Consider the following 72,089-nt stretch of genomic DNA (forward strand, 5'->3'; position numbering starts at 1 on the left):
AACAGTACTGGTTTGATTTGCAGGAATTACAAAAATAAAAAATAAAAACATGAAGGGCTATGAACACCCACAAGTCCTACACAGGCCAATATCGGCACTCAGTATCCTTGGGCACCTACTGCAACCCCACCGGGGCTCGCTCAACATTAGCTGATGTTTTGAGAGTTAACTTTATTGTGTACTATTATTCAAATAGACAATTGAATATTACTTTATTTGATATTATTTCTTCCATTTTAAAGTTATGTTTTATTATTACTTCCTGTATTGGACCAGATTATTTATAAGGTGTGTGTTCTTTGTTGTATATTTTGTTGCTGTAAACCACCTTGTGCATAGTAATATAGAAAGGCGGTATACAAATTAAAAGTGAAATGAAATGAAACGAAATACTGCTTACAAGCTTGTTCCTTGAAACACATTTATTTCCATTTCTTTTAAATGCATGGCAGGTATACCTTTGAGTTTCTCAAACACCAGACAAACCTTGCAAGTGGCTTCAATTTTAGAGGGCAACAAAAATCTTTTTTTTGGGATATTTACAGATTAGGTATGAGAAATGGAATTGCTTAGTATCAACTTCTACAAATCTTTTTCGGGGAGGGCAGATTACATGTCCTCCACTACTCTTGCTCACCCACCATAGCAACAGGTAAAAAAAATTGCCTCTACCATATACCTCCATATTGGATGTATGTGTAATATAGCATTTTATATAATACAACAAACATAAAGGATGTTGATTTCCCTGTGAATAAACTTTTGATTCTGTGACATTAAGAATCCTTCAAAAGAAAGAGAAACTGAAAGAGTCCATATTTTCAAGACACTGCATGATTTCATAAGCAAAGGAGTTATTTGTATATCCTTCCTCTTTCAAACAATGATTAACTTTGATAGTTTCCCTTTCCAGACTTTTAAACTGAAACTCTGACAATCCTTACAAAACATTATAAACTTGCTGAAAAAGTCACTTCACCTATCTATATTAGATTAAAAATAGCCTTTTGATTAATATTAATGAAATACTGAAATATTTTTTTGAGTACAAACGTGAAAGGAATTTGCCCTGTAAACGCCATTGAAAGTCTATACAGCTGAGATATACACACTCCTGCTGACATCACTGATGATGCTGGATGAGGAAGAGGGAGGGGCATTAATTACAGAGGAAGACAAAACACTTGTAATGTATCAAGCATGAGGGAAAACTGAGTAAGAAAACTTGAATGTGTTGCCTTCAAATTAAGGGGGGGGGGAATAAAGGGGAAATCTGTTATTTTTTCCACTATGAAAACATAACAGAAAAGTTTCAAGTCATTAGAATATGTACTAGCCAAAATAAGTATCAAACAGAAGTCTCACTTATCGACAGCAGAATCCTATACATTTCTACTCAGAAGTAAGCCGAACCACATTCAACTTACAAGTAAGTGTGCATGTGGGATTGCAGCCTGATTTACGTGATAAATCTGCATTTTCTGATTTTCTGATATTTATAAGCACACATAAACAAATGACTCTAATGGCACTTCCTTGATATAGTTACTCTGAAATCAAGATAGCAACTTCTTTGTAAATCTCTTGGCCTAAGCTACCTCACAAGGTTGTTGTGGGCTTTAAATGAGAAGGTGGAGAACCATGTTAATCACCACCTTGGAGAAAAAGGTGAGATATCATGCAATAAAAATATATATGGTGTCAAAAGGATCTTATTACCTGACTACTGTTCTATGGTTAAAAAAATGACTTCGTGTCATGTACTTTTGGTTATGGGTGGTGGGGAGCAGGAATGGAAATCTATTTCATGAAGCCATTCAGCCATATTTAGGGCTGAACCTAAAATAAGATCTCCTGTAACACAGGGGACAACTAACAGCACTCCTCCAGATGATCTCAGTGATCTTTCAGGTATCCTAGACCCAAGTTGTTCAGGGCACTGTATGTAAGCACAAGAACTCTGAACCAGGCCTGAAACATATTAGCAACCAGTACAGATGTTTCAACAGAGGTGTGACATCCTGTTAAATCATCTGTTCCCATCAGCAGTTTAACATCTGCATTCTGCACCAGCTGGAGCTTCTGAACTAGGCTCAAGGACAGCCCCTCAAAGAGCACATTGCAGTAATCCAGTCACGAGGTTACTAATGTATGGACTGCAGTGGCCAAGTTATGCTGCTCCAGATATGGCCAAAGTTGGCAAACCAGAGAAAGCTAGTAAAAAGGTACTCCTTGCTACAGAGGTCACTGGGCCTCTAATGACAATGATATATCCAAGAGTACCCTCAAGCTGCGTACCTTCTCCTCTGAAGGGAGTGCAACAACCTCCAGAACAGGCAACTGGCCAGTCTTCCAAAGATGGGAACCACCTACCAACAGAAACTCCACCTTCCCAGGATTGAAATTTAGTTTACTGGCCCTCATCCAGTCCACCACTGCATGAAGACAGAGCTTGCACAGCCTCTCCTTATTCGGATGTCATTGAGAAGCTGAGCTTATGTTTAGTCATCCATAAAGAAAGACAATGATTAAACTGAATATTCCTCCTCTCTAGAAGAGTGAAACTTTCCTCACAGAGTATAATATGATGAGACACTAAACAAGCTTGTGTCATTCTAGGACAGTAAGTTCCTCAGGATGATACCCAAACCTAATTTCTGAAACACACTTGACAGTGGAGATATTGCAGCATGACACACCTTGTTATGCTCTAAGAGAACAATAAAGGAGCGCTTCATAAATAGCACTAAAATAATTACAGGGTTTACCTTATTTTTTGTTTTTGTTTTTTAAAAATGTTAAAGCAGGCACAGAAGATCCTAATTGCTGTAGGTACAATTCATGAAGGATTGCTGCTGTGTGAGAGCTCCTCTGATTTCACAAGGCTTGCATGAAGCAACTGAGAATGTACAACTGTAATTCTCACTACGGCAACAATGGAAACTAAAATTCTCATTGTTACAGCCTATTAATTTAAGTAAACTTTTAGCTCTCCTGGTTGGGGACCAAAATGAGACCATAATATTTATGTGAAACATTTCTTAGGCATCATATGCAGAGGCTCCTGCAGCCTCTCAGCCTAGGCTAACCTGCCTAGTTATCAAACTAAAAAGACAGAGACACTATGTGGTAGAGCAGCTATCCTTTGAACTTTCTTCCTCTGCAGTCACCTGACAGTTGTCTCAAGATCAACCATCCAGTATTGTGACTAAGACCCCATGTATAATCAACCCTCCTTTCCCTGCAAGGTAATATTTGGGTCCCACTTAGTGGCAAGGGACAAGGGAGGGAGAAGCAGAATCAGTTGAACATACTTAATGGAGGTCTGATAGGGGACTACAGATAAAAAGAGGAAATTTGCCAAGCAAAACAAATCATTTTCAAACAAATTATCAGAGGTTGAACACAGGCAGTGGCAAATTCCATTTCAAGTAAAGGTTGCCCCTGAGACATAAAACAGTTAGGGAAAAACCTAGCAGCATGATGACGCTTCTCCTACCAGCTACTGCAAGTTAGTATGTCCATCTTCAGGATGAGGATCTGTGTTCTTCCCTTATAACTTACAAATGAGCATTCTGAAAAGTATGAACAGTTGCTCAGGAAGAACAACATTTAACAATTTAACAAAGCAATCTGAAGCATGTCTGCTCAGAAACATCTATGAGTTCAACGAGTTTTATTCTCAGGTTAAGTACTGGTATATATAAAAGTGCAGCTTACTACCAAGGAATCTTTAAACAGAAAAATTACAGGGACAGATGACAGACTGAATATTTCTATGTAGGGTTTTCTATTAAGATATAACATTCTAGTTGAGGTTATCATTTTGCTTTTGCTTAGTTATTTCCCTTTACATCTATTATTTTAATCTCTGCTTCTCCAGTTACAAGGATATCAGGGAACGGGGCTGGGGAAGACCTCCATCTATGACTCTGGGGAGTGAGTACTAGCTTGATTGTACAGGTACAGACATCAATGGTGTGACTCAGATTAATGCAACTTCATTATGTTCCACAGTGGGAACTAGAACTTAAGCCTGCTCAGAAGTCACACACAAAGATTGGGAAGGCCTAACACAGGGTCTGCAACCTTTAAGACAAAAAGAGCCACTTGGACCCGTTTCTGAAGGAAAAAAAAGAAACTGGGAGCCGCAAAACCACTGCGACATTTAAAACAAATATAACACTGCATTTTTTTTAAAAAATCCGATTTAAATTTTAAAAATCCGATTTAAATAAAAAAATCCGATTTAAATAAAAAAATCCATTTTTTTAATTTTATTTTTTAAATCATTCATTTTTATCCAACCTGGGGACCACTACCAGGTCACAGCCTGATCCAAGGTGGGTTGCAACAGCATACAATATTTGATTTGTTGTTGTTTTTTAAAAAAATGAGTCCTCAACTGCACACTTGTGTTAAATGTTTGTCCCATGGCTAATTGAAGACTGCTGGCTTTTACAATAATCTTAGTGTCTTTTACCCTTAATATTCCAGACCAGAGGCTATGCTCACCTCTTCCAACCTCCTCTCTTGCTAAATAAAGCACAGAATTGCACCAGAGAAGCCTGTGATGTTTGTGCTGACTTGCATACAGGTGGCTGTAGTAGTTCATAGTGTTCAAACTTTTAAGGGGAGTTCCCTGCCCCCTTAATGACAATGGCGATAGATTTAGCACATGAACACAGATCCAAGTTAGGACTCCTCTCTTCCACGCCAACAAGTGCTTTGTCAAGGCTCCCCTAACACACACTCAGGACAGAGGAAAAACTGCAACCTTTTGGGGCGTCATTCTCCTACCCATGTCTCTGTGAGAACCAGCCCTTTATTCTGCCTCCCGTAGTACATCCTCCCCCTTCAAGAAATCATTTCCTTTGGACTTTCGGCCCATCTCCACCCCTATTGCTCCTTGCCCTCGCGAAGGAAGCATTTTCACAAGTTTTCTTTTTGGTGGGCTGTCCGTGCTTCCAAACACCTGGAAGTCACGACAGGGGCTTCTCCCCCACCTAGTAAATTCTGCCTCTGCATAAGTTACTCAGGTTTGGTTTTCTTTACCAGCCCACCCACCCACCCCGGTCGAAGCAGAGCAATAAGTCATTTACCTCAGCAGGGGACAAGCTCAGCTCCAATAATGAAACCCTTCCAAGGAGTGGGGGGGGGGTCAAAACTTGTGACAAGCAGGTAGGTGGTTGGAGAGCAGCATCGGAGGGGGAGGGGGGAAGGAAATGAGAGGGGAGGGGGGAAGGAAGCGAGAGAAAGCTTTCCCAGTTTTTAAGCCGGAGCCTGAAAAGTTGCCAGAGCGTGTGCGGCAAGGAGACTAAAGAAGTGCTATTGTGGGTCGAGTGACCTAGAACTGGGAGAAAAGAAAGCGCCGGAGAACAAGCCCCTCTTTCAGCCACCGAGGAGGAATCCCCCGGATCTCCTCCAGCCACAGGCTGCCCAACCAAACCGGGCAAAGCCAAGGCGCCGCTCTTTGTGCCGCACATTTGGAGAGGCCACAGCCGGAGGGCGCGGCGCAGACGGCCAACTTGCGCTCCCCGCTCCCGCCCGCAGCCTAAGCAACACACCTGAGGAAGCAGCGGCAGAGGACTCCCCCTCCCCTCCCAGTCCCCCACCCCAAGGGACTCGTTGGGGGGTTGCAAAGCCCCCCGCCCACGGCAGGCAGAGAGCTTGACGGTGGTTTCTGCCCAGCCAGCCCAGCTTTGAGCCCTGGAAGGCGGGGGTGACGTGACTAACCTTGCCTGGTGAGGTCCGGCGGCGGCTCCGCTCGACGCTGCTGCGGAAGAACGCACAACTACCTTTTCCTCCATGCAGCCTTTTTAAGCAGCCACGTCCCTGCTGTGCGTGCTCGGGCTCCTAGGAGCCTCCAAGCCCCCTCGCGACACATGCACCCATTGGCTCCTGAGACGCGGGTCCCGGCAAGGGTGAGTCCCGGCCTTGCTACGGGGCGGAGAGAGACGCGCCCGCGAGAGCGCGGTCTGAGGCTGCGAGCAGAAACCAGGAGTGAAGGAGGCAGCGGCAGGGAAACAGGCGCAGCTTCCTCGACCATTTTTAAAAGGAGGGCTTCCCCCCTCGCCCACCACCCGCCGCCCCTGGCCCAGCCCACTGCCTACCTCGTCGCCTCGATCCAGCAGCAGCAGCCACACCTCTGGAGGGAAACTGCTGCTGTCTGCTGCTGCGCCTGCGCTGGCAGAAACGAGGCACGACGCATGAGCAAGCAGCACAGCAGCAGCACCCTCAGCCTCCGAGGGCGGGCCGCTGGCCAGCTGGAGAAGTGGACAGGCGTATCCGCCCCGGAGCCACGGCAAAGGTGTAAAAGAGCCGCATGCGCTCCGGAGCCGCAGGTTGCAGACCCCCGGCCTAACACACTAATATGTTGGGAATAATGTAGTTACCATGTACTGAAATATGTGTCGTTCTTACATCACATGTTCCTGGAACTAAAAACGGTTTCCATTGTTTAAACTAGGGTGATCCCTGGCTCAAAATGAACACTTTATACCTGACTATCATTAGCAGTTAATCTCTAATTACCTCATTTGAGGTGATATGATCATGTCCTATCAAGAGAGGGTCGTTTAGGCAGTTACATCTCAATGCTGGAATTCTGCCCCCTTATTTACTCTCTTGGCATCAAATCAGATTTATATTAAATGACAGGTAAAAACTTTTGGTTGATGATGTTCCCCCAAGCTTTTAGGGGTTTTGAGATTGGTTTTGGCTCCTGCTCAGTATTTGCCACTGTTAACAATGTTTTAATGATACTATTCTTATTTGCTATTATATTTTTGATATTTTAATTATTCTATTTTGTTGGGATTTTAAAGGCAGTTATTACAAAAAGCAGTGGGTGTTATAAATAAAAATCAACCAACTCACACTGTAATGGGAACATATTAAAAGAATGATTACAGAAATGAAATCCAAAATACATACTTATTTTCTTGCCTGCCTAACCACATACATGTATCAGTGTTAATCATTTGTTAATCACTTACAAGAAGGATAAATGTTTGTGGACTTTCCCAGCTTAAAGACTGTTCATTACTTGCCACAGTCAACTAGCGATTTACAAGCATGAATGACTACATCAAGTATTGGCAGGTAATACACCAGAAATATGATTACTCACTTAGGGGCTGTCCCCTTCTCCAAATGTGGCCCCATCTATACTGCATCTCTGTGATTAACACTGGCTAAGAATGGCACTGAAAGTAGGCAGAATTCACAGTTAAGACAAAGGAACTCCTCAATTGCTTTGCAATTATATCTCCCCTTCTGCATTAGTATTTTTCCTGCAATCATTTACGCAGAATGTGCATTTCCTTTAGTGCTTCTATTAGGCCTTCCCACTTTTTTCTGCGCTGATGCAGAAAAACAAAACAAAATTCAAAAGCATGGAAATGCACCTCACCTGTGGAATTTTTTGCCTATTATACAACAACACTGTCATGGGTAGAGTGGAAGTCTTACAATCTAAGCCAGTACCATCCTGAATCACATAATGCTCAACCTACAGTATCTAATTCAGACATGGAAAGAACTAGAGCCAGTATCTTCTATCCAAAATATATTAAGTAGCCCACATCATGCCAATAATGCACTACACAATTGGAGTGTTCAAGGTACACCACACCAGAGGTGTCTATAAGGGAAAAGAATGAGCTTAATAAAACCAATACAGCTCACTTAAGGAAACCAGTTGTTCCACATTGTCACAGGAAGAAGAAAATATTCAGTGTTACCAGCTAAGAGTCAATGCAATCCTTAAGTCTCTTGCAACAAAAAACAACACAGATATACTCTTCCGGAAATTGTTACAATCAGGATGGCTAGGCTTCCAGGAAAGATAAGGTTGCATTTTGCTATGCTCCCAGTTCGTAGTCAAGATGAAATGGCAATTCCTGTATCAAGCAGGAGTTGAACTGGATTACCTAAAAGGTCCCCTCCAACTCTATGATTCTAATCTGTATTAGCAAGCATAAATATTGAATCAGATGGTGTTTGATAAGAAGTAAATGTGTAGGTGGGGACTTTGGGTCTTAACCCTGAAAGTTTAATGCACAGCAGCCCTAACTGAAATAAACAGGACTCTCTGAAGTAAATTGCTTAAGGGTCTCTGCAGTAATCAATAGGAACATTGCCACTTCAGACTGGATTTCAGTGCTGACTCACAAAATATGCAATGTTATATACACCAAAGCAAAATGTTTGTAATATAATCTATCCTTCCAAGTTTTTATATTGTCACCTCTCAAAAAGGGGCATGTACAAAACTACAGGTGATTTTGGGGGGTTGGGATACACTTTCCCTCTGAACAATTTGCTAAAAGCTGAAACCCTAAAATATACCCCAACACTACTGAGCTCTCTTTGTCCTAATGAGACCTGCAAATTAAGAAGCAGTTTTACATTTGCAGCTTAGAACATACTTGTGATGGCTAGTAAAATTTCAATGAGCACAAGGGCATACAAGATTGACCAAACCACTGGACTAATCTTGTAAAACATTTCCTGTTTCTATCAGAGGTTATCTTCAAGTTCAAAATGAATCCCTAAGCCAGTTCACATTCAAAGCAGGACAAATTGGAAACTATTGCACCTTCATGTTCTTCAGATCATTGTTCAGAACATTGTAAATGTACTGTCAAAATAAATAAAGGCCCTGCAAAGGAAAACAAATATTCTGAATATGTGAGAAATGGATTAATGCGTTTTAAAATGTAAGGAAGAAGCTGAGAAATGGAATTACTGAAAAAGAAGATGAAACATGCTGGCCAGACATCCAAACATTTGAGACATGTTTTGCCTGAAAAAATAATAAATCCCATATGGTACAGCTCATGATTTCTGCAATATCAAAGCCTGTGGTTCTATAGGCCTGCAGCTTTCACTAACATCATTGCAGTTTTCAGGGTCTGTCCTCCTACAGACTACAGCACCCTACAGTGCTTCTGTAGCTTCACTACTCCTTTAATTTCTTTTTCTTTCCATACATTACCATAACTCACTCTCTCTCCCCCACATTCTCACCTCTAAACCACAGCAGGAGCTTTGACTGGGTCCAGAGGCAGCTGATATGAAGAACAGGGAGACCAATAAGAACAACTAAAACAAAATATACCTCTGCTTCTTTTCCTTACACCTCTCAGCATGAACACCATTCCTCATTCCACTGTCAGCAGCTGATACTTAAATTGTCGGGAAAACAGTAAGTGAAGTCCTAAAGACCGATATAATATGAAAGCAGCTACGCTTACACCAAGTCACTCTTCTTCCAAATTCACAGGAGAATTTACTGCTACAGTTCCTGATGTGGATTAGCCACTAACCATGTGTAATCAGATAGCCAAAACTGAACATCTGACATCCAAGGTTCTGTGTCTGACAGTTCGTATTTGATATTAGCCCAAAATCTGAATACAGAATAGTGAATTTTGGAATCCAGCCATACTTTAGACTGCTTTCAGTTTAAGAACACAACCAATGCAAGAGGACTGTATTCAATGGAGTGAGTTAAAGATATCCTGCCACTGAGCTATCTTGTCAGTTTGACATGCTCCAAATTTCCTCAGGACAAACAAGAGGAAGAATAATTTTGTGGTCAAATACTCTCCTATTGTTTGGATTTACCAACAGTATGTTAATAGGAGCTTGGCCAGGCATTATGATCCATCAGCGTGTACCATGATAGCAACAGAATCAAATGTAGCAAACATGCACAAGGGAAGTAGAAAAGAAAAACTGCAATAGTGATGTATCAAACAATGCCAAAAAGCTAAGACTATCACACGAGCAAACACCAAATCTACTGTATAGCTTCACAAATGGAAAAGGACAAGAGATATTCCCATTAAGGAGCTCAGAATGACATACTTATCACTGTTGGAAGAACGTCAAAGAGAGCAGAAACAACTACTTTAGTAATAGTGAAAATCATAGACATGGATGCATTAGCTGAGATTCCTGCATTGTAGGGGGTTGGACTAGTTGACCCTTGCAGTCCCTTCCAACTCTACAATTCTATGATTACATCAAAATCAATGACAAAAAGATTTAAGTGGAGCTTGTGATAGTAACTTCAGATAAAGCAATGGGAAATAAATGGTTTCCCCAAAATATTTGCAGATCTAAGAAGCATGAAATCAAGAAAGTCAACCGTGCCAACAAAGGCCACAATAACAATGATGCAAAACATTTCAGAAGCAATAATAAGCAAAACAGATGCCACAACAATTATGAGCTGGAAAGGAAAATGCCATAAACACCAGCAAAAGGAGTAATGAGTATGGACGGGTTTCTTGTATGGTAATGAGATAAATGGCAAGGATGGCCAAAAGGCAATTACAAAAGGAATGGTGGCAACATCAACCATAACAGAAGCATTCTTAACATATGTACCATTCTGGTAGTGGTGGTTCTCCAACAGTGTAAAGGGAAATAGATGAGTTGTCAAACCTGACCTAGAGAAAACACGGGAACAAAGCGATACGGGAAATATGAAAGAGAAAGAAACAAGGGGAGCAACTTCAATGATGGTGCCACAAGGAAAGTTGTAATAGCACATACAAGCTGATGAAGTGATGAGGGGGGAGGCAAGAGAAGCTGTGGTAACAGCGGCAAAGAAGATGGCGGTATTATGGGAAAACCCAATGGAATGGTATCACCAACGAAGATATGGCAGCAATTCTTATATAGCAGCCATGACAGTATCAGCGTCCGACTGTAAAACCAGCATGGCAATAATGGGGTCAGCGGAGGACGCTAGAGGAGACAGTAAGCAGGGGGATAGCAACGAGACTGTCCAAAGAAGCCATGACACCACGGCGCAACAGTGCAGGGCCTTGCGGCGGAGATGACAGCATGACACCTGTCCTGGCGGCGGCGGCAACAGCAGGGTGGCGACCACGGAGGCCGGATCTAGTGAGGCTGTGGAAGGGAAAATGGGGGCAGCACAGGGGGGCAGCGGGTGTCGTGAAGGAGACACAAGTGACAACAGCCTGAGAAGTTTGGCGGCGCTGAGGGCGCTGCGCCCATAGCACCGGCCTGGGCAGTTGTGGTGGCAGCGCTGTGGTGGCTGCGCAAAGGTCACCAAAGGTTACGTGGCTGGTGGCCAACAACCAGGAACGACCTGGGCAGCGTGGCTGAGGGTGGAGCCCCATCCCCTCGCCCACCCCACCCCTCACCCCACCGCCTGCCTCGCCCTCACCTGGCGGGGAAGCAGCCCTGCTGAGGTGCTGCTGGAGGCCGGGGCCCGCGGGGCGGGGGCTCCTGCGCCGCCGCCGCTGCCGCCCGCGCTCGGCTGCCCGCCCGTGCCAGGCCTGCTCGCTCGCTCTCCCCTTCCTGGCCGGCCGGCCGGCCCAGCCACCGACCACCCCGCCCGCCTGCTGCCCCGAAAGGTCTCCCGCCTCGCTGCTCCTCAGGCCCCGGCCGCCCCCGCCAACGACGACGACGACGACGACGCCACCTCCTCCCACTCCATGGCCGCCGCTTACCCGGCTGCCGTCGCTGCTGCTGCTGCTGCTGCCGCTGCCGCCGCCGCTGCATTGTGGGAAGCGGCCGCCTGAGTCGGACCCACCTCGCTCGCTCGCTCGCTCGCCGCCGCCTGCATCAGCCGCCCGCCGCCATGGGCGCCGTCACCGATGGTAAGAGGCTGGATGTCTGGCCGAGCGACCCCACGGCGTTTGCCCAGCACCGGGGGCGGCCTCTTCGCGGTCCTCTCCCCCGCGGCGCTGCCGCCTCGGACGGGCCCTGTCGCCGCCGCGCTCGCTTTCCCCAGGCGCGATGGGGCCTTCGCAATCCGGTTTCCCTCAGCGTTGGCGCGGCCGCCGCCGCGGCTCCTCTCTGCCCGCCCAAGAAGCCAGATCTCGCCCACCAGCCTCGTTTTCTGCTCCTGAGCAGAAGCCTTTACAGTATTTTCACGTGCGCGGGATCCCCTTCTCCCCCCCCCCCCCAAATACTACTACAACAACAAATAAAAGGCCGATTCCTCTCACTGTCTCCCCTGATCCACATTTTAAATCCTCGCGAGCGAGACCCCATCTGCCCCCGCCCGAGTCTGTTCGCCCTCAACCCAACCCAGCCTCCCCTCCTTGAAGATGCGTGGAGGTAGTGGGCGAGTTTGCCTACAACTGAGCACATGGCCGCCGTCAGAGCCGCAGATGCTGCAAATCCAAAATAAATTTTGGGTGACCCGATGTGCAGCGGCTCTTGCGCTGGAGAAAACTTGCATCTTTCAACGCTGCACTTGCCATTATGCCCCCCCCCCACCGCGCGCGAATAAGGAAACCCCTTGGTGAGAGAGGCGCACAGAGTGGGAAAGGGGTGAGGGCGAAGAGGGAAAATGTGGGAGAAGATGCTTAATCTATGTGTATTGTTGTGTTTTAGGATCTAGAGATCTCGCCTTCTCGAGAAATTAGGACTGGAATTTTTGCGTAGGTCTGTGTGGATTACATCCTCACACGTGTGTGTATTGGCTCAAGGGGCACTGTGGGAACAGCAGATATGACGCTTTTCTGTAGCAGGGCCTCTCGCCCCACATCTTGGGTTTGCGTCCCATGGCAGTGATTTAAAGAATGGTTAGTTCTGAGAGGCCAATGTTGCATTGTGTCCCACCCCCGGCTCAGTTCCAGGTTTTGTTTGAATGTATGTATGTTTGTTTTTGCAACATAGCCTTCTTCCTCTTCTGTGGCCTCCCCCCTTTATGTATTTTTTACAACAACGTGAACAGTAATGATGAGCTATCCTCCTTATTATATACAGTGTACCTCCTGTTGTTCACACACTCTCTGGCTTCAGAACTTATTCCGTGGTGATTTCTTGACCATTTCCCCTCTAATTCCACCTCGTAAGTTTGTTTATACTGTACCTGTAATGAGGATAACAGTTTTCTTTGCATTAGGAAAAAAAAAACAACCCTATTAATTTATAATATACTGCCACATTTGTGTGAGTCTCGGGCTATAATCCTGTACGCACTTATGTGGGAATAAGCCCCATTCAACTCGCTAGGTCTTATTTCTGAGTTCACATGTGTAGGATTGTGTGTGAAATACCCCATCTTGTTGCTTGAAATCCATCCATGAATTGTTTCTGAGGAATAAACACTGTATGAAATCAACTACTAATTTAAATAGTCCAGTGTAATCCTATGGGATGGCACTTTGGATAACAAAATATACTTACAGACTCCCTCACCCTAATACATACTTTCACTAAGTAAACCCACTGGAACCAGGATTTACTTTTAAGTAAACAGTTTTAGATTTGGGCATTTGCCTTATCAAATGGCTGCTTTCTGTGACAATAACCAACAAATCATTGTTGCTCATTTTAAATTATTGCTTCTGCCTTAGATGAAGTTATTCGCAAACGACTATTGATTGACGGAGATGGTGCTGGTGACGACAGACGAATTAATTTGTTGGTGAGAGTTTCATCAAGTGGTGCAACTCCGGATCTCATGAAGAAGGGTATTTCCGTCTTACCTATAAAATAGAAAGTGGGAGCAGGTCATCAAGCACCGGTGCTGCATAAATAAAAGCTTTTAGTTTAATAGAGCTTCCTGCAGCCAATCAGAAGCTGCACTTTGGTTTCCAAACGTTTGGAAGTCGAATGGACTTCCAGAATGGATTCCGTTCGACTTCCAAGATACGACTGTATCCAGATTTCAGTGTTTGAAAGTGTCTTCTGGGAAAAAGAAATATTTAAACAGGCTAAATACTATAGTGAAGTGTAAAAAAATTAAAATCCAGCTATGATACATCAATTCTTTAATTACTTGTCAATTTCAGGTATATTCTGTTGAGCACCCAGTCTAATAGTGGGAATGTTTTTGGCAGCTGGGTTTTATAGCAGCTGGTGATCAGTATGAAATGGGCGAAATCGTTTGCCCTGGAAAGGTGTATCAATCAACTGACCTTAAACAAAATACTATGATAGTCTTCAAACACAATCCTTTTAGTAAAGTCAATGCATAGCTGTGTTGTGTGCAGTCAGATGACTTCCTCAGAGCTGTGCTTTTGCTGCGGGCCTATCACATTCCTCACATTAGGCTTGCTTGATTTTATTTTTATTTAGGAAATTGCAATTCTACCTCCAGATAATGGAGCCATTGCAATGCAGTTGCCACACGGAATGTTGGCTGTTGTGAGTGTTGGAACATCAATGCTACAATGTAATACAAATGTTGATTGTACAATATTGTCATTGGGTGACACTTGGGGGATTTAAAATGTTTCCTTCTTAACGCTTTGAGGAGCATCCTATAGCAAGATATGCCGGGATGAGTGGGTTAGGATCCAGCGGATCTCTGGCTGAGCTGGGACATTTCTGGCACAGTCAGGCTATGCCCTCTTAACTCCCTCATCCAGGCTAAATTAAGTTGGCAAAAGGGTGGTGTACCTACAAGGCACAAGGAGAAGGGGACGACAAAGGATGAGATGGTTGGACAGTATTCTCGAAGCTACTAACATGAGTTGGCCAAACTGCGGGAGGCAGTGGAGGATAGGGGTGCCTGGCGTGCTCTGGTCCATGGGGTCACGAAGAGTCGGACACGACTGAACGACTGAACAACAACAACAACAACAACCTACAAGGCTTGTTTTTCCTTTGCCAAACGCAAACCAGCTCAGCCAGCAGGAGGCCTGTTACTGAAAGGAGTTTGTATCTGGTATAACTTTACATCAGCTTAATTTGCACCAGCTTGCTTCATGCCAGTTTCTTGTTTATAGGATCGCTCCCTTAAAGTGTTTCACTGTTACACAGGAACACTCACTTAGCTTTGTTTTTTGTTTTTGTTGTTTTTTGTAAAGGCAAACAGCATCAAGGATACACACTCATGCTCCTTTAAAGCAAGCCTTTGTGTTCTTTTTATCCCGTTTATACAGCTCTTGAAGGCTGTATGTTATTTCTGTTTAGCATTGGAGTTCATCTCTTCTTTCAAGAAAAAGTGAATGACAGGATAACTTTTCCCAGTGCCTCTATTTATGCCATCCATTCGATGTGGGTTGGATGTGGCATTATTGCTTTCGAACAGGAACTTCCAAGGCTATCACTCAGATGCTAAAATATGATGGGGCAGGGGCAGGCACGCAACACTGGTCTGAAACAAGCTTTGCTTGAGATGGAATGGTTTTATCAGGAAAAGTATTTCTAAACTGGACTATAGCAATTTTTCAAAAGTGCTCCGATGTACCAGACTTTTATCGGAAAAGGATGTGTGGAAGGATATTCTTCAAGGCAGAGACCTGACTCTGAATTGATCTCCCTTTAGAGGTGTGGTGGTCTCCCATGTTGTTGGGTTACAGATGCCAAGGGGAAACATTTCTCTTTGTCGAGGCCTTCGTGGTTTGATAAATAAGAGGTGTCCGCCGCATCAGCAATGTGTGCATTCTGTTTTAATTTGTTTGCTGCCTTTTTAGTGTATATATGTTTTTCGTTTGGTTAAATTTTGTTCATATGTTTGATGTACATTGCCCTGGACTCTTTCTGGCGAATCATGATCCATACATAAGTAATAGATAGCCAATAGTACAAAGGGCAGAGGACAGGATAGTATGTGAAATTAATTTTAGTAATGATTATTTATCATTGATGAATACTTCCACAAGCCCAAGGATTCTGCATCAGGAAGTTGTATTCACACTTCTAGAAGTACAAGCAGTGCAAATCCATTTAGAAGTATAAACATCTTAGGTCTGTCAAGTGATGTAGTAAGCTTCTTGTTGCTGATTTCTCATCCAGATTTTAATCAGTTGCACTATTCAATTTAAATACATTGGCATTTCGCACAGTGCTCAAGGACTGCTATCATCTTTTTATTAGCTCTACTTATTTCCCTTAAGATTGAGATTCTAGGAGCATTTAAACCTCAGACTATTTACTGTGGCCTCATTTATGTCTGAAGTAAACAGTTTAAGGTATACAGTTTGATTACCGTAAAAATCAGCTTTCCTTGCTGTTTTGGAGCTGATACTAGCAGCAATTAGGGAACTTAGAAATGTGGATTCCCCCTCCCCTTTTTTTTCAAATAACAGACTGATGTTGCGGGTGCTGCTTCACATTGTTTAAATTAATACATCTATAGCACCTGCTCTGGGCTTTTCAATAACTAAGGCCTCAACCTTAACCGTGCATACTCTGAAGTACATCCTGCAAAATTCAATAGGGCTTACTAGCAGGTAAGTGGGGTTAAGTTTGTCTCCTCAGCCTCACCCCGCCCTTTTAGAACAGAAACAATGGCTGCATCTTCCCTTTGTGTAAACTTTGTCTAAAGGATTACACAGAATTACTGTGCAATGCCTGTTTTACCCTTATTAATAGCGAACACAATGATTTAGGCAGCTGCTTTACATCTTCTTGGCATCCCCCTCCTCCTCCTGACTATTCTGCATTGCTCAGATGTTGGTTAAAGGAAGCCTACCACCTCCTTTTGTATGCATTCGCTCCTTGCAACTAATTGATATCAGTTAACCTGGGCATTTACAGAATGACAATTTGATAGCTGTAATAATAGACACATATTAGGAGTGTAAGGGATCAGCTTTACAACAAATGTTCTTTTTTTATATAGTGACTCTATTATGGTGATTATAAATGTCAGAAAAACACCACTAAGAGCAGGTAGCTTTGAAAGTAGCTGTGGGAGCCCTTAAATACATAAAAAACATTAATTTGTATTGATTTGCATCAGGCTTCAATTCAGCATTGAGCTCCCGAGAATCATTGTATGTCCATGAGATATTAAATTATTGAAATGCATAATATCTTTTCAGCTACACCCAGTACCAACGCATGCTGAGCACTCTGTCACAGTGTGAATTTTCAATGGGAAAAACCTTGCTTGTATATGATATGAACCTCAGAGAAATGGAGAACTATGAAAAAATCTACAAAGATATAGGTAAATACTGGATTTCCTACTGAATATTGTTGTCATACAATAAACAATTGTGATGTAATTGTTTTCTATAATATAATTACGCAAAAAGCAATCCATTCTTGCCACACTGCAGTTCTTTCCATTTTATAATTGAAACCTGAAGTTGCCAGCTCCGTCGAGATAAGGTAGAGGTATGGTTAGCAGGTGGTTCATCTACTCAGATGGGTGGTATTCTCCCTGTTCTGAAGAGGGTTGCACTCCTATGGGATTGGGGGGTAAACCTGTGAGCCTCCAGATGTTTGACTTAAACTCTCATTATCCTTGACCACTGGTTGTGCTGGCTGGAGCAGATAGAGTTCTTGTCAGTTGACATGTGGAGATCTACAAGTTCCCCAGTGGTACTCTGAATGCTCAGGTACATAGTCTGGAGTGCTTCTTAATTCCTCCTTGCCATTAGAGACTAGGGTGGATAAAAACATTATTATTATTTTTTTAAAAAGACTTTGTTTCACATGCATGTTAGCCCACCTTTGTATTTAAGTACAGGCCTGATAACCATAGAGGATATGCAAACAGGTGAGTGAGCGGGCTGGTGGAGGAGGGATGGAGTTCTCATTCAGCGTAGAAAAGCCATCCCTCCTCTGCTGGTCCCTAGGAAGCCAGTGATTTCTGTGAGCTTATTCACAATACTGTCTTAGCCCTGCAGATAATCACTAAGCAGAGTCAATGTGTCCCACCAGATGTAGCGCTGAAGGAGGCTTGCTTTGAAAATGAAGAATCAGTTTGATAATTTCTTAAATGTGAATATTTACCCTTTTCCTGTCAAACACTGACTTGATAAAAAATAGCGTATCAGTCACTGTGAGTTCATTTTTGTTTGCTTCTTTTTTTGTGAGGCTGGGCCGAGGCAGACTGAAGCACTTTTGAGTAAACATGGACAGGATTGAACTGTTAACCTCTCAAACTGTCATGGGAGTTGGTCATAAGAAAGTCCCTATAGGGGAATACTTTTTAAAGACATTCCCTCTATAGGTAAAACAGGGGAGTACGGAAAAAATAAATGCAATGTGACAAATGGATGCAAGGGCTAGTTGTGAAGCATGCAACTTAGCATGATTTAGTGGTCTGATTTGCACAATTGTTTAGAAGAAGTACCAATAGGAAGTTTGAATTAAACCGTTGATTTAAATCAGTCCAACCTGCTGAAAACTCATGTTGTCTCTATAGCCATTTAGCAGCTTAGGCTGCTGCACCTGTTATGATCCTACCTGGACAGGGATAACCTGGCTTCCATTATCCCTGCCTTGGTAACCTCCCATTTGGACTACTGCAAGGTGTTGCATATGGGACTGCCACTGAAGACTGTCTTGAAACCTCTGTAAGCTCCAAGATTAGTAACTGGGACTGGGAAGTATGACCGTATCAGACCACTGCTTTGCCAGCTTCCATTTCTGAGCTCCCAGTCCATTTCAGAGCCCAAGGCAGAGTGCTGGTTTTGACCTTTTAAGACCTTCATGGCTTAGGACTAGGGTACCTGAAGAATCCCCTCTCTCCACATGTGTCTTCCCAAACTTAAGATCTTCTGAAGCTTTCTCAAGGAGCACCTGCTGGAGGAGATGCTGGAGGCAATTGGCGTTTTCAGTGGTGGCATCCTGGCTATGAAATGCCCCCCCCCACCTCCATGGGCAGCTGCTTTGATGTCATTTCAGCACCAGGCAAATGCTTCTTTGTTTTTCATGGCCTTTCAGTCTATTCCATTTCTGATTATGATTATTCTGGCACTGCTATATGGTGCTGCTTTTGTATGTTTTGCTATTCATTTCATCTCTTACCTCCTCGTAAGTTTCCCTGAGAACGTGGCTAGAGTGTCATAGAAATATTTTAAATAAAATGAATAAATAATCCTAACTCCACATCAAAAAAATTGGCCAGTAAACAGATCAGATTTCATGGAGCATACTAAAAATGAATCTTCTATTTGTCTGGTATATCTACAGAAATATTTATTTTAGAAGATCTGTATTCTGAGCACTCTGACAGTAATTACAGTATTAGAATACACAATATATTATGATTTATGGACCTATTCACAATGACTAGAGATGAAACCTGAAAGCCAGATGTTTTATGTAATGTTGCCACTTAACAGTACAAGTTTTCGATTTTTAATAAATAGGCGTTATGACATTTATAGATTTGTGTCAAATCGTTCTGGTTTTTTTTTAATTCTTCTGGAAGAAAATAACATAGCTGCAGCACATGAGAAAATTGCAGAGTGCAAAAAGCAGATTCTTCAGGCAAAAAGAATACGAAAAAATCGCCAAGGTAACAATTTATTTTGCAGTTAGTAATTGCTAGTTTTATATGAAAGGGCATGTAACATTAGTGATTTGATGCATATGACAAGCATTCTCTAACTTTCCATGATTATTTTCACTTGTTATGAAAGATCTCGTTTAGAAATAAATATTGCCTATGTTGTTGGTCACTCCTTAGGCTTGAACTTAAAAGTGCCTGCCCTTTTGTTGCATTTCCTTATGACATTGAGTGGAAATAATGTCTTACTCTAAGTATGGTTTCCCAGAAATTATGATCGCAATCCATGTTTCGATCCTGTGTTTGTCATTCTGGTTTGCTGGAAATCTATACTAATAGATGGGTTAAAACATATCTCCCCTATGTGAGAGAGGGTGGTGTGGATCCCGTGATTGTAAGCTAGAGGAATGGGTGAAAGGAGTAGAGACATCATACCCATCCCCCCGGTGAATGAGCATTATGAACTAGGAAGATTTCTTTTCAGAAAATGGGCAAGCCAGTATCACATCTGTTCAGGGAAGTTTTTAGTGTCTGACATGTTATTATTTTTTATATTTTGCTGGAAGCCACCCAGAGTGTCTGGGGAAACCCAGCCAGATGGCCATGGTCTAAACAATAAAATTATTATTATTATTATCATCATCATCATCACATGAGCAAACATTGAGATGTTTGGTACGGAGTTAAGGTTGAGGCTGTGCATATGCCAAGCAACAGAGCATGCATTCACCTGTCATTCCAGTTATATTGTTTTAATTATATTTCTTAAGTTTTTAATTGTTTCTCGTCTGAAAGTTTGAGAATGGGCCAAGTTATAAACAAAAATTTAAAAATTAGTGAAATTACACTCTTACTTTGTGAAATTGGAATAAAGTCAGATATGATGCTTATAATCTTTTGTTTTTTCAGAATATGATGCTTTGGCTAAAGTAATACAGCATCATCCGGATAGGCATGAAACACTCAAGTAAGTATGAGTCTAACACCTGAAATGAAACTGTGATAATAATTTATCAGAGCATCTGAAAGCTAGCAGTCACTGAGATTAAAACAATATGGTGGTATTATTTGAACGTGCACCATAGAAACTCGCACAAAATGTTCACCTATACAGAATATGCCTTGATTAAGTAAGTGATTTTAATTTCAGTCACTGTGATCATGCAGAGTGGCATAGTCCAGTTAACACTGCATTTAGGTGTTCATTCAAGGCAGCAGAATTAGACTGTACTTTTTTCTGTAAAGGTGAAGCTTCTGGGATTCCTCCATGCCTGTTGGACATCTGCCCTGGCACAATTCTGTGTGCTGGTTTGAATTATTCTAAGTGACTTGGAATCTAGGTAGCTTCTCCCACACAGATGTGCCCTTGTAGTATTTCTAGGCTGCCAACACCACAAACATAGGTGGAGCTGATGGTAGGAGACAGGTCCATCTTAGTTGTGGTGCCCTTCAGAATGTGGTTCCCAGAGTTGTGCCTGGTGAGGGTTTGCTTTCTTCTCAGTGTCTTTTTATTGCCTGGGCGTCTTAAAAATGACTCCTCTATCTTACATCGTTTTGCACTGTTTTAAGTGCAAGTGCTTTCGTATACTTGCTATTATTTGTGTAAGCTGCTCTGGGAACCACTGGGCAGTTGAAGAGCATAATATAAATGAATAAAAAAATCTTCAGGTTGAAAGTTGAGTTATAAATGTAATTATTAATTAATAAATAGTGCAAAACAAAGATGGCAATATGCTAAATCTGTTCTCAGGCAGTTAGAAGCTCTGGGAAAAGAACTTCAGCATCTCTCCCATATCAAAGAAAATGTAGAAGACAAAGTAAGTTTTGCTGATTTCTTCTTCTTATTTTACAATGAAATACTGTATGGGTAATGCCTGTTCTAGATAAGCCAACCTATTCAGCCTAGCTAGGGAGGGCCAATCAGGACTGGTCCACCTCCTCCATGGATGCGAAGGGAAGCTGGTAGAAGCTTTTACATGCTTCAAGAAATAGGGTGGGGGCCTAGTAGAGAAATATAAATTATGTACTTTTCTAAACCATAACATTGGCTACAAGAAATGTTGCATTTAAAATACATTGCAGGTAATATATTTTCTTCATGCTAAGAACCTTGAAGAAGAAAATAATGTTAAAACATAGATATTCATTTGCTGTGGAGGGGGGAAAGTATGTGTTTATGCGACCAACGTAATGCACTCAATAAGTGTTCTTGTCCTAATTTCATTGGATTTTGTTCCTACCATAAAATTTCCTGTCAGTGTACCAAACGAGCAAGCGAAAACTATCAATACAATAAAGGGTCATTAACCTATTGTCTGTTTTCTTGGAAAGGTCTTTAACTGAACTTTGGGGGGGGGGATAGCGTAAATCTGAGTCATTGGGTGTGCCATGCTTCTGGTTGCTTTACTCATGTAAAATGCCATTTTGAAAAATGAAACTTTGGCAAATTACCGTATTTTTCGCTCCATAGCGGACCATAGGGCGCACCTCATTTTTAGAGGAGGAAACAAGAATATTTTTTTCTGGTTTTCCTCTTCTAAAAGCCCTGGTTTTTTTTGAGGATCAGTTAAAGGTTTGGCAGCTTTTTTTGGAAAGCGAAAAGTCCTGGTTTTTTGAGGATCAGCTAAAAGTTTTGCAGCTTTTCTTGCAAAGGGGGAAAAGCAAAGCTCCTTTTGCAAAGGGGGAAAAGCAAAGAGGAAAAGCCCCATTTTTATGGGGTTCAACTCACATTTCTGCAGCTTCTAAAGGAAAGGGAGCCTTTTCTACAGTTTCCAGACAGATAATCTAATCAGCCAGTCACATCTTGCTGGGGAAACAAACAACCTCCCTCTGCAACAAATTCAACAATGGAGGGCGGGGCTGAAAGGGAGCTGGGACTCTTATCTCTCTCCCAATCTCTTGCTGATCAGCTGCTAAGCAGGGTCCTTTCAACACTCCCTTTTCTCTTTGTAAAATAAAAAGCATGATCCTCTTTTGGCCCCTGGGCAATTCAGCTCCAGGGACCACCATTCGCTCCATAAGACGCACAGATATTTCCCCTTACTTTTTAGAAGGAAAAAAATGCGTTTTATGGAGCAAATAATACGGTACCTTTAAAATTATATAGAACATGTTGACTATATGAAAATGAAAATTGGGTCTGTAGGTTGTTATTTTTGTGGCTTCACCCATATACGTTTACTTAGATGATGATTCATTGATGCGGAACAGAGAGAATCCAAACGAAATACTTCATATGCTTCAGATTTTGTTTTTGTTTTCTTTTAGCTGGAGTTGAGACGAAAGCAGTTCCATGTACTTCTGAGCACCATCCATGAACTTCAGCAAACACTGGAAAGTAAGTTAGTTCAGTCTATTAAAGGCATGACTTACTTTCCTTACTGTGTGGGTTCAGCTTTATTGTTGCTCCTTCCCTCATACACTCAGCTTGCCAAATTCCTGTCCTCCCCTAAATTTCATCATAAGCTTCAATATGTCTACTTACCTTTTCAGATTCACCTCAGTAGCACTCAAAATGTTAGGGCGTGACTGTCCAGGAGACTTACAAGATAGCTGCAGACAGACACCGGCAGGTTGGGGAAGAAATCCAAGTAGGGAATTGGGTATGGCTGTCTACCAAGGGACTACCAATACGAGGGAGATGTAAAAAGCTAGAACCAAGAAGAATAGGGCCTTTCCAAGTAACGGCTCAAATTAATCCAGTCGCTTTCAAGCTTCAGTTACCTGAAAATATGAGAATACACCCTGTATTTCATAGATCTTTATTGTCAGTGTTTGTACCAGCTCATAAATACCAAGTGGCAAGGGAACCACCTCCTTTCCCCACAGTGGTGGAGGAAGAGGAGAACGAAGTGGAAGAGATACTAAATTCGAGGATAAGCAGGAGGAAATTACAGTATTTGGTTGCACGGAAAGGGTTAGATGCATCTGAGAATTCATGGGAACCAGCAGAAAAAAAATAAATGTTCCGGAACTGCAGAGAGAGTTTCACTGTAAATATCCCCACAAACCTAAGCCCCATAACTGGTATCTTCAAGAAATTTTCGAAGAGACAGATATTGATGAAGATGAGTTCATAGGATTCAGCCCTTCAGAAACAGGGGGGAGGGGGGGCTTAGGGGAGGGGGTGATGTCAGGGTAGAGTTAGAAAGAGAGTTAGAATGTCCACAGAGGCAAGGGTTAAGTGATGACTCCAACTCGGGGGAGGGGAGGTACAAGCCAGTCCTCACGAGGAGGTTAGAAAAAGAGCGGGAAAAGCCTTTTGAGAGTTGCTGGTCAGGGGAGAAGCAGAGCTCAGAAGGTATCTGAACTGAATGACTCTGTGGAGTGATAGTTGAAGTTAAGAACTATTTATTAATACTGTTTGTGAATTCTTAATAAAAATTATAAAAGACCAAGAGACGTTTGTGTGGTAATGTGAAGAGGAATCGACCAGCCTTGACAGTGATTTTTTTGTATATTCATTTTAAAGTGAATGTTTTTAAACAACAAGCACAATATTTATTTCAGATGATGAGAAGCTTTCAGAAGCAGAAGATGCCTCCGATACACCAATGGTATCTGCAGATAAACAATAGACAGACCCTGGATATAACTCCAAAGCCTGGAAGGCAATGGATACTTTCCCCCCCTCTTTTGGTCTTCTGAGAAACTAGATTGTATTTCCATTGGAATGCATTTGACTTAATGTTTGAAATTAATGTTTGAAATGCATTGGAATGCATTTGACTTAATGTTTGAAATGTGTTTTTTTTTAATACAATGAATAGTTGGTATTATATGCTTAGTCTTAGATTCACATTGCATTTGTATTCTGGAATTAAAATACAGTTCTTTTCTGTCTTTTTCTTATTCGGTTTTTAAAAATCTCCATATTAATGTTAGCACATCAGTACAGCTATTTACAAACAACAAAAAGAAGAGGGAGGAAAACACATGAAATATAATACAGGAGCATGACCTTATAGTGGTCACTCATCTTAGCTAGCATTGCTATGAATTTAGATATAACATCGAAAAAATGATATAAGGTTGAATAGGTTTTCCAAAAACCCGTGAACAGGAATAATATCTCCATAATGTCCTCATTTTGAGAGTTACATTTCAAGTAATAGGTCAAGTTTTTTTGAGGAACAGTATATCCCATATTGTGGGACGCGGGTGGTGCTGTGGTCTAAACCACAGAGTCTCTAGGGTTTGCCGATCGGAAGGTCGGCGGTTCGAATCCCTGCGACAGGGTGAGCTCCCGTTGCTCGGTCCCTGCTCCTGCCCACCTAGCAGTTCGAAAGCACATCAAGTGCAAGTAGATAAATAGGTACCGCTCCAGCCCAGCGGGAAGGTAAACGGCGTTTCCGTGCGCTGCTTTGGTTCGCCAGAAGCGGCTTAGTCATGCTGGCCACATGACCCGGGAGCTGTCTGCTAATATCCCATATTATTTTAAACCATTCTGCAATGTTAGGTGATTGTATTTGATTTCCAGGGTTGAGTAATGTATGTTCTAGTCATACCACAAAAGCCAACAGGTCACACTTAAAGCATAACTCGTAAATATATCTTGCATGTGTTGCCATTTGAGGTGTTAGCAATAAACAAAGGGACACTCTTGCCTTCTGAGCTCAGGTTACTGAAGCTGTGAAATAGAGAACCTTTGGACCACAACAGCGAGGCCAAGAGCCTTGTTGTCTGGGCAGCCCAGGACCTCCATACACACTGCCCAGGCTTGCACCCCAGGGAGGTCGCTTCAGTTTGACTCCCCCCCCCCCGGAGGCGCACTCCCTTGGCTCTTGAGAAATATGGAGGCCAACAAAAGGAAGAAATAGCAAAAACATGAATTGCTGCTGGCTTTGACAGTAGCAGCAAATCTTAATCTACTTTGACCTTTCTGAGACGGTTAATCAGCTATTAGAAGAGTCTTGGCAAGTGGTTCACTTTCAGCTTGAGTAATATTTTTAAAAGAAAGAAAAATAGAAGGATATTAGCAACAGCATCTACATGGAAAACACATGTTTTTCAGTTTGTGCTTTTTTGTGGTTCTTAAGGAAACCCTTTGGAACTGCTTGGAGGACTGCAGTATCCTGTCTCCCAAAGACTCACACTGCTGCAGCTCTGCACTTCTCAGAGCCAGTAGCTGGATGGATTTTTCACTGATGTTATCCAAGAGATTATCCACCTGTTGAGAAATGTGGATGAAAAATTGTGAAGTATAGCAGGATAAAACAAATTTGTTTGAACTGAAAGAAAGATGAAGGGTTTCAGTCACTTGAAAGATAGAAAACTGACTATCCTACACTATGTTATCAACAATTCAAAATTTGCCCATAGAACTGCAGTGCGTGCAACACAACAGGCTGTGGACTTAATGTACATGCATTTTCCTACATGTGCAGTAGATAGACAGAAGTACGTCCCTCCATCAGCTCAGGAACTTCAACCTGAGAAAAGAGCTGAGCGCTGAACTCTTCTAAAATAAGAATTTATCACATGGGGGAGTCCAAAGAAGAAAAGTCACAATAAGAGAGAGTCATAACCCCCATAACCTGGAGCAACCTTGGTTGGTTCCAGGATGAATCGACTGTGAAGTTTGGTCAACAGTTCTTAAGCACAGCTCATGAGCACTCTAAAATGAGTTGGGCTCACTTCCAATTAAAAAGTGATATCCAACTAAGTCATACGCAAACCCACTGAAAGAAATGGTTTTGCTCTGAGAGTGACTAATACGGTGTATCATTCATACTGTCCATAGATTGCTGGTAGGCAGAAGGAAGAATTGGAGTCAGTTAAAGATCTATGGTGGAATTTAGATACATTAAAAAAATTCTGAAAATGCTTTTTTTAACATTTTGAGAAATATATTGAATTTGCCATAGCTCACCATCGTCATCTAGTGTCACATTTGTATAATGCACTTTACAACACACTTAAAACGTTTTATTTGCAGCTGTATAGGCAAGTCCTATGTTGCACCGTATAATTAAACAATGCTTTGTTTCAAGATACCTGCATTTGAAGCTTCCCTAGTGTTATGTCTGAATGGTACCATACTGGTGGCATACTTTTCTTCTTCTTTTTGAACACTGAGAAATTTTTCTTTTTTGCCAAATAGGAAACCTGTTTTTTTTTGGGGGGGGGGGAACAAAACATTCAGACAAGAACAGAATTCTGTGATCCACATGAATAGGTGCTTTCCATTCTCTTCCATAAGAAAGGAACATGCCATGCCTATGTAGACAATTAGCATTGTGAACACGGAAGATTTCCAGCCTCATAATAAATGGGAAAAGTTCGTGCAGGGAACTCCCAAGTTTGTTTGTCTCTATCTTAAATTTGCACCACATGGTGCCCAAGTTGGCTAATACTAGTACAGTATGATAAAATGCAATGAAACAAAAAATAAATAAAATGCAGATAAAAATAAAAACAGTTAAAATTAATTTAACACATTGATGAATTGGCTTATAGGCTACAGGCTGTCAAAAATGTATCTATATGTTCAGTAAGCAGTGTGGAAATAGCTATATATGTGCAGTGCAATCCCATTTAAAACATTGTGGATGACTTCTCACCATGAAAGCTCCTCTACCTTTATAGAGCATTCCTATAAGGCAGGCATAGGCAAACTCGGCCCTCCAGATGTTTTGGGACTACAACTCCCATCATCCCTGACCACTGGTCCTGTTAGCTAGGGATGATGGGAGTTGTAGTCCCAAAACATTTGGAGGGCCGTGTTTGCCTAGGCCGGCTATAAGGTATATATAGCTTAATAAAAAATGGAAACAACATGTTTAAACAATGGAAGATAAGCAACATAAGCTCCCTGGGCCCTCAGGTTGGTTGCTGTTAGCAATGGAGTACAGGAGAAAGATATACAGTACCATTTCTCAGATCTAGCAAGGCAATTTTATGTTGAATTTTCAAGGTATGCTACACACAAGCTTCCCAAACCAAGATGAATCTAGGTTATTTTCATTTATTCTTTTATCCCCCCCTTTTTTATTAAAGATTTTCTTGGTTTACAAAATGTCTCTCGCATTTTTCCATGTAACATTTTTACAGATCAATTTTGGTTGTTGAGACATTAGGCAGAGAAGGGGGAAGGAGGTGGGTGGGTTTGGGGGGAGGGTGACATCCCCTCCCCCCTTTTTTTAAAGACTCATCAGGCACTGTTGTCTTTTGCCACATTTATGAACAATTTTTTTAAAAAGGAACAAACTTAATTTCAGGTCTGACCAGCAGAGGGCTTCATCAACCAAACAAAATTTGAATAGGACAAGAAGTCCTGTAGTTCCCCCCATGAAGAAACCAGCTGCTCAAAATTGGGAAACAGCACTGAAAAAAAGAGAATTCCTCCTTTGGCAGGCAGTTGTCTTTGAATTGGGTTTTAGAAACTGAAAGCCTGTTTCCCTGCAAGCTTGCTCTTTAATCTAGCCTGCCTAGTTTATTAACCTTTTCTCTCACAGGTCAAGTAGTTGTATTATGGGCTGCATCCTAATCCACAAGACATCTGCATTATATTAACCTTTATGCTTCTGCATTTAACAAAACAGTTGCACAACACAGATAAGATCAAACACTCTAGAAGCAAGAACTGTGCAACCAGTGATCACCCTTCAGTCTGATCATAGTGAGTTTTTTCCAATGTCTCCTTCAATTTTGCAATATCCTTTTTAAAAAAAAAAATGGAGTGATCAGGGCTGTACATAGGTGATCAAAGGAGCTGTAGGTGTGGATGCTAGCACAGAAAACTCATTTCCAAAGGGGAGAAAGAGTCATTGCCAAGGGACAGCTAAATAGCTCAGAAAAATATTGTTATTATTAAAATTTGTTGTATACCACCCTTCATCTGCAGATCTCAGGGTGGTTAACAATATAAATAGCTACTTTTACACATGTTATGTTTAAATTAATTCAGGAGTACCCCATTTCAGCAGCTTATTTGCCAGAGCTCCCTGTCCTCTCTAGTTGTCCAAGTACTTAAACTGAGTGACTTAAAAACTTTGTGCAAATGTACATAAATGCTATTTCTTAAAGTGAGCATTTTCTTTCCAAATATGCGCACTGAGTTGGCATGTATGGGTGCGTACAGTGAATAACATAGAAGCTCTAGGGTCTCAGCAGATAAATAGGTAAAACACCCGACTCGCTCTATAAAGAAACGAGCTGGTTGCCATTTAATAAATGCAACAAATTCAGTCTGCTTCCCGGCAGTCATCCATTACCTTTCGGATCCCAGGTGGCAACGACACCACTGAGATGCGGCGCATCATCCGTCTTGCTTGCACAACTGTGTTTGTCCCGTGCATGCTTTGTGCATGTTCTTCCACAATGTTCACATCCAGCTGAATTGATGCTTCAGGGAGGAAGGAAGAGGAAAGGATACAGAGCGAGTCAAGCCCGAATGGTGGCAGTTTCATTAACGATAAAAGATCAAATCTGTTCATTCTCGATTAGGTAACCTGGAGTTAATATGACTGTTCCTTGGGCCAGGAGCAGATCACAAAAGACCCTTATGCAGATGCAGTACATAAATACACAATGCCTTAAAATAATTAAGAGATTTTTGCCTTAAAATAATTAAGAGATGGAAATAATATACATATACATATACATATACATATACGTGGGTGTGGGTGTGGGTGTCCCCATCTGACTGGGTTGCCCCAGCCACTCTGGGCAGCTTCCAACAAAATATTTAAACACAAAAAACCTCTAACATTAAAAATTTCCCTGTACATAGCTGCCTTCAGATGTCTTCTAAAAGTCAGGTAGTTGTTTATTTCCTTAGCATCTGGTGGGAGGGTGTTCCACAGGGTGGGCACCACTACTGAGAAGGCCCTCTGCCTGGCTCCCTGTAACCTCCCTTCTTGCAGTGAGGTTATCGCCAGAAGGCCCTTGGAGCTGGATCTCAGTGGGGCTGATCAACGGGGGTGGAGATTCTCCTGCAGGTATACAGAGCACATGTAACGTGTATCATTCTATGGTTTTTTTTTTTTTTAAACTGTGCTTCACACCAGCCTTTCTTTTCCAGTGTCCTCTGGACCCATTGAAGTCCATTGACATGAACTTAGGTTCATTAATTTGAATGGGTCTGCGGCAAGTAGCACTTGGTTGGCTATTACCCATGGACTTTACGTGTTGTGCTTATAGGGACTACATTATATATTTTAATAGGCACACCTGAAGCATGAACATGCCATGTGTGCCCAGTTTGCCTTAATTTAAATGATGCACACAAAGTGGTCGTTGGCAAAGTGCGTTAAGTTACCGTTCCGTAAAAGCTTCTTCCTTTTCAGTGCTGGAAATACTTTTGGAGAAGGTAAGGTCCGAATAGCCCTTGGAAAGGCATGATACTTAGGGGGAACAGACTGAGTCGTCTTAGACATCACTGGTTTTGGAGAGCCATCATCACCATGGAGCTTGGCCTTCTTCCTTGCCTTCTGATAGAAAGGGAATAACTTTCTCATTGTTGCCCTAAACTGTTTCATAAGGCTCTTTTTCTTGCCCACATGGAACTCAAGAGTTTCAGAGCTGTCAGACAGCTGTCCTTGACGCATCCGCCTATCCTCCTCTCTCACTGAATTAATAGGCATGACTCTTTGCCATCTGAAAATAAATAAAGATAATGGATAATTACTGACTCTCCTGGTGAGTAAGCCACCCACGGTCCTGGTTTGTGCAGATGGTTCGCTGTATTGCTGTAGACATCCTGAAACAAAACTTTGCGCTGACACTTAAGGCTGTATTTCTGAAATTTAAAATAGGCCATTCCAATTTTTGTTTATAAAAGAGCACCTTTTTAACAAAGTAAAAAGGAAAGTACAAACTTAAACCTTAACTTTTGTAAATGAATTCCCAGTGCATAATGGGTTAGTAATAAGGTTAGTGTTCGAGCTGAATGATCTTGGATGCCTTCCAACTGAGTGGTTCTGTGGTTGGAGTCTAGACATCAGAAGGACTGCTAAAGTGGTCCAACATCCTGAACAGGTCTGGTTTGGCCAAGTACAGGTGATTTGTTGCTGTAGGACCTAATGGTTGGAGCCCTCCTAGGAGAAGAAAGAGCCTTGCCAGGGTGGGGGTTACCTTCCCCCTCCATCCTCCCAGCTGCGGATTGTGCTAATTCTGTGTATCCAGTCAAGCTAAGAGAAGGGCAGAGGGCTGAGTTGTCTTCTGTAAGAATATTCTGGTGCTGCTGGCATTTTCCTGAGAAATCTGATGGGAGCTTTGGGACCTTCTGTAGGAGTTCAGCTGTATCTTCTTCCTCTGTGCTCAACTTCCAAAGCCCACAGCTGGGAAATAACTTTCTTAGGACCAACCCGAAAGCCACCTCCCAAAAAGTAAGAACTTGAAAACTTGACATGTTTTGATGACCCTATGGTTGCTCCTAATTGCCCAGTTTTGGAGATTTTTCTTCTTCTTATGGCTCAACATGAGTAACTTTGCTTCTCTCTCTCTCTCTCTCTCTCTCTCTCTCTCTCTGTGTGTGTGTGTGTGTGTGCAAATAAAGCACATATCACAAAATGCCAGCAAGCCTCTAGGGACCTCTTTTCAAGAAAACAGAATTCAACAGGCATTCGTAGAACCTGGCTCTATGCTGTCCCTCTGGAATTCTCACTAAGCAGAGAACTGGGGCACGTGTAGCTATAGATCTGCCTCCCCCAACTGGATGCCCTCCAGATGCTTTGGACTACAACTCCCATCATGGCTGCACAATGCCAAAGCTAATAGGAGCACGACAATATGGGAGTTGTAGTCCAAAACATCTGCAGGTTGGGGCAGGCTGTTATAGACATCTCTCTGTGTATGTCCAAGGTGGCTTATAACAATTTTAAAACATTCACCAAATGTACAAAAATTAGTACCACCATAAAAGAGTTAAAAACAGAGATTGGAGCAGCAGGCACAACCCTAAAAGGCAGAGGATCAGCCAGTTAAAACGACTCAAGCCATTAGATTAGATTTGTCCTGGAGCAAGAATACTGTATTCATTCATTTCACTTCATATATTTATATAGTGCTTAATACTAAGACAGTCCCGGTTTACAAAACACCAAATCCCATGTATGGATTCTGTACAACGAACAATGTCACCGAGAAACAACAATGCAAACCAAACAACCGAGGCTTCGCACACACCATAAACATCCCGCCCCAAAGAATCCCGGGAACTCTAGTTTGCTAAGGGTGCTGGGAATTGTAGCTCTGTGAGAGCAACAGTTCCCACGTTTGGGGGAGAAGGAATGTGCTCTACATGTGCCTTTTGCATGTACGGTGTGTATGCAGCCAAAATACCCCCAAAGCAAAAAGCATAGCTGTGCCTTTTGAAAACATCTTCTGAGTCAGGGAGCCCTTGACCAGACATGTGACCAAAGTTCCTGGGGAATTTCCACAACTTGTTTAAGGTGCAAGTGAAGAATTAGTGTGGCTCACCTATTGGTCTCTTTCCCTTTCACTTGGATGGATTCTCCCTGAACTTCATGAGTCTTTTCACTAGGACATCTTCGTATACAGCTCCAAAGAGGACCAGGAAAGCACCTTGGGTTGTGGCGCATAGCTCTTTCCTTCCCAGGCTGAGTAGATTCCTAATACGGGACCTTTATGTGCAATCAGGGCTTGGTGCTTCCTTGAAACACCTTTCCTTGCCTTTTCAAGATCGGGGCAGGTTGTGTCACGAAACGGCTCTACTTATTGAGAATCACATGGCCTAATAACAAATTTGTCAGAGCCCTGGGAAATTCCACAACACACGGCTCCTCTGTTGTTGTTCAGTCGTTCAGTCGTGTCCGACTCTTCGTGACCCCATGGACCAGAGCACGCCAGGCACGCCTATCCTTCACTGCCTCCCGCAGTTTGGCCAAACTCATGTTAGTAGCTTCGAGAACACTGTCCAACCATCTCATCCTCTGTCGTCCCCTTCTCCTTGTGCCCTCCATCTTTCCCAACATCAGGGTCTTTTCTAGGGAGTCTTCTCTTCTCATGAGGTGGCCAAAGTACTGGAGCCTCAACTTCAGGATCTGTCCTTCTAGTGAGCACTCAGGGCTGATTTCTTTGAGAATGGATAGGTTTGATCTTCTTGCAGTCCATGGGACTCTCAAGAGTCTCCTCCAGCACCATAATTCAAAAGCATCAATTCTTCGGCGATCAGCCTTCTTTATGGTCCAGCTCTCACTTCCATACATTACTACTGGGAAAACCATAGCTTTAACTATACGGACCTTTGTCGGCAAGGTGATGTCTTTGCTTTTTAAGATGTTGTCTAGGTTTGTCATTGCTTTTCTCCCAAGAAGCAGGCGTCTTCTAATTTCGTGACTGCTGTCACCATCTGCAGTGATCATGGAACCCAAGAAAGTGAAATCTCTCACTGCCTCCATTTCTTCCCCTTCTATTTGCCAGGAGGTGATGGGACCAGTGGCCATGATCTTAGTTTTTTTGATGTTGAGCTTCAGACCATATTTAGCGCTCTCCTCTTTCACCCTCATTAAAAGGTTCTTTAATTCCTCCTCACTTTCTGCCATCAGGGTAGTATCATCAGCATATCTGAGGTTGTTGATATTTTTTCCGGCAATCTTAATTCCGGTTTGGGATTCATCCAGCCCAGCCTTTCGCATGATGAATTCTGCATATAAGTTAAATAAGCAGGGAGACAATATACAGCCTTGTCGTACTCCTTTCCCAATTTTGAACCAATCAGTTGTTCCATATCCAGTTCTAACTGTAGCTTCTTGTCCCACATAGAGATTTCTCAGGAGACAAATGAGGTGATCCGGCACTCCCATTTCTTTAAGAACTTGCCATAGTTTGCTGTGGTCGACACAGTCAAATGCTTTTGTGTAGTCAATGAAGCAGAAGTAGATGTTTTTCTGGAACTCCCTAGCTTTCTCCATAATCCAGCGCATGTTTGCAATTTGGTCTCTGGTTCCTCTGCCCCTTCGAAATCCAGCTTGCACTTCTGGGAGTTCTCGGTCCACATACTGCTTAAGCCTGCCTTGTAGAATTTTAAGCATAACCTTGCTAGCGTGTGAAATGAGTGCAATTGTGCGGTAGTTGGAGCATTCTTTGGCACTGCCCTTCTTTGGGATTGGGATGTAGACTGATCTTCTCCAATCCTCTGGCCACTGCTGAGTTTTCCAAATTTGCTGGCATATTGAGTGTAGCACCTTAACAGCATCATCTTTTAAAATTTTAAATAGTTCAGCTGGAATATCATCACTTCCACTGGCCTTGTTGTTAGCGAGGCTTTCTAAGGCCCATTTGACTTCACTCTCCAGGATGTCTGGCTCAAGGTCAGCAACCACATTACCTGGGGTGTATGAGACCTCCATATCTTTCTGGTATAATTCCTCTGTGTATTCTTGCCACCTCTTCTTGATGTCTTCTGCTTCTGTTAGGTCCTTTCCACTTTTGTCCTTAATTGTGGTAATCTTTGTACGAAATCTTCCTTTCATATCTCCAATTTTCTTGAACAAATCTCTGGTTTTTCCCATTCTGTTATTTTCCTCTATTTCTTTGCATTGCTCGTTTAGAAAGGCCCTCTTGTCTCTTCTTGCTATTCTTTGGAAATCTGCATTCAATTTCCTGTATCTTTCACGATTTCCCTCGCATTTTGCTTGCCTTCTCTCCCCCGCTATTTGTAAGGCCTCATTGGACAGCCACTTTGCTTTCTTGCATTTCTTTTTCATTGGGATGGTTTTCATTGCTGTCTCCTGTATAATGTTACGAGCCTCCATCCACAGTTCTTCAGGCACTCTATCCACCAAATCTAAATCCTTAAACCTGTTCTTCACTTCAACTGTGTATTCATAAGGAATTTGATTTTGATTGTATCTTACTGGCCCAGTGGTTTTTCCTACTTTCTTCAGTTTAAGCTGGAATTTTGCTATAAGAAGCTGATGATCTGAGCCACAGTCAGCTCCAGGTCTTGTTTTTGCTGAGTGTATAGAGCTTCTCCATCTTTGGCTGCAGAGAATATAATCAATCTGATTTCGATGTTGCCCATCTGGTGATGTCCATGTGTAGAGTCGTCTCTTGTGTTGTTGGAAAAGAGTGTTTGTGATGACCAGCTTGTTCTCTTGACAGAACTCTATTAGCCTTTGCCCTGCTTCATTTTGAACTCCAAGGCCAAACTTGCCAGTTGTTCCTTTTATCTCTTGACTCCCTACTTTAGCATTCCAATCCCCTATAATGAGAAGAACATCCTTCTTTGGTGTCATTTCTATAAGGTGTTGTAAGTCTTCATAGAATTGATCAATTTCAGTTTCTTCAGCACTGGTAGTTGGTGCATAAACTTGGATTACTGTGATGTTAAAAGGTCTGCCTTGGATTCGTATCGAGATCATTCTATCATTTTTGAAATTGCATCCCAGTACAGCTTTCGCCACTCTTTTGTTGACTATGAGGGCCACTCCATTTCTTTTACGGGATTCCTGCCCACACGGCTCCTCATGGCATGGTAAATTCCTCCTCAGAGACGTGACAAATTTTTGGACTTAGCACAGAAGGACGGAGTGAAGTCTATTTCATCCTCACTGACAAGGGTGCGGATTCTCCTCAAAGGCTGCCATCTTCCACCTTGCAACTCTTGGGTTTTCAAGATGCCCCTTTGTTTTGATGGACGTGAGACAGGAATTGCAAATGTGATTCTCTCCAGAAGTTGTGGGCTACAACTCCTATCAGTCCTAGCAAGCATGGTCAGTAGGGTTGAAGGGAGCTGTAGTCCACAACACAGGAGCTTAGGAAACTGTGGGATAGCTCAGTAGGTAGAGCAAGACACTCTCAGTGGGTTCAAGCCCCATGTTGGGCAAAAAAAAAAAATTCTTGCATTGCAAAGGGTTGGACTAGATGTGTTTGTTGGAGGGGGGTTATTTGTTTGTTACATATTTTGAGTTCTCCTTTTGTATCTTTATGTTGTAAACCACCCTGTGATCTTCGGGTGAAGAGAATAATAATAATAATAATAATAATAATAATAATAATAATAATAATAATAATAATAGAAATAATAATAGATTCAAGTAGGTAGCCGTGTTGGTCTGACGAAGTAGAAATATATATTTTTTAAAAAATAAAAAAAATGTCCAGTAGCTCCTTAAAGGTAAAGGTAAAGGGACCCCTGACTAGTATGTCCAGTTGCGGATGACTCTGGGGTTGCGGCACTCATCTCGCTCTATAGGCTGAGGGAGCCGGTGTACAGCCTCCGGGTCATGTGGCCAGCATGACTAAGCCGCTTCTGGCAAACCAGAGCAGTGCATGGAAACGCTGTTTACCGTCCCACTGGAGCGGTACCTATTTATCTACTTGCACTTTGACGTGCTTTCGAACTGCTAGGTTGGCAGGAGCAGGGACCGAGCAATGGGAGCTCACCCCATCACAGGGATTGGAACTGCCGACCTTCTGATCGGCAAGCCCTAGGCTCAGTGGTTTAACCCACAGCGCCACCCGTGTCCCCTCTTTAAGTTTGGTAATAAGTTGCAATTCTGCAACTTCTCTTTCCAGTCTATATCTGAAATTCTTTTGTAATATGACAGCTACTTTGAGATCTTGTATAGAATGTCCTGGTAAATAATAATAATAATAATAATAATAATAATAATAATAATAATAGTTATTGTTATTATTATTATTATTCCTGTTTTAAGATGTCATTTAGGAATTATTGCCACTTTTCACTCACCCTTTCCTTTTCGTTGTACCTAAAATACTGATGGCCACAGAATGAGGATTTTGCTGTGGTAGGGAAGAGATATGTTCAACAGCAGCTGCAGCCTTCAGCTATCAATGAAAATATAATCTTCTTGAAGCGAGGAATCTTGGGTGGCATTCACTGCTTTCTGTGTGCACACAGGAAGTTTGTTTCGGTGAATGAATCCAAGTCTGCCCAAGAGGACTTGGAGATGGATTTTACCTGAATGCAAGTGAAGACACCTGTCAGTCAGCGCCCCCCCCCTATATTCCATTCCCCCTTCCACTGCATTTTCAACCCCCGTCTCCCAGTCAATTAGCATCCCATAGCATGGCTACTGAGCAATCTCAATCTTCATTGGTCTGTTTCTCCCCTTAGCTTTCTTCCCCACAAAGGTTCCTGCTCCTAATTTCTTTTAACATTGGAATTTCCCCCAAAAGGCTAGTAGTCCCTCCGTCTTGCATGCAAATGGGGCCATTCTGGCTACATAAAGCTTTGGCTCTCAAACCTGAACATTGCAAATGGAGGCTGTATCTATGGGGTTGCTAGCCGGGGTGGTTTTTTTTTTTTTTTTTTTGCCCCAGGTGAACCCTCCAGAGGGGCGCCATTGAAGCTCCCAGCCTGTGTATGTACGTGAATGCATGTGGAGAGAGTGCGCCAAACTGGGTCTTTGACCCGCTTGAAATAAAGCCTAGTTTTGCCTGTGTGAGGGAATGATTCATGATCCCAAACGGTCAAATGTTTCGTGAACCAGTGACAAAGGTCCTATCTGTACTATAGACATGGCTTTTAATACCACATTAACTGGCAGTTTTTCTACCAAAGGCTGAGTTTTGCTGACAATTCTGGGTAAATATGGTGTGCGTGTGGCCCGTCTCTTTACGGGACAAGCCTGGTCTGTAATGGAAACTTCTTTCCTCTCCCTGGGTGTGGTTCATTCCCCAGCTGAGTGGGAACAAGTTTGAATTTTAGTCTTCCCTATGCAGCTATTATGCCGATTTCTCCATCTGTTGTTTACCAAATGAATACATCTACTGAAGTTAGCCCGACTCCTGTTGCTTCCTGGTATTAGGGCAGACGTCGTTGCAAAGCTTCCTCACACAGTGAGCACCATTCCTACACCCACGGGATACAATCGCAGCTCCCTTTGTTGTTGTTGTTCAGTCGTTCAGTCGTGTCTGACTCTTCGTAACCCCATGGACCAGAGCACGCCAGGCACCCCATCCTCCACTGCCTCCCGCAGTTTGGCCAAACTCATGCCAGTCGCTTCGAGAACACTGTCCAACCATCTCATCCTCTGTCGTCCCCTTCTCCTTGTGCCCTCCATCTTTCCCAACATCAGGGTCTTTTCCAGGGAGTCTTCTCTTCTCACGAGGTGGCCAAAGTACTGGAGCCTCAACTTCAGGATCTGTCCTTCTAGTGAGCACTTTCTTTAAGGATGGATAAGTTTGATCTTTTTGCAGTCCATGGGACTCTCAAGAGTCTCCTCCAGCACCATAATTCAAAAGCATCAATTCTTCAGCGATCAGTCTTCTTTATGGTCCAGCTCTCACTTCCATACATTACTACTGGGAAAACCATAGCTTTAACTATACGGACCTTTGTCAGCAAGGTGATGTCTCTGCTTTTTAAGATGCTGTCTAGGTTTGTCATTGCTTTTCTCCCAAGAAGCAGGTGTCTTTTTAATTTCGTGACTGCTGTCACCATCTGCAGTGATCATGGAGCCCAAGAAAGTAAAATCTCTCACTGCCTCCATTTCTTCCCCTTCTATTTGCCAGGAGGTGATGGGACCAGTAGCCATGATCTTAGTTTTTTGATGTTGAGCTTCAGACCAAATTTTGCACTCTCCTCTTTACCCTCATTAAAAGGTTCTTTAATTCCTCCTCACTTTCTGCCATCAAGGTTGTGTCATCAGCATATCTGAGGTTGTTGATATTTCTTCCGGCAATCTTAGTTCCGGAAGAAATATCAACAACCTCAGATATGCTGATGACACAACCTTGATGGCAGCTCCCTTTACAGGACTACAATCCCCAGGGTTCCCTGGGCAGAGGAAACGGCTGCTCTACCTGTTTATGTGTGGATTAAAAGTCAACTGTAGTTCAGCAGAAGGCATGCAGTAGCGCTTTCTGGACAGCAGAGGACAGCAGAGGATCACATTGTCCTCCTACGATGACTGGTTTTCTGATGAAATTTGCCTGTATTTTCTTAGCGGCTCTGAAATGGCAAAAAGGGTATATTGTGCATGTTTCCATTTTCCATTTAATATATTCAGAAGTTTAAAATGTTATGTCCAGAATTGCATAATATGTTGGTCCTTTACAGTACTTTGATACCTATTCCAGAGGATCTTGAAAACACACACCTGGAGCATATCTTTTCCGGGAATGTCAAAATACACTGTACATGCCATTTCATGTTGTGGAATTTCTTCCACTCTTAGAATTTGCATCACAGGGAGTTGGACTAGTTGACCCTCAGGGTGCCTTTCAACTCTTCATTTTTATGATTCCGTGATTCCTTATGCCTGGGTGCGGGTGCAGGTGGGGTGGGTGGGAATCACATAAGAACTGTAACTTACTTGAGGAACATAATAAGCTTTCTGTCTCTTCTCTGACTGGCAGAAGTCCTTTACCTCACATGCTTTCTAATCCTAAAAGATGCTAGAGCTCGGGCCTGCATGGAGCCTCTGTTGCGTGTCCTTCAATGAACCCCTGCTCTTTGATTCTAAGTACAGTGGTACCTCGACTTACGAATTTAATCCGTTCCAAATGCACATTCGTAGGTCGAAAAATTCGTAAGTCGAAAAAAGCGATTTCCCCATAGGAATGCATTGGAAACGAAAAATTCGTAAGTCGAGTAAACCGCATCTAAAATTTGTAAGTCGAGTAAACCCCATCTAAAACCGCCAACTGATGTCCATTCGTAAGTCGAAAAATTCATATGTCGAGTAATTCGTAAGTTGAGGTACCACTGTATCTGGGTATCTGAGAGCTAGCATGGTGTAGTCGTTAAGAGCGATAGACTCGTAATCTGGTGAACCGGGTTCGCTTCCCCGCTTCTCCACATGCAGCTGCTGGGTGACCTTGAGCTAGTCACACTTCTCTGGAGTCTCTCAGCCTCACTCACCTCACAAGAGTGTTTGTTGTGGGGGAGGAAGGGAAAGGAGAATGTTAGCCGCTTTGAGACCCCTTCGGGTAGTGATAAAGTGGAATATCAAATCCAAACTCCTTCTCCTCCTCCTCCTCCTCCTCCTCCTCCTCCTCCTCCTCCTCCTCTTCTTCTTCTTCTTCTTCATCTGGGTATGTATATCTGCATACTTGGGGCTGGTACCCCTGCTCACTTTGCTCAGAGAATACCACCTGAAATTTTTGTCAAATGAATTCTGAGCAATTTTGCTTGTTTTCCAGAAGTGGCTTTTACACAGACCTCCCTCAAGTGTCCTGATTTTTTCGAGACATCGCAAATTGGGAGAAGCCACCCAGGCTTCCATTCCCAATCCCAAATGTCCTGATTTCGTCCCCCCGCGCTCATCGTGCCAGAGCAAGGGAGCAAAAGATAGATGTTTTGGGGTTCTGCTGTAGCACAAGTCCACAAACAGAACCAAAAAAGGGAGAAAAACTTACCTTGACCTCCTCTTCCAGAACTTTGTCTGCGATGCTGGAGGAGGAGGTGGAGAAATGTCACAGCGGCTGGTCACACCCAGCTGCCCGCTTTTCCGGAAGCGGCGGAGGCCAGTTGGCTGGCCTTTGGAAGGCTGCACCAGGCTGCCTGCTTCTCTGGGGGCAGTGGCTTGGTGTAGCCTGCCGGAAGGCTATGTTGGCTTCTGCTGAGTCAGGAGAAGTGATGCTAGAAGGCTGCACCGTCATCCGTCGTGTCTCCCGATGTTCCCTGGATGCTGCAAAGGAGGAGGAGGAGCAGGAGCAGGAGGAGGAGGAGGAGGACTGCAAATGTAAGGAGGGGGAGGGGCAAGCCAGTGGGCGGGGAAGGAATTGGCAGCAGAGGGGGAGGGGAGGGGAGGGATGGGCTGGGGTGCCCTGAATTGCCTTTCCAAAATGTTGGACGGTATGTTTTACGTCATGCGGAAGACCATATATAATGTGGAAATCATCAGGTAAGGAAATGCTGTGAAAACTCACCCAGAAGGAGAGTGCCTCTCACACGAGGGGGGGGCAACTTTAATAAAATACAGCGGTACCTCGGTTTTCAAACGTAATCTGTTCCAGAAGACAATTTGACTTCTGAAACGTTCGAAAACCGAAGCATTTCGTTCCAGAAGCATTTACTTAAGGAAAATTCAACACAGAAGCCACGTGGCATGTTCGACTTCTGAAAAGCATTCGAAAAACGAAGCAGTTACTTCCGGGGTTTTTGGCGTTCGAAAACTGAAATGTTCGACTTCCGAGATGTTCGAAAACCAAGGTCCCACTGTATATGCGAAATCAATTACATGATGTGGTGCACGCACATCATTTGAATGGTAATGCCCACCAACTTTTGGGGTGGTTCAAATATCTTATGGGGTGGTTCAAAGACCCCTCAGCCCCTAGTAGTTGACTCCTATGCTCTCACACCCCTGTAGTGCCTCTCCCAGGGCTCCACCAAAAACATTTCTCCACTGTAGGAGGAAAATAAGCTGGCTAGCAACCCCTAGAAGAAAGAAAAGGCAAATCTCTTAAGGCTTTTTGTTTTGGAGACGTACGTATCTGTGGCTCTCGCTTGCATAAGACACCATCTAAGATTTCCAAATCTCCAACCGTGCCTGAATTCAAGCAAAAGGAAGCTGTTCACATTCTGGCCCACCTGGGTCCAAGTTTGTTTGCAGAGTGCCAAGACCTGTCATTCACCGGGCCTCCTCGAAACTGCTGCTGTTACGTTGGCAGCGAAAAAGGCAGCTCCCCGTTTTAAGTGGTAACCAGACTCTGCCGTTGGCTTAGAGAAAGAAAAACCAACGAGTTCGTACGGAAAAACTTGGAAACAAACCCTGTCACTCAGAACGCTTTATGTTAATGCTGCGGAAGAGCTTGGGTTGCCCTTACACTACAGGGTGTGCATCAAAGCAGAAGGCATTGGTGTGCGCGCATACAAATTAGTCAGTAGGCGACTCTAGAAGAAGAAGAAGAAGAAGAAGAAGAAGAGGGGGAGAGAAAATGTTTAACATTTTTATTATTTTTCTTTGGCTGGAAACCACACAGGGTGAGTGCCTCGATCATCTACTTCCAATGATCCAAACCTGAATACATGGTCATAGTTATTTGTTTCACTATATGAGATGACCAGTGTTTTCGTGTGTGTGTGTGTGTGTGTGTGTGTGAGAGAGAGAGAGAGAGAGAGAGAGAGAGAGAGAGAGAGAGAACTCACCAGTATGGAGTACCACAATGTCCTTTTTTTTGCTGCCTATGGCAGCCATTTTGTGCTGATAATCACAGCACTAATACCAAATAGGAGTGCCAGCCCCTCATTTTTTTTCTCCCCTCAAAAAGCACTGGATATGGCTCCTATTTACGGGGCAGAACTCTCATGAGCTAACTGGCGGGACTCTCGTGAGCTAACCCATTTTTCTAATCAACTGGCATTTCTTTTGCTGCCAGACCAACCACTCATACTCCCGAGAGGAGGGACAGCTATTCAGGTTGCTATAAATGGATGAGTGCTTTGGGGGTTTGCAAAGCTAGCAGTAAGAGCCATCCTGGAGCCTTAGCTAGTGAGAAGCTAATTGCGAAAAATGGAATGAAATGTGATAATAAAAGGATTAAGGCTCAAATGGCATGTTGTTATATTAACTGCATAACTAGCATCTACACCTGGTTCCCTCTACCTTTTCTTACTGGGTGTGGAGGGAATTTTCACCAGGATTGGAGTGAATGGGCATTATTATTGTCCCACCTTTCCTTCAAAGTGCGGTATGTCATCCTCTCTGCCTCCCCATCTTATCCTCAGAACAACCTGAACTGTAGTGAGATTTGTAGAATCAAAGAATTGTACGATTGGAAGGGACCGCAAGGGACATCTAGTCCAGCCCCCTGCAATGCCAATATGGGACCCGAACCCACAACCCTGAGATTAAGAGTCTCCTGCTCTACCAAACCCCCATCTCCAAGGTAACCAGACTACAATTACATTCATGTCTAGTTTGCCCATGAGGACGCTTTGATTTGTCCTGCGTCCCAAACCTAGCTGAAATCTGGTTTTACTTGATCTGCCCGGTGGCTGGTTCTAAGCACCATTCCAACAGCATCAGTACAGGTGAAATCTCTCTCTGCAAAAGCACTTCACTGATACAGAGGGGGTGGAATATTAAGATGGCCTGAACTGCTGCTGCTGTTGAGAAGTAGGTGGCGCTGTGGTTTAAACCACTGAGCCTCTTGGGTGGTGGAAGGTCGGAAGGTTGGTGGTTCGAATCCCCGCGGCGGAGTGAGCTCCCGTTGCTCTGTCCCAGTTCCTGCCCACCTAGCAGTTCAAAAGCACACCAGTGCAAGTAGATAAAAAGGTACCGCTGCGGCAGGAAGGTAAAAGGCGTTTCCATGCGTTCTGGTTTTCACCACGGTGTTCCATTGAACCAGAAGCGGTTTAGTCATGCTGGCCACATGACCCATTTGTCTGTGGACAAACGCCAGCTCCCTCGGCCTGAAGGGAGATGAGCGCCACAATCTCATAGTCACCTTTGATTGGACTTAACCGTCTAGGGGTTCTTTACCATGTGTGTATGTGTTGTTGTTGTTGTTGTTGTTGTTGTTGTTGTTGTTGTTGTTGTTGTTGTATAGAATGTCCCTATTTTCATGCAGAATGTTGGAGGGTATGTAATACTGTGCTTTCAATATTCAGCGAGTTCTTCACATACATTGTCCCTGCTCTCCTTAGAACAGCCTTGCAAGATAGGTCAGTATTATGATTAGAAACAGGCAACTTCCTCCCAGCTCACAGTGGATCGATTGGCTGAGAAAACAAGCTGAAGTATTTTACACCGAAATAGCTCTGCTTATTTGCCAGAGCCAAGCCAACTTTATGATGATGCACAGAACTGTGTCCTCTAACTTCCAGAGTAAAGGGGGTGGCAAGGAAATGCAGGGACATTGCATGGGGAAGAAAGGGGGAGATTAGATCTCTCTCTCCCATGGTCAGAACACCATTCCCTGAGACCTCCGGGTATAGGCCAGTATATAAATTCAACAAATAATAATAATATTTGCTGCTGCTGCTGCGAAATAGGTTAAATGACGAAAAGTGTCAACGTGGTATATAACTTCTTCTCTTTCAGGTCTCACATTACTCAGCGTAATGTCTGAAAGACCTTGGCCTTTGGCAGAAAACGCACCTGAGCATACAGTAGTAACCAACATCACCGTGATTGTTCCTGACCACAGTTCTTTAGTTGGGGGGCCAGCCATAGTTAATGCCCACCCAATAAAGCATCCCTTTGTCATTACTCCAAAGGGCACAGATCAATGGCAGGTGGGTATCTGTACTAAATGGATATAGTTAATTGTTGTTGTTTAGTCGTGTCCGACTCTTTGTGACCCCATGGACCAGAGCACGCCAGGCACGCCTATCTTTCACTGCCTCCTGCAGTTTGGCCAAACTCATGTTAGTAGCTTCGAGAACACTGTCCAACCATCTCATCCTCTGTTGTCCCCTTCTCCTTGTGCCCTCCATCTTTCCCAACATCAGGGTCTTTTCCAGGGAGTCTTCTTTTCTCATGAGGTGGCCATAGTTAATTACATCTTATCAAAACCCCACATTGCCCACTGGAAATATACCTTATACTCCTTTCATTCGTGGCAAGTGCCTGGAACTTCTTGGAAACTTCCATTCCCAGAGCTTATTTATTTACTTAAGATGTGGGGAGGAGGATGATGAAAGTGTAACAAGATCTGACAAGAAGCCAAGGCTTATTGCTTGTCCATGGTATTTGTCATGTTCTATTATGTTTTAGATTAGCAAATGGGGGCTCGTCAACCCGGGAAGGTAGCCCATCTAGGAGAAGGAAAAGTCTGAAGGAAAAGGTCCTTCTCGGTAGTGGCACCCACGCTGTGGAACGCCCTCCCATCAGATGTCAAGGAAATAAACAACTATCTGACTTTGAGAAGACATCTGAAGGCAGCCCTGTTTAGGGAAGTTTTTTATGTTTGGTGTTCTATTGTGCTGTTAATTCTGTTGGGAGCTGCCCAGAGTGGTTGGGGAAACCCAGCCAGATGGGCGGGGCTGTAAATAAATTATGATGGTGGTGGTGATGACCCCAAATCTCCACTGCCTTGCGACCATATTCATGGAAAGGCTTCGGGAGTAAACTCTGAGGAACAGTGCTTCCTCCCTTTGTTTTCTAGAAGAAAAGCACTGGTGAGGAACAATCAATACCTGCTACCTTGAGGAGTATCTTTGGGAGAAGAAAGGGCTAAGGAGTAAACCCCACACAAATCTGGAGTTCCTAAGGCAACTGCCTAAGGATGGCACCTTGTATGCTTCCTTCCGGCAACTCCTGTAGCCAAGCTGGTGCTAAATGTGTTGCGCTGCTTTCCTTTGGGACGAGAGGCCAAGAGGGGGGGGGTCTTGTCATCTGGGCAGCCCAGGACCTCCATACACACTGCCCAGGCTTGCGCCCCAGGGAGGTCACTTCGGTGGTGCTAACACAGCAAAAACGGCATGGGAGGGCAGTAGTTATTAAATTTTATTATGATATTATTATTATTGTTTGTAAGCTGCTCTGAGATTCATTTGAATGAAAAACAGTATAGAAATACAATAAATCAATTTATGGTCAAATCATCTCTCAAGAGGAATGCTCAATGCAGGGCAGGCCCTATCATTGTTGTTGTGGTGGTGGTTGTCGTTTAGTCATTTAGTCGTGTCCGACTCTTCGTGACCCCATGGACCAGAGCACGCCAGGCACTCCTGTCTTCCACCGCCTCCCGCAGTTTGGTCAGACTCATGTTGGTAGCTTCGAGAACACTGTCCAACCATCTCACCCTCTCTCCCTACCATTAGATGGAGTGAATTGGCTGCCTCAGGTAGCAGATACTGTGGGGCAGCGAGTGGACAGAGCAATGTGTGCCGTATGGCCTGCCCTGCACCAGGGCCAACCCAAGTCATTTTCCTGCTTGAGGCAAAGATGACTCTCCCTTCCTCAGTTCCAAATTTGGAAGCATACCAGTCAAATACAACCTATAAGCCAGAAATTGAGAACCTTTTTCATCCCAAGGGCAACCTTCCAGTACCTCTCACGGGCAACTTTCCAGAGGATGCACATCAGCAGTGGGTGTGGATTTAAGTGGTCATTGTTACTATGCAGTTTTTTTCATGAATTAACCCATTCATTTGGGGGGGGGATGTGATTAGTGGTGTATTTGCTAACTGATTCTTCTTTAACTACTAATTTGTATTTTTCATTGATTTTTTTTCCTCATTCAGAAACCACAAGCTGATTCCTCTACATGTGTTAACAAGTTGACAAACTAGACAGGTGTTTATTTGTTCGTTCAGTTAAAAAATGGACATGTCGCTTAAGAGTGAATTTGTAAAGTAACCGTGGAGGAAATAGTTGCAGGCAAGGAGAAAGGGTAAAAAATACAACAACAACAACAACCCTTGCTGCGGCTGCTGTTGCTTTGTGTTATTTAATTATTTTTTTCTGACATCTTTTTTTTATGCACCAGCGAGCAAATGTGCTTTCCTGTATTTTGCATTATCATATCATTACCCATTGTCGAGCTCCTCTTTCCTTGCTCGTTTGCTTTACAATTATTCCTTCCACCTAGCAGGGGGGGTCTGGGCAGTCAGTCAAATAAAACAACAGTGATTTCTCCAGGAAACAATAGCAAGGCAGCAAAATGCACTGATTGCCTAGGCACATCAGTGTGAAAAGAGGCATGGAACACTCTGCTCTATAATCTGCCAATTGCTACCTGTCAGAGCACAACTAGCTGCAGAAAATAAGCTGGGAATGTGGGGTGTTAAGCTGAACTTGGGATGGTGCTTGTGTCTGTCTCGATTAATTTTTATGGCACTGAACTAGCACTGAGCTCAAGTAGAAAAGAACATTGATGTATACGTTGCTATGGTGGAGCACCTTTCATTACCTGTGCAGTGTCTCCCTAGACCCCAGGAAGCTTTCATGTTGAAGCAAGCGCTTGCTGACTTCAACGCTGCTTGACATTAGGCGGGCAATATCACCGTCGTTCTTTAGATGCCTTCTAAAAAAAATTCTATTTCGGTAGTCCCATCCAGACACGAGATTTGGTTATGCATCTGTTCTGAAATCCATTTCAGACGTCTAGATGTTTTCAGCAAATTTTGTATTTATTTTATTTTTTATTGTATTTCTGTTTACAGGTGCGGTCGCTATCCCGGGCTCCTTTGGGAGGAAAAGGGTGGGAGATAAATTTAATAGATACAGGAAGGAAAGAAGGGAGGAAGGAAGGAAGGAAGGAAGGCAGGCAGGCAATTCCTCCTGCAAGGGTCAGCTGCTGCACATTGGGTATAAGAATGCAAGAATGAAATAAAACCTCATTTGACTACATCTGGTTTGGAGTTTGCAGGTGTTTGTGGATGGTAATCATAGAAAAAAGTGCCAGAAGCCTCAAAGCTTATATGCATTACCTACCACTTGACCTCTTTCCCCATCACCAGTGCCAGATTTACGTATAAGCTAAAAAAGCTATAGCTTAGGGCCCGCTCTCTTGCCTCCCCCCCCCAAAAAAGAAAAAAAAACCTGGATGTACATTTCCAAAATCAAATAAAACCTACATACAGCAATAGTGTTTTGTGTTGTATAGGCTCCTATGATGTACCAGTAAGTAATGGGCCCTGCCTGCTAGCCTTCTCCCTAAAATATCACTGGTTCACTCATTTCTATATATAGGGTGCCTACATTCTGCATGGACTGGTTGCAGGGCAACATGTGCAAATGGCTTTAGATACTATACCTATTAGGTCCATAAATCACCATATACTGTAGTATATATTCAACACAAAAAAGTGACAATTTGTTGTTGACAAAGGACAGCTGGACATATAAAGGGCCCCATTACCTTCAGTAGCTTAGGGCCTCATCAAACCTAAATCCGGCCCTGCCCACCAGGCATCAGAAGTGCAGCCTCCGTGTTGCTGAAGATGAAGGCACTGACAGACATAATACCTGATCATATACACACATTTAAAATAATGTAAAACATCTCTTGGGTTGCACCGGTTGCTGATGCTTCCAAAAAGGCAGTAAAGGACCTGTTTGTTTGTTTGTTTGTTTGTGCATGCATGGATAGTGGTGGTATAGAGTAAAGGTAAAAGTACCCCTGACTATTAGGTCCAGTCACAGACGACTCTGGGGTTGCAGCACTCATCTCGCTCTATAGGCCGAGGGAGCCGGTGTTTGTCCGCACACAGCTTTCGTGTCATGTGGCCAGCATGACTAAGCCGCTTCTGGTGAACCAGAGCGTTTCCCTTCCCATCTATTTATCTACTTGCACTTTGACGTGCTTTTGAACTGCTAGGTGGGCAGGAGCTGGGACCGAACAACGGGAGCTCACCCCATCGTGGGGATTTGAACCGCTGACCTTCTGATCGGCAAGCCCTAGGCTCTGTGGTTTAGACCACAGCGCCACCTGTGTCCCTGGTGGTATAGAGTAGACTGTACAATTGGTAGACCAGAGAAGGAAGTCTAATCTCCAGGTTTTAGGTCATACAATGACAGGGAACCTGTGGCCCTCCTGTTGTTGGATCCAGCATCCCACGGCCCTGACCACTGGCTATGCTATCTGCAGCTAAGAGTTGGCATCCCAAAAACATATTGAGGGGTTCTCTATCCCTTATACAATAGATCTCGTTCCCAGGATCTCACCACACTTTTTTTTTTAAACAGAAGATGCATCTCAGTGGTGCTTTCTTACAGAGGCACTAATGGGCATAGCCCCCTTGGTCATAGTGGGCGAGTTCATATGAATGCCTCTCAACAGTCTACAAATCAGGGCTCAGTATGACTCAGCTCTTGAGGCAGAGAAGACATAAGTGACAGCTGCTGAACTGCTAGCTTCACATCCATCTCAGTTTTGCTGAACATGGTAAAATAAGAAAAATGCTACAAGTTGGAAACAGTAGTCTGTGTGTTATTATTTTTATACTCGCACTTATTTTTCTGAGTTTCTAACCTGTCCAGTTAATGACCACTGCATTACCCAAGTTGGATTTTGAAGCCACAAGTCTTTACACAATCCCCATCCTTGTGAGAGATGACAAGGGGAGTTCGGCTTCTCAGACCATCTTTGTCCAGATTGTCGATGTCAACGAACCACCTGTCTTCACTGGGCTTCTGACTCAGCCTAGCCGAGGTATGAAGCAACTACATTTTGACGGCATGATCAATGGCTGGTTTCAAAAGGTCCACACCTTCTGACCTGTCTTTGATCCCCTTCTAACAATATGATCTGGTCACATACAGATGAGACTACTGTAATGTTCTTTATATGGGGATGCCTTTAAAGACATCTGCTTTGATGGTGTTTCCTGCTTGGCAGGGGGTTGGACTGGATGGCCCTTGTGGTCTCTTCCAACTCTATGATTCTATGATTCTAAGACAGCCTGCAAACTTCTGCTGGTTTAAATGCAGCTGGAGGAGTCCTGATGGGTATATAGCTATCGGCTCCAATAGCACCTATATTATACAAGCTACAATGGGTTCCATCGCATTTCCAGAACCAATTCAAACTGCTAGTGTCAGTCTTCAAAGCTCTAAACAGTTTGTGGCCAAACTGATGAACATCCTGCACCTCGACCATTTTGCCTGCGCATTAAGATCTTCACCAGAGATCCTTCTGGTGTGCCTGGGGCCTAAATCTGTAGGGTGGGTAACCACAAGAAAGAAGGCCTTTTCTGTGGTGGCACCACACCTTTGAAATACCCTCCCAATGAAGCTACACCAGGATAGGGTTGCCATATTTCCAAAAGTGAACAAAGTTTTTATTTTCTCCTTACTCAAATTTGTTGAGCTTCTTTTGGGAAATAATATTAACTCCCCTTACCATACATTTTGCCGAATGCCTGGAAATCCACCTGGATGCCATTTTCCAGACATATGGCAGCCCTACGACCAGCAGGCTGCATCTAAGGCTTTTCAGAAGGTCCCAGGCCCATTTATTTTGATTGCCATTCCCTGTGTAATTTTTTGTCCCGGTCACTCAGTGGAAGTTGGAATTTTTCATTTCATTTCACATTTAATTTGTATTCCACCTTTCTATTTTACAATACCCAAGGTAGTTTACAAGCTGAAGAAACAAAGAATGTGCACCTTATAACAATCTAATCCAATACAACAATGTGATAATAAAACATGACTTTAAAATAAGCAACTAATATCACATAAAGTAATATTCAACAATCCATTATAATAGTATAGAACAGGCACATCCAACAGGCAGATCATGATCTACCAGTAGATCACTGGCCCCCCCAAAGAAGCTCATCAACTTTGGCTCCCCTAAAAAAAGCTCATTTTTTTTCCTGCACCCCCCAAAAACAGGGCTTTGCTCCTCCCCAAAAAAGCTCAACAACTTTGACCTGAACCCCCCAAAAGGGGGTAGATCACTGCCAGTTTTTAATTCTGTAAGTAGATCACAGTCTCTTAGGAGTTGGCCACCCCTGGTATAGAATATTAAATACCAGCATATGATATTTAATGGATGGCTGGAAGCCTCTCCGCTCATGGTTCTTCCTCTAAGCACAGCTCCCTTAGGAGGACTCCTAGGGCTGGAGGGTGGGGCAAGTATGTTATTGGAGATCTGAATTGGCTTTCTCTTCCTGAGTATAGCAGTAGAGAGGAGGTCCAAGTCATGGCGTTGCTACAGAGAAGCAATCATAGCTCTGCCTCGGGCAATGGTGTGTTTTGCATTGGCCCTGCCTTTCCTTTGTTCCAGGAGGAACTCTCCTTGGTCCTTGGTCCCTTTTGCAAATCTATCCATGGAAGACAGACTCTGGGTCCAAGCTTTGCTCCTGGGATGCCTTCTATCCATAGAATATCCCAAGCAGGGGTAGGAAACACCATGTCCTTTGGTTTTCAAGTAGAAAAATCTAAACTGGAAACAGAACTGATCGAGTCGAACTCTAAAAACCTTTCCAAGATGTATAATTTGTTGCTAGAGTGGCATACGAAAGATGAATTGGTCAAATCAACAATGATAGACTGGGCAAAAGATGTGGGTCATAACATTATGATGGATGACTGGGAGAGATTGTGGCAAAAAGGTATCAATTTTACTGCATGTAATAGTTTAAGAGAAAATGTAATGAAAATGATATATAGATGGTATCTGACACCAGTTAAGTTAGCAAGAATGAATTCCAAAATGTCGGATGTGTGTTGGAAATGTAAAATGTCGAAAGGTACCTTTTATCATATGTGGTGGTCGTGTTCAGGGGTAAAGGCCTTCTGGGACAAGATTTATAATGAGCTTAAGAAGGTAATGAAGATTACCTTTTGCAAGAAACCAGAGGCATTTCTTTTGAGCATGACCAATGAAGAGATACCCAGTCAGGATAGAGTATTTTTTATGTATGCCACGACAGCGGCTAGAATTTTATTGGCAAGAAACTGGAAGGGTGAAGAGCTACCGACAATTGAAGAATGGCAGACGAAGCTGATGGAGTATATGGAGCTCGCAGACCTGACCGCCAGAATCCGAGACCAGAGGGAGGAGAAGGTGTCGCAAGATTGGAAGAAATTTAAGGACTATTTAGTTAAGCATGTTAAACTGAATGTTTGAATTTTTGTGCAGAAATATATAAAAGAGTCTGCTTTTAGAAATATAAGGTTAGTGATAATGGTGTAGGAGAAATTTTGATGTGATAGAACTATTTGTATAAGAAGGTTCTAAGATATAGAGTATAAGTTAAGAAATATATTGGTTTAAATAAATTTAAAAAGTATTAGGATATTGAGTATAAGTTAATGGGAAAAGAAATGAAGCTACCTAAAGAAAATATATGTTTTCGAAGACAGAGGAGGGATCAGGGGAAGTCCCCCCCCTAAGAAGTTTAAAATAAGATGAGAAACAAAGATAAGTGTTAGGTAAGGTTTGTATAATTTTTCTTTTTTGTATGGTATTGTTGTGTTCTATATTGTTGATTGTGTATTATGTTTTGATTGTGTTTATGTATGTCTAATGTTGTTTTTGCTTTGTTTTTGCTTTGTTTTATGGTAAAATAATAAAATCTTTAAAAAAAAAAAAGGAAACACCATGTCCTCCAGATGTAGCTGGGCTCCAAATCCCATCAACCCTAGCTAGCATCGCCAATTCTGTTTTGATCGTTTCAGGATTTTAACATTGCCTAAGGGACGGTGTGAGGGGCAGAAATTGAAATAAAGAAGCCCGTAGGTGGGAATTAAAGCTGCCAGATGATTAGATAATAATAACAAATGAATGATTCATCAACAATATTTATCTGCAGCTCCTGAAATTTATATCACAGAGGATACCCTGCAAAACACTGGAATTTTTAGAGTCACTGCCAGAGATCCTGAGGGAGCCCCTCTGAAGGTAATTCTCAATAACTCTTAGACTTCTATAGCTTAATCTACGGAAATAAGGCGGGGCCTCAAATTACTTTCCCCCACCCATGTTCTTTAAATTGAATACTGTAAAGGGGAAATGGACGAGGCTCCACCTCTCCACCTCTGTTTGTCGTGTGTGGCACAGACACAGAACTCTTGGCAATGTTTGTTGTTGTTCATTCGTGTCCGACTCTTCGTGACCCCATGGACCAGAGCACGCCAAGCACCCCTATCCTCCACTGCCTCCCGCAGTTTGGCCAAACTCATGCCAGTTGCTTCGAGAACACTGTCCAACCATCTCATCCTCTGTCGTCCCCTTCTCCTTGTGCCCTCCATCTTGGCAATGTAGCACGGTGCTTAAGAGTGTTGGCCTGGGACTAGGAAGACAACTCAACCATGGTCATTTACTCCCCCTCTCTCCTCCTAACCTCCCTTCACAGGATGGGTCGTATGCACTGACTTGAGCTTCATTGAGAAAAGGTGGGGTTATACATGCCTGAAATAAATAAATCCCATGGGCGTGTCAAAACTGCAGTCGTGAACAGCAGTGATGCATGTGGTGGGTTGGAGACCATGCCCTCCTGACACCGGTGTCACTGCTGCTTAGCTGGTTGGGACTGGGGCACTGTGGGGCAGGGTAGCAGTGAGGCAGACAGGGTGCTGTTGTGCTCAGGTCCGGCTCAGAGGTATCCCATGGGCGCCTGGTTGACAACTGCGAGGACATTTGCACTGCCTTGCCGGCCCACCAGGCATGAAGAAACGTAATTCCATCTTTTCCTTTTCTTTTTTAAAAAATTGCTTGTGTTCCTTGCTGCTCCTTAGACCAACTCTACCACAGAGAGAGGGGCGGGGGCGGGGGTTGAGCAACATGCTGCAATAATTGGGTGGTTTAAAGTGCAGAATGGAGCTGGCAGGCCAGGGAAAAGAGAAGGCAGCTTGCCCCCTTACATATGGTCCCTGACCTGAGATTTCGCCCCTTCCGCCACGTTCTCCAAAGGAAGAATTTTAGGTTCTCCCCTAAAACTTTGGGCTGCGTATTGTGCCTTGGCAGCCCCGCATTTTGGGGATACTTTATTAGAAGATTCATTTCAAAAATAAAATAAAATAATTAGTCATCTCCACGAGGAGTAATTATATAGCAAGGAATGATACTTTAGCAATACCTGTAATTAAGGAAGCGTTTGGATTTTAATTATAAACTGCCATCTTCCGTGGTTGATAATTCAGCTACGAAACAAGCTTTAAACACAAGCAAGGCATTTTCAAGGTATGAAACAGGCCATCAGCTTTATTTATGATTATAGCTTGTTCCCTTGGTTGTTTCCTAAAAAACAAACAAAAAAAAAAAACACCACAAAAAACTTTGGGGAAAGTCATGCTAAGTTTTTCCAAATGCTAGGCTAGAATATACCTGTATATATTTTTTAAAGAATGTATTTAATGTATTTTAAGAAATAATAATAATAATAATAATAATAATAATAATAATAATAATAATGCAGCTGCTGGGTGACCTTGGGCTAGTCACACTTCTCTGAAGTCTCTCAGCCCCACTCACCTCACAGAGTGTTTGTTGTGGGGGAGGAAGGGAAAGGAGAATGTTAGCCGCTTTGAGACTCCTTCGGGTAGTGAAAAGCGGGATATCAAATCCAAACTCTCTTATACCCTGTCCATCTGGCTGGGTCTCCCCAGCCACTCTGGGCGGCTTCCAAAAGAATGTTAAAATACAATAATCTATTAAACATTAAAAGCTTCCCTAAACAGGGCTGCTTTCAGATGTCTCCTAAAAGTCTGGTAGTTGGTTTTCTCTTTGACATCTGGTGGATGTTCCTTAAATGAGCACAACTCCCTCAGGTCCACTTTTGCTCCTGCTTTATGACATTATAGCACCAGTGAGAACTGTACAACTCCAGCGCAGATTGAATGTTGTTACCTTCTTCAATGCAAAAAAATAAAAATAAATATATCGAGCCTCAGATCATAGACCCATTCCCTTTGAACAAGCTGGTTCCACGCGATAGATCAGTCCTTGTGAAGTGGAATTTAGCATGTCTTTGGGCACCGTTTTATTTCAGGAGTGTTGTTACTAGGAATGGGGCGGATCTGTCCATTTTGTTTTCTCCCAGTTTCTCATTTTTCAGTTCTTCACATTTCCACCTCAGTTTGAGAGCTATGTCAAGAAACAGCAATTCATTTAAAAACAAACAAACAAACAAACAAACATTTTAACAAGTGGGACAAAAGGTTGCAGGGAAGTGTTCCTGTTCAATGTGCCAGCCAACCAGCTGTGCCCTTTTAGAGGGTGGACCATTAGAGGGTTTCCCAATTCTGTTTTTCAGTTCTGCTTTCTGGGGTTTGTTTCATTTTGTTTGCTTGCCCCCCTCGAGAGTTGTTTGTATTTCTGCAAACATTGGGTGCCCCCCCCAAGCATGCTGATACCTCCTGCTCGTTTCACAGTGGCTCCATTTTGTGTTTGCTACTGGTGTAATTATCCACTATAGCTAGCTGCATATATAAGAAGCACAGGCACCCTGTGGATTTGGGGGAGTTAAAATGTGTTGTTAAAAGTGTGTATTTGTGGAGAAGGTGGCTTTTACGAAGGATGTTGAAAAACAGAGGGTGCAAGAGCACATTTTCCAAATGTAGAATGGTGTTGGGCTTCGAGGACTCAGCTTCCTCCTCCACCCCTTTGGCTGTAGACAAGCAGGGCAAAGCGAAAAGAGTCGCTTACCATTTAAAGAGTCTTTAATGATCACAGCAAAAGAACAAAGCAGCCGTTCTCAGCATGACGGTGTTCCCAATTAAGGTTTCCACCCATTTCCCCCCTAGTGACTTCCGTGCCTTGCAACCTGATCTCATAACCACTTTGCTTTCTGGGCTGCCACCTTATCTGCTCGCAGTGACCTTGGACTGGGCAAATGTAGACTTTCAAGCGATGCTGAACTAGATGGACCAATAGCCTGATCAGTTAACTCTCTCTCCCAGTTCTTCTTCTCCTAGCTGTTCACCCCCCAGTTCGTCCCAACTTTTGTCTTCAGAACTATGCCCCTCTGCAAACCACTGTTCCAAATCTATACTGTCCCACTGCTCCTGGGCAGCTTCAGGATTCTGGTCAGGAGCAGGGGGAGAGGGAGGCTCCCACCATTCCTCATCAGAGCAGCACTCCTCAGCCTGGTCTCTAACAAATGGTGATGAACCACACACACTAGCTTTGCCCAGCTTGAATAACAGGCATGGAGACATAGAAAGAATATGAAAGTACAAGTGTTGTTTCCCGGTCTTGCTGCAACCATTTCCTCTTGTCAAAAAGATAAGCCTCTGTCAGTGCATACGATTCCTGAACATTCACACCCTCCTTAAGACTCGATCCCGGAAATTCAAGAACTACTAGAGCAGAACAAAGGTGGTGGTGGTGAATTGCAAACCATGTCCTTGGGTTTTAAAGGCAAATTGGCCACCAGGCGGCAGACTAGTTCACAACGTGAACCAGTGTGGTGTAGTGGTTAAGAGCGGTGGACTCGTAATCTGGTGAACCGGGTTCGCGTCTCCGCTCCTTCACATGCAGCTGCTGGGTGACCTTGGGCTAGTCACACTTCTTTGAAGTCTCTCAGCCCTACTCACCTCACAGAGTGTTTGTTGTGGGGGAGGAAGGGAAAGGAGAATGTTAGCCGCATTGAGACTCCTTCGCATAGCGATAAAGCGGGGTATCAAATCCAAATCCAAATGTTGCTGACCACAGCAGAAATGCCTTAGCTAATTTTTCTGTGGAGTTACTACTTTCAGAGATGGAGCTGTGCGCCTTTAGTGCCTCAAATGTCAATGGCCTACTAATCCACTTTTAGAAGTATCTGCACATTGTTATTTTTGTTAATGTCCCTGGATGACCTTATCAAATCCCATAGCACTGAGATAAAGCACTGGTTGTATTCAGCCAAGCCCCACGCAGAGTAGACCCATTGAAACCAATGCACTTCAGTTAGTCATGTCCATTCACTTCAGTGGTTCTACTTTAGGGAAAAGGCTTGTGTTGACATTTAAGCGCTTTCTGCCGGGCCCTGATTCCAACGGCCAAATCCCGGCTATGTCTGGGAAATTCCGGACATATGGCAAAACTAGGTGGTAATACTATATCTAAAACATAATCCAGACACATTTAAGCACTTTTAAATCTCACAGATTTCAGTGAGCAGGTAATTAACATGTTTGCTCTCTCATTGAAATCACTTGGATTGAAAAGTTGCTTTCAATCCTTAATGTGTCCTTAATGACTTAAAAAATCTCCAGGGAGCATTAGCCTGTCCATCTGCTGATAATAAAGTCAAGCCAATCGCTCTAATACAGAGGTTATTTGTGTTCTCACTTGCTGGCTGTAATGGTTCCAAAAACTCAAGCAGGAAACTTCCTTGTTCCTTTAGCCAACTTCCAGTCTGCCTGTTGCCTAGTAACCGTGTGTGTCCTTTTGTAAACAGAAGTATATGAGACTGTAACAAGCCATCAGACACACTTAATTTGTGTGGGGAGTTTTTGTAACATAACTCTTCTCTTTCACATTAAAAGAAAGCCAATCCGTATGAATTTGCACAATGGTCTTAGGGGACAGCAGTTGGTCTTAGGCGATGGCATTGAAATAGTGCGCACAGGAGTGGCCCGAGCCATTTTGCTGCCTGAGGCAAAGGACAAGGCATTCCCTACTCTGTGCACAAAATCTGACTAGGCTGGTAACTGAACCAACCTTAAGCACTGGTGATGGAACAGAGCCCCCTCACCACCACACCATAGGGAAGGAATCCAGACTGCATGACCCACATTTCTAGCCACTTTCTGCTCCTCAGAATTTTCTGCCAGAGGCAGCTACCTCACTTTGCCTCATGGAAGGGCTGGTCCTGAGTGGAAACCTGGTGGAAGGGAGAGAACCTGTGGGACACGGTTATCTCCAGCTATAAACTCTATAAGAAGGACAAGGAAGGATATATCAGAAGTACTCTGTATGTCAAGAAGGCAGGTATTGAGTCCAGCAAGCTAGAGACTCCTCTCAAGGGGCAGACTCCTCCACAGAATCATTGCGGGTGATGATGCTATTGTCCCCCTGATATAAATCAGAACTGGGTCTTTAGGGAGTTTACAGAAGGATTTCTTCTTCTCTCCCCAGCAAGTCCCCCTGTGCCACACCCCACAGCCTGCCCCCCCACTCTCCAGAGAGGCTTATGGGAGCAGGGGAATAGAGGGGATGAGGAAATTTCCTTCAATGAACTTCCTTCATTTGACTTACTATAGGATTGATGCTTTTGAATTATGGTCCTGGAGGAGACTCTTGAGAGTCCCATGGACTGCAAAAAGATCAAACTTATCCATTCTTAAAGAAATCAGCCCTGAGTGCTCACTGGAAGGACAGATCCTGAAGTTGAGGCTCCAGTACTTTGGCCACCTCCCTAGAAAAGACCCTGATGTTGGGAAAGATTGAGGGCACAAGGAGAAGGAGACAACAGAGGATGAGATGGTTGGACAGTGTTCTTGAAGTGACGAGCATGAGTTTGGCCAAACTGCGGGAGGCAGTGGAAGACAGGAGTGCCTGGCGTGCTCTGGTCCATGGGGTCACGAAGAGTCGGACACGACTGAACGACTGAACAACAACAACAGGATTTAAATCAAAATCAGAAAGTAATGCAAAGAGCAGGTGACAATCAACAGCAAATTCAGCCCCCCTCCACACTCCAGATAAGACATTCAGAAAACAAATGTTTCTTTATGAGTAATGTTTGAAGGGAGAGGGGATGACAGTTAAATAGATTTATATAGATTGTATAGAGATCTCTGCTACTATTGCTACTATCCTGTGGGTTCACTTGCATAGGGATGGACTGGGCATTCAAACACAGCAATACTAATACATCAGACTATTCTTTGCTATCATTTGTTTCCAACTTCTGACATTTTGCATGGACCATAACATTTTAAAAATTGATGCCACCCTTTCCTACTAGTTCTCTATCGAGATCTCACCGAACCTCACAGTATTCAAGATTGACGGTGCAGGGACAGTTTCTACGACAGAGACCTTCAGATCTGAACACAGTGAAAAGAGGTAAGCAGATACCTATTTTGTGGTTTTATTTTGTTCAGAAGTGGAGAAAATCCCAATTGTTTTTCATTTAAAATTATTTTCCACACGTGGTTGCTTGTGGGGGGAACAAACACTGGAAGAACATCTGGAGGAAGGAAGGAAGGAAGGAAGGAAGGAAGGAAGGAAGGAAGGAAGGAAGGAAGATAGATACACACAGAGACAGACAAATGGACGGACGGACAGACAGCTTTTCCTCTGACATGAGGAAGGGCAGTCACAAGTTGTGACTTTTCTTTATCAACCATTACACATGCTGTTCCATTTTATTATTTGTGCATTATGCATTTTTCTGGACCATACGATGAATCACAGGGCAGCGCATAAAATATCATAAAACAATAAAGTAACCCTGGCATCAATTCAAACCATTCAAAACATAAAACAAAGTCAACTGGGCACAAGGACTATGCTTTGCTTCCACTGGTGGAATACCAGTTGCTGGGAGAGTGGTGAGAGTCCTGTTGAACTCAAGCCCTGCTTGCGGGCTTCTCTTGGGGGCATCTGGTTGGCCACTGTGAGAACAGGATGCTGGACTAGATGGACCCATGGCCTGATCAAGTAGAGGATTCCTGGTGAGAAGAGGTGGTCAGTGGGTAGAAGTCTCTTTTATAATAAATAAAAAAATAGCAAATAACTTTTTCCTCAAGTCACCACTGATTCTATCATTACAACCAACTCTCACAGCATTCCTTTTTTAAAAAAACAACAACTTGTATTTGTACTTTTCAAGTTTATACATTTCATTAGTTTTACAATCAATTTAACATTTCAAATAATTGACTTCCTTCCCCCTCTTTCTGCAGTTCCTTAATTATTATTTTTTAGATCTTCTGCATATCCAAATTCATTTAATTTGCTCATTTAATTATCTACTTTAAATATATACTCTTATGAAACTGCAGGTTATTACAATAATCCTGCCAATATTTTTATCTGTTTGCAAGTTATCTGTAAATATTCAATAAACCATTTCCATTCTTTTATATTAAAAAAGCTTGTTATCTTGATTTCTTATTCTTCCAGTAAGTTTCGCCATTTTTGCATATTCCAGAAGTTTTTGTATCCATTCTTCCTTTGCTGGGACTTCTGCTTCTTTCCACTTTTGGGCAAGTGGCATTCTTGCCGCTGTAGTAGCATACGTGAATAAATTTCTATACAATTTAGGTAGTTCTGCCCCTATAATTCCCAAAAGAAAAGCTTCTGGTTTTTTGGTTTTTTTAAAAAAAGTTATTTTGAACACCCTTTTCAATTCATTGTATATCATAGCATTCCTATGACTCATAAAGGAGTAACCAAACAACAGGTGTGTCAAATCATTACCTCAGCCGCTTCCTGACTCTTTCAGTGTGGAAGTTCCACATCATGTGGTCGTATCATGTGACATCGCCCCACAGTTTAGTCAAGGACATAAATCAGGGTGAGTTGGAAAGGAAAACCAAGGGAACAAAAACGTTTTGATTTTGATTTTTGCCCCAAGCTTAGAAGAACAGTTGATTCATGTGTATATGCAAAAATTAATTTAAATTAGGCATTTGAAAATGACAGGATGGAAAAAACTAGTATTGCTATTAATAGATTTCTTGCATATTGCAGGGTTTGTTTGTTTTAGTTCATAAGCTTAAAAGACCTTCAGCTTTTAGCTCTGTATCTATCCTTCTGGTGGGATTCAGGATGTGCCTGAATTCAGAGGGGGCGGAGGGAGTCTGGGACGTCTAATTAATTCTAACTGCCTCAATGCTGACCTCACCAGCCCTTGCAGGATGCAACAGGGTTATAGCTGTATGTTAATAAGGCTGAACTACATTAATTAGTCATTTCCCTCTACCTGCATATTAATACCGCCTGGTGTTGTTTAAAAATAGAAGGTGTGTCTTTTTTAATCAGAGCATTTCTTACTTGGATGACTTGGAAATGCATGAACATGTCTTGGGAAAGTATGCATAGCTCCCCTCTTGCTCCCTTCTTTTTGTCAAGTGGAAGAGAGACTGTTACCCAAATGAGATCTGGAAAGCTCTTCATCATATCCCCAGAGAGACTGCAGAGCTTTCTGCTCAACCAGAAGGAACTTTCTGATCTAATTATTCACTTTCCAATTACAGGCACTCATTGTTTATCATTCTAGTTTTACTCCAGCAAGCTAAAGTGACAATTGAAGCCACCACTTGCTGTACCTTTCAAAGTTGAAACAAAATATTGCGAGAGACAAAATTTCTACTCTGGAGAGTTTTTCAATTAGATATGATTTAACTAGCTAAGACAGACAAAGAGAAGATAGAGAAATGGTACTATACAGAAGGAATGGAAAGTTGACCATGGACATAATCGGCTTTCTGTGTAGGTCATTTATTTACAGGCTGTTTCTGCTGCATTTCTACAACACAACGCCAATGTTCAAACAGTCATATCTTGGCTTATTTGGCTTATTATTAGTAAAGAGGATGAGATAATTGCATGGGACGTGATTCAGCTATCTGGCCCTACTAGCAGAAGCCTGAGTGAGGACTTACGCTAGCACAACTGGCTTCCCTTGCTCCTCCCAGATGCTTAGAAAGCTGATTTGAGTTTTAAATTGTTTTAGTATTTTAGACTTTTGTATGTCTAAAATACACACATACAAAATGTGTATGTATTTTTGTGATTTTTTCCCCTTTGTGATAATTTTATTGTTTAATCTCTTTCATAAACTGTTTCAAGGTTTATTGTACAAACTGTTGGAGGAAAGCAAATACACTTCCTTCTCAAGAGGTCATAATTTAATGATCTAGCCACTCTCTGCTTGTAGTCTAAATCAACTCCAACCCTAAAAGCTGAGCCATTTTGTCTACTGTTCTCTCCAGATAATATGTCGTCTATTTCTCTCCTCTTTCCACTCATCCTGTAAATCGTTCCTGCATGAATAAAGCCTTTGAGTTCCAGAAACTGTAAATGATTATTCCAATCTAATTCACCCAAACTGCAAAGTCTGCTAACAAAATCAAGTGGTGTATAAATTTTATGAGTATGAATTTAACATATAAAACCAAGCCTCAGCAGATGAAATAGCGGCAGGGAAAACTAAGTGGTACCAGCCAACCACAGACGATAGAAAGCAGTAATCAGTAACTGAAAACAACTATCCAAACCATCGAACAAAAACTCTTGGGTAAACCAGAAAGCCTTCCCTTGGCGCCTGAAGTATATTGAATTCAAGCTAGTAGGTAGAGTTGCAATCAGGACAACATTCCTAGGGTAGAGTTACTCAGAAAGCTTCTTTCCTAGTGGCCACTTGCACCACCTCTGAGTACAGGAACACAGGAAGTTGCCTTATACTGAGTCACACCATTGGTCCATCTCATTCAGTATTGTCTACACTGACTGGCTATGGCTCTCCGGGTTTTCAGACAGGGACATTACCAGGCCTATTTGGAGAGACTGGGGATTGAGCCTGGGACCTTCTGAATGCAACACAGCTGTTATGCCACTAAGTCATGGCCCTTTCCAAAGCAAAGGCAGGGACACAGAATGATGGACCTTAAGCTGTTCGGCAAGTTTATATGGGAATAAGCCTTCTGAGCACCTGGCACCAATTTTTATTGTTTTTATTTCTTACCTGCCCTTCACCATAAGGTCCCAGGGTGAGTTACAACAATGCAAAAAGCAATTATGAAAAGTGGTAAAACCTTTAAAATTATAACAGCCAACGAAACCTTTCCACCCTGAATGGAACAGTGTAAATTCATCCAAAGAGGTGGATCCCACAAAACCAAAGACTTTAAGAGTCTTGTGGCACCTTAAAGACCAACATGCTTATTATGGCATGAACTTTCACGCAACAAAGCCCATTTCATCAACTGCACAACTTATGATCCTAAATTGGCAAGACAGACACACTGAGGGTGGAGGGGAAGAGAAGAGAATGCAGAGAAGTGAGGCCAGAGGAAATGGAATGCATACAGAGCAGAAAGTGACAGCTACCTGAAAGCAAAATAGTTACAGTAACCAATTAACAACGCAGCAGAGTGGCCAATTAACAAGGTAGTGTTGGTGCTAATGCAAACAGCCTGGCATTAGTAAACTAATTAGCACATGTAGTGTGAATTTTTTTTTTTTTTGAAAAAGCAGCACAGCAGCAATCTTGATGTAACCCACAGGTGACATAATTGAATTGCCCGATAAAGGTCAGTTACAGAGTGTCCTGGAAGACTGATAGGTGTTCCTGTTACTTTCTGGACATCCCCGTTTCTGATGTCAGAGAATGGTGTTGGGGTTATGGGGGGAGGGAGAGCAGGATATCACTACAGTAGATAAGTATATAATTTGCTTACAGCTATTCAGTGAAGGTGACTGTGGCTGATCCAGAAGGTCTCTCTGCGACTGGATACATCAAAGTGTTTCTTGTGGAAGTAAAGCGCAGTGGGGACGTCTTTCTTAATTGCACGTAAGCATCCAAGGTAGTGCTTGGTTCTATAGGGTGTGTATCTTGTGCTTGTGTATAATTGATAGACTTTTTTAAGACCACCCTTGACGGTGGAATGAAGTCTCTAGAGCAGTGATGGCCAAACTCGACCCTCCAGCTGTTTTGGTACTACAATTCCCATCACCCCTGACCACTGGTCCTGTTAGCTAGGCATGATGGGAGTTGTAGTCCCAAAACAGCTGGAGGGTCAAGTTTGGCCATCACTGCTCTAGAGCTTCCTGTAGGAACATAGTAGGACTGTTGGGGGCGGGGGCTGGGCTGGGCGTGGAATGTAGGAACAGCTATCCATTTTCTGCTGTCTCACCTGTAGGAACAGGTGCTCATTTTCCCCTGCCCATCCTAGTCCCAGTATGGCCTCTGCTAGTCCAAAAGGTTTTGCAGATTTCTGAGACATTACTAAAACGTCCATAACCAGACTAGGGATAATAGTGGGGCAGATTATATATATATTCATTATGCTGCTTATAAGTATAAGTTCCTTATTGTCATGTGTGGAAAACCATATCACCTTTCTGCTTGGGAGCAGAGATTGTCTGAAACTCTGAAATAATAAGAATAATTTTAAGTAAGAGCAGGACGTAAGTAGAGGTTCTACTGTACTGTTTATAAGCCGTGTTGCCTTTTTAGTTTTTTCAGTATTGGGAAAGGCAGATTGACTCCTAGGACAGGAGACTCTGTTTCAATGGCTCTGGTGAACATCACTTTGGACGAAGAGATTCCCATTGGGGTGACTGTTGGCAAGTGTCATGCTGCAGGAGAAGATCCAATGGATCCTATTGCCTTTGTTCTTAATCCAAGCAATCCTTACTTCATGATTGACAAAGGTAAGCCATGACAGATGTGAATCCTGGCAAAACCCTACCCCTAGCCTAAATCCTTTGTTTTTTATTACAACCACAGGAGAAGAGGATAGCTCACCGTCAGTTTACATAATTCTCCTGGAACAGATGTTTTGGACTACAATTCCCATCAGCCCAAACTGGCTGTGCTGGCTAAGACTGATGGGAATTGTAGTCCAAAATATCTGGAGGGCACGAGGCTGGCAAAAGCTAGCTTATGTGAAAAACAAAGGTAGCCAAGGTGTGTGGTGCATAAGGGGGAACCATTATTTCAGTGGGCGATGGCTTTAAGAGGACCAACCAATATGTTGCAAAATAATGGCAAATTTATATGAAGTTTGTTTCTTCTACAAGGGGCAGCATATCCCATGGAATATGCAAAGAGCCACTTGGGGTATTACAGGGCGGGCACCAGGCATCAGCATCATACCTTAGACAGCTGCTGATGCCCCAGATGGAGGCCCACTGCCTATCCCTGGAGCCTCCTGGTCCTTTTTCTGCTCTAGTTCCTTTAATACCAAGTCAGACCACCATTCTACTATAGCTAAATATTGTCAACACTGAATGGCAGCTGCATTACAGGACTTCAGGTAGGATGTTTTTCGAGCCTTAACCTGAGGCCTTTTGGATGCCAAGGATGTGTTGTACCATGGAGCTATGGTCCTTCACCATTGCTGGTGCCCATTTGCTTTCAGGCTTCCCTAGACATCTTGTTGGCCACGTTAAGAACAGGATGCTAAATTAGGTGTGGCTTTGGGCTTGACGCAGCAGGGCTTATAAATTAAAATAGGAATTTCTGAAAACTTAATGAATGCCAGGATAGAATACACCAAGGAAATGTTAACTGGAAGAGAATTCTGCAACTGTGGAGCCACCACCAAGAAGGCCCCGCTCATGTGTTCACTAACGTAACCAATTTCAGTAGTGGACACACAAGCAGAACATAAGGCGGAGGTCTTAGATTATGGGCAGGTTCATAGTTTAGTAAGCATTACTAAATGTTCCAGCCAGGCCAGGCCACAGATAATCATCATCATTATCCTAACAACTATTTTGCAGCTCGTGGTACTCTACTAATTGCATCTAGACTGGATGTGGAAGAGGCTGGATTTATCAGTGTTCAGTCATTCACCGTTGTGGCTTGCAGCAGTACCCGGAGGTGTGCAGGCATTCCTGTGATTGTGAATGTACATGGAATCAACGACAACGTGCCATTCTGTCATCAGTATGTATACAGGTGAGCTAGTGAGTCAAGAAGCGGCAGGAAATTGTTAGCTATGTTTTTCTCATAATCCTTCACATAGATATTCAAAAAATATAAAGAAGCTCATTGACAACAATCGAACAAATGGGTCAAAGAAATATCCCACGCCATTGGAGCAAATGGAGCCCTGCCCCACCATATTCAGTCTGCCCCCAGGCAGCTCCCACCTGCTAGCCTTCTTTCTGACAAGCAGTCCAGTTGGTGGCACTGCCTGTCAGGTTCCATTTCCTTAGTCTCAGGCTGCCAATGCACATTTTCCCTCTAGAACCAGTGGGGACTAAATTCTTGCTTTGTTCTACCTAGTTCTCACACAGTCTAGACCAGGCATAGGCAAACTTCGGCCCTCCAGATGTATGGGACTACAATTCCCATCATCCATAGCTAACAGGACCAGTGGTCAGGGATGATGGGAATTGTAGTCCCAAACATCTGGAGGGCCGGAGTCTGCCTATGCCTGGTCTAGACTTATTACACACACACACACACACACACACACACACACACACCTCTGAAAAGCACTTGTCAGGCTAGTTGTGAAAATAAAAGCTCATTGCAGATTGATTATGTATTACCCCACAGTGAGCCTATTTGAAAACAGATGCATGCTGTCTCAGCAATGGGTGTATGGTCTATACCTGACCAATGACGTTGTGGGTGGGCATATACCATGATAGCAAGGGCAAGGTTTTAAAATACATAATCTAATCAAGGGGAGGGTTTGCAAGTAAGTATCAAGTAACCGCACCCACCTGTCTCGACCGCAGGATGTGCAATCTTGTTGAGGATGTGTGTTGAGAGAAACTGATTTTTCGCTCTGCAAAATGGGAAGGCAGCCTCAGTGTTGCCCTTGTAGAACTCAGCAGGCAGGAGGATAGGGACAAAACTAGAATTACTCACCTCTGTCTGTCTCTGTTTCCACCTACTGTTGGTCTTCCTACCCACCCAGAAGGCCCAATAGGCACTAGCCACAACTGGCCAGCACATATTGTTTTAAGGAGACTTCAACTCACTTCCCTTTATCCTGAAAATATGTGAGTAGCACTGTAGCACTTAAGAGAGAGGGAAATCTTGTTGGAATCCCCCTAAAAATGTGAAGGAAAAGTAGTCAAGTTAAGTCTTTTCTTTCTATTGAATTGACTCTTACAAATATGTTTTAAAGAAGCATTCATGACAGTGCAGTTATAGGACTATAAAATAGGGTTCCATTATACTCCTGCCGTGGTTGCGCTTGAACTACTGGGTATAAAAAATTTCAGACGGATTACAGTCACTATAAATCACAGTGTGCCTTGTGAAGTTACACATCTAGATTCTCCCAGTCTGAGCACCTTGTGGAACGTCATCTTAAAATGACAGGTGCTATCATTAACGGCTTCTGATTTGATAGACATTTAGAGAAGAAAACTGAGGTCGCTGGTACAAGCATGTCACATTTTGATGACTTCCTTTTAATCAGATATACCAGCAGAGAAGTTATTGCAATTAATACAGTGGTTGCTAATGTCAGATGTCACGATACGGACAATCCCCCCGATGAACTCCATTATGAACCCAACAGTGGCCCGGTTGGTACTGGAAAGCTGTTTGAACAAGTTCCAGGTGCTAAAAATGCTATTCGGGTGAGTAAATGAAGATGTGGGAGAAGACAAGTCAAGGGCACAGCAGCTGAACAAGGGAGGATTCATCATAGCTCAGTGGCAGATTAGCTGCTTCGCATGCAGAACATCTCAGGTTCAATCCCTGGCATGTCCAGGTGAAAGAAGCCCATGGCAGATCCGAAACTCTAGCCAGCCAGTCAGAACAGAATAAAACATATTGGGCTAGAGGGACAATTAGTTTGACCTGATCTAAGGGAGCTCATGTATGGTACTGGACATCCTAGGATGGTTGAGGAAAAGATTCCTTTGGTAAAATTCATGAACTTTAGTCTGGAAATGGTGGGGTTCTTTTTTCCCCTTTTGCAGCTGAATCAAGCCAATTTCTGGTCTTAGCTTACTATTTTTGAATATTTTGTTTTAAACAGTTTTTATTGATAATCTTATTCTTTTATTCTTTTTGTAAACCAGTTTGAGGTTTTATTACAATTGAGCATTATATAAATGTGATATTGTAATAATATAATATAATTTTATTACATAAATTTAATATAATTTTATTATATAAATATTATAAAAATATATAATATAATATAATATAATATAATATAATATAATATAATAATATTACTTTTAGAAGATATCTGAAGGCAGACCTGTATTGGGAAGTTTTAAACATTTGATGTTTGGTTATGTTTTTATATTCTGCTGGAAGCCACCCAGAGCAGCTGGAGAAACCCAGCCAAATGGGCAGGGTATTATTATTAATAGTTATTATTATTATTATTATTCAGCAACAAGCCTGGGTTTGTCACTGAGTGGCAAGTGGAAGCTAACACCATTCTTGGCCGTCCATTGAATATATCTGTCTGATAATATGCATAGTTTGAGCCACTCTGGCCTCCTTTTGGAGGAAGGGTGTTGTGTAAGAATAAAGTGATGCTGCTGCTGCTGATATTTGCATTCACCTTTTTTATTTTTAAGCTAATTGGCCGTAATTTCCAAGATCTCCCATGTTCCCCACCACCACCACACTTTTTAAATAGAATTCTTTTGCCATTTTCCAGTTCTCAGGTATGGAAGCTGATCTTCGGGACAAATACATACTTTTGTTAGTAGAGCAGCAATTTCACATATGAGTTCTCTGGGAACTCTCAGGTGGATGCCATCATGCCATCTGGACCTGGTGGTTTATACCCTGCATTCCAATCAAGTGATTCTCAAGGCAGTTTACAAGTAACAGCTTGTAATAATAACACAAACTCCGTTCCGCATTCAAGCTCCCAAGATTCATACACACACACACAGACAACCCAGCAGCCTTTCATCCTCCAGGTAGGAGCAGCAAAATACTTCCTTTCAGTTCTGCATTCCTACGGCAACTGGAGCCAAGTGTTCTTTCTAGCAGGGTGCGCCAAATCGCAGTCCTCCGAGTGTGAAATTGCACCTGGTTGAGTCTTATCCATAGTTGCATCTGCATTTGTAACGGGAAAATTGAGATGCATTTAACTGTTAATCTGAAATATGCAACAGCTTCGATCTGCCTTTGATATTACGCTGCATGGTTTAATTGTTCACTCTTGCTGTGTTGGAAGATAACAGAATATTTGGACTACGAAGACCCACGGAATCTTGCAGTTGGCAGCACCCATGTAATGACTCTCTCTGTTTTCGATGATGCAAATCCATCACACACAGGTGAGGATTTTAATAAGAATCCAAGTGTTTCTTAGCATTCCATGCCTTTTGCTCTTCTGACCATTTCCTCCTTTGTGATTCTTGTGTGGGGAATCCATCTTTTCATAATAATAATAATAATAATAATAATAATAATAATAATAATAATAAATTATTTGTACCCCACCCATCTGGCTGGGTCACCTCAGCCACTCTGGGCGGCTTCTAACAAATATTAAAATATGGCAGATTAAAACTTTATTTGCTGCCAAGGAGTGTGGTGGAGTCTCTTTATTTGGAGGTCTTTAAGCGGAGGCTTGACAGCCATCTGTCAGGAATGCTTTGATGGTGTTTCCTGCTTGGCAGGGGGTTGGACTGGATGGCCCTTCTGGTCTCTTCCAACTCTATGATTCTATGATTCTATCTTCTATGTCTCCCTCCCTCCCTCTCCCACCTTGCCCCAGCTTTAGGTTTGGAACCTTAGGACCATGAAATAGTAAGTGACACTTTTGAGGACCACTCTGCCTTGATTCTGGGGATGAAACACTGGCCATAGCTTAGTATTTATTGATCATTACACCTGGATCCCATATTTTGTCCAAGGAGCTCCAAGTGGTATACATGGTTCTCCCTTCTCCGTGTTATTCTTGCAACAAAACTTTGCAGCACAGTGATTGGTTCATGGTCTGCCAGTGAGTTCCGTGCTCCAGTTTGGATTGAATTATGGCATCCCAAATCCTAGTCCAGCACTCTAACCAGCATACTGGCTCCCTCTGACACAATGGAGACCTAGGCCTCTTGTTTCAATTTACTCTCCTGTTGGTTGTTTTCCTATTTGCTGTCAGCTGGGTGAATTCTCAGGTTAATACTTGGAAAATGCTGGTCTGCTTGTTCTTTTATTAGTAACTGCTACGGTAATTGTCGAAGTCTTACCTGTCAATGAATTTGGGCCGGCATTCAGTAAAGCAGATTATGCGTTTGTTGTTCCTGAAACGGCTGGAGGTACGTTATAATATTTGATTGTTTCTTTTTAAAATAAAGTAAAATATATTAACCGCTTTGCCTTATAAAAAAAAAGCTCAGAGGAGCATAGAATGGTAATCCTTTCTTTAAAATAAAAAAGTTCAAAGACACAACGAATAAAGCAAAACTTAAGCATAGCACGAGAGCTGCTGTACTAAACTTGAACCAGAAGCTCAAAATGAAGAGAAATTAAGTCATAACATGGCAATGATCATTATACTCTGATAATTGTAACACTGTAATTATAAAAATTGCAGTTCTTTGTGTTAGTGTGTATGGTTTATTTTATTTTCTATTTCTTAAAAATTATACTCTTATTGTTTGTTTATTATTACTCTCCTTTGGAACATAAAATTACATTGAAGGCATGGAATAGAAATTATGGGAAGGAAGGAAGGAAGGAAGGAAGGAAGGAAGGAAGGAAGGAAGGAAGGTTGGTTGTCACCTGCTCATAATTATCTATAATTATTCACACTTTTACTGGCCTTGACTTGAAATTTGAACTGGATACCGTTTGCATTAGTCATAGGAAGGCATCACATTTCTCCACCTGTTGTTGTTGTTCAGTCGTTCAGTCGTGTCCGACTCTTCGTGACCCCATGGGCCAGAGCTCGCCAGGCACCCCTATCTTCCACTGCCTCCCGCAGCTTGGCCAAACTCATGCCAGTCGCTTCGAGAACACTCTCCACCTAGGCCACCAATATTGTCAACTTTGACTGGCAGCAGCTCTCCATGGTCTCAAGCAAAGGTCTTTTCTGTCACCAGCTACTAAATTGTTGCTAGCTGGAGATGTGGGGGATCAAACTTACAGCCTTCTGCCTGCAGAGTTTGTGACCTGTGTACCACTGAGCTATAGCAATGGGCATTGACTTGAATCAGTTGAGGGAGGGTGGAAATCATGTAGTTGAAAATAAAAAAATGCAGAAACATCACGATGCTATAACTTCCTTTATAGCAGTGCCCATAAAAAGGCCAAAAGAACGAGCTGCATTTATTTAATTTTTTTTTTTTTTGCATTAGCACAAAATTGCCTTGTATGGGGTCTTGGTAGCTATATAATTTGAACACAATACGCCAATCTGAAATATTTAAAGTAATTTTCTTTGATGAAGTTTGACATATACACGCATCCACTGCTGACAGCAAAAGAAAATGGCACACACACACACACGAAATTAGTTTCCTTTTAACCTGAAAAATGTGTCGTTTCATCACCACCACCTCCCCATCTTGTTTAAAAAGATCCGAAACAGCTTCATGATAAACGGAGAAGCTCAATCACATTGTGCCGGAAGCCACGAGGGAAATGCAATTCGCTTACAGTAGTTTTTCAAGGAGAAAAGTTGGCAGCCTTTCAGGAGCCTTCATAATAGCTCTATTTTAAAACTTGAGCTTGAGAAGTGCTCAGGTTAGCTTTTTATGCTTTATTGAAAGGTTAATTTCACACCCATGGAAAAGTATCGGCTTTCTATTATGTTTAACAGTTACAATGTGGAAATGAGAGCAACTCTTAGTATGTACTTGTGCAATATAAGCTGCATTTTTAACCCGCTGTTGTGTTTTTTGAGGGGAAGGGCCAGAGCTCAGTGGGAGAGCACCTGCTTGGCATGCGGAAGAGTAATTCACCATCATATCCAGGTAGAATGGGAAGAGGCCTCTGACTGAAGCCGTGGACAGATGCTGAAAGTCAGTGTGTAGACAGTACTCAACTAGGTGGACCCAGTGGCCTGATTCGGTATAAGGCATATTCCTAAGGCCCAGTAGTAGACACCTTTTATCTGACTGCAAAGGTTTCAGCTCAGGCTTTGTAGACAAGGTTTCAGCTCAGGCTTTATAGACAAGGTAGTGCTCACCCAAACGTTAACTAATATCTCCTGGTTTTGCAATGTGGAAACATTTCCCCTCCTCTTCTCCTTTGCCCACCTGTCACCCTTAAGTCCTGGGTCAGTTTACAATTAAAACACAATATTATAGTCTGTTTCAAACAACTTACTACTCTAGAAATTAGGTGGGTACTGATATGCACCTCTTTGCCCCGGTTTTTGACACTTGAGGTATCTCTTCAACATTTGCCGAAAGCTATATAATGAATAATAATAATAATAATAATAATAATAATAATAATAAATTTATTATTTATATCCCACCCATCTGGCTGGGTTTCCCCAGCCACTCTGAGCTGCTTCCAGCAAAATATTAAAATACAATAATTCACCTCTGCCTGGTTCCCTGTAACTTCGCTTCTCGCAGTGAGGGAACTGCCAGAAGGCCCTCTGCACTGGATCTCAGTGTCCAGGCTGAGTGATGATATACTGGGCCGAGGCCATTTAGGGCTTTAAAGGTGAGCACCAACACTTTGAATTGTGCCCGGAAACGTGCTGGGAATTGTGTCCTTCAAACGTATGCAATGAAGGTGCCAGAAGCATCTCTGTGGGGAATGTGTTCCACAATTTAGCGATTACCACAGAGAATACAGTCTCCCTGAGCTTCTGAGACTGGCGGAACAACCAAAATGCCCTCTCTGCTGATCTTAACACCTTAGAGTGAAGGAGGTGATCTTTTAGGTGTTGGGGGCCTAAGACATTTAGGGGTTGAAGCACATGTGAACACCTTGAATTGGGCCTGGAAATGAACTGGCAACTGGGGCAGCTGTTTTAAAACAGTTCACCAATAAACAGAATCACGTTCGCTAGTCACTACTTGTCATCTGCTTGCTGCATTTACATGAACACCAGGCATGCTATTTCAGAAATCCCAAAAGGATTCAGGCTGGACTCAGGTGGGTCTCGCCTATGGACCTCAGCTTTGAATCGGTCAGCATCTCCTCCTGCCGTTGGTCTGGACTCCTTTCAGCCTTATTATGTTCCATTGCTCTGAACATTTTAAATGATATAGGGAAAGGACAACGGTGGCAGCAACTTACTGAGATCTGATGCAGTTGCTGCAAAGAGGCGGAGACCTATGTATGGGAGGTAGGATAGAAATGAGGGGCTGATACAAAACATTTTGCAGCTTGAAAGACAAGCTGGCATCCCTCCCCATTCCATGTACGAAAGCTGTTTGGGCTGACAACTGAATCTTACTTCAGCACTGCAGATGGGATAGCATCCTGCAAGGCACCTGGGGAAGCAGAGCAGTTTAGGGAGGCCAGGACAGGTGACAAAGCATACACAAATGTGTCCTGCAACAGAGGGTTTAGGAGGAAGAGCCAGAGAGCTGCTGGTCTGATGGTATGCCAAATGCAGCAACCGAGGGCGAGGGGACAACTTAAGTCCATCTTTTACCCACCAAGCCATTGAGTCTAAACCCATAGTTGCTTAATCCGACCTCAATTCCTGTTAGGGAATACAAATATAATCCTGGAAGTCCTTGTTTTGTGACATTTTAGGGCTAGCAGTTCGAAAGCACAAAGGGCAAGTAGATAAATAGGCACTGCTCCGGCGGGAAGGTAAACGGCGTTTCCGTGCGCTGCTCTGGTTCGCCAGAAGCGGCTTAGTCATGCTGGCCACATGACCCGGAAGCTGTATGCTGGCTCCCTTGGCCAATAAAGCGAGATGAGCGCCACAACCCCAGAGTCGTCCACAACTGGACCCAATGGTCAGGGGTCCCTTTACCTTTACACTATATAAATTAACAGCACTGATGTGCGCAAGAGGCACAGCTGATCTCCATATTTAGTGACACGTGGATCCTTCCTCTTCCCCCACCACTC

General features: G+C 42.9%; 3 protein-coding genes across 3 annotated transcripts in view; 2 read left to right on the plus strand and 1 right to left on the minus strand.

Moving 5' to 3' along the window:
- The first annotated feature begins 11,394 nt into the window (after nt 1-11,394).
- On the plus strand, nt 11,395-23,793 carry THOC7 (THO complex 7). Its single transcript, XM_033141309.1, is given in 9 exon segments — nt 11,395-11,645; nt 13,356-13,427; nt 13,430-13,472; nt 16,776-16,903; nt 19,121-19,207; nt 20,108-20,165; nt 20,949-21,015; nt 22,466-22,535; nt 23,708-23,793. Coding segments are annotated over 9 exon segments (612 nt in total). The 5' UTR covers nt 11,395-11,626; the 3' UTR covers nt 23,776-23,793.
- Nucleotides 23,794-24,948: 1,155 nt separating this feature from the next.
- C2H3orf49 (chromosome 2 C3orf49 homolog) lies at nt 24,949-29,793 on the minus strand. Its single transcript, XM_033141310.1, has 4 exons — nt 29,460-29,793; nt 28,414-28,544; nt 26,195-26,305; nt 24,949-25,367 (listed from the first exon to the last, which is right to left on the minus strand). Exons 1-4 carry the CDS (start codon nt 29,782-29,784, stop codon nt 25,173-25,175), a joined length of 762 nt encoding a protein of 253 aa, XP_032997201.1. The 5' UTR covers nt 29,785-29,793; the 3' UTR covers nt 24,949-25,172.
- Nucleotides 29,794-62,689: 32,896 nt separating this feature from the next.
- LOC117042950 (cadherin-related family member 3-like) overlaps nt 62,690-72,089 on the plus strand; it is a 23,824-nt gene continuing 14,424 nt past the window's right edge. Inside the window, exons 1-5 of the mRNA XM_033142575.1 lie at nt 62,690-62,803; nt 63,878-64,055; nt 65,539-65,701; nt 67,273-67,375; nt 68,258-68,356. Of these exons, the coding sequence (XP_032998466.1) occupies nt 62,746-62,803; nt 63,878-64,055; nt 65,539-65,701; nt 67,273-67,375; nt 68,258-68,356 (601 nt within the window). The 5' untranslated portion in view covers nt 62,690-62,745. The remainder of the gene's footprint in view (nt 62,804-63,877; nt 64,056-65,538; nt 65,702-67,272; nt 67,376-68,257; nt 68,357-72,089) is intronic.

Source organism: Lacerta agilis, chromosome 2 (genome assembly GCF_009819535.1).
Source record: "Lacerta agilis isolate rLacAgi1 chromosome 2, rLacAgi1.pri, whole genome shotgun sequence".
Lineage (NCBI taxonomy): Eukaryota > Metazoa > Chordata > Lepidosauria > Squamata > Lacertidae > Lacerta > Lacerta agilis.

Bases quoted from the DNA above. Each gene is read 5' to 3' on its own strand.
- C2H3orf49 (XM_033141310.1), bottom strand. From the start codon at position 29,784: ATGCCTATTAATTCAGTGAGAGAGGAGGATAGGCGGATGCGTCAAGGA. The intron at 28,545-29,459 runs GTAACTTAACGC...TCCTCCCTGAAG, and splicing joins GAAGAAGCTTTTACGGAACG to CATCAATTCAGCTGGATGTG. The intron at 25,368-26,194 runs GTATCTTGAAAC...ATTTCTCAACAG, and splicing joins TAGGGAAGCTTCAAATGCAG to GTGGATAATCTCTTGGATAA.